The following is a 57586-nucleotide window of genomic DNA, read 5'->3' on the forward strand; positions in this document are numbered from 1 at the left end:
GAACCCTTGACTTTTTCCATTTTATTCACGTTACAGCCTTATTCTAAAAGTATTAAATAAAAAAATAAATCCCTTCAATCCTTTAATACCCCATAATGACAAACAAAAACAGGTTTTAGAAATGTTGCACATTTATTAAAAATAAACAATGGTATCACATTACATAGTATTCAGACCATTTACTCCAGTACTTTATTTAAGGCACCTTTTGGCAGCGATTACAGCCGAATCTTCATGGTGTGTGCTACAAACTTGGCACACCTGTATTTGCAGGGTTTCTCATTCTGCTGCAGACTGTCTCAGTCTTTGTCAGGTTGGATGAGGGCGTGGCTACACAGCTATTTTCAGAGTCTATCCAGAAAGTTCGATCAGGTTCAAGTCTGAGCTCTGGCTGGGCCACAGGACATTCAAGGAACCTTGTCCCGAAGCTCTCCATTGTCTTGGCTGTGTGCCAGGGTGGTGTGTTCAGGTGAACCTTCGCCGCTCTGGGGCAGGTTTTCATCTGGTACTTTGCTCTGTTCTTCTTTCCCTCCAATCCTGACTAGTCTCCCAGTCCCTGCCGCTGAAAAACATCCCCCACACCACCATAGCCCACCGTGGAGATGGTGCCAGGTTTCCCTCTTCCAGACGTGATTGCTTGGCATTTAGGCCAAGAGTTCAATCTTGGTTTCATCAGACCAGAGAATCTTGTTTCTCATGGTCTGAAAATCCTTCAGTGTAACCCTTACTCCAGCGGGCTGTCTTTGTGCATTTTACTGAGAAGGACGGGTGGGGTGCTGCAGAGATGGATGTCAGCCCCCACAGATGGTTCTCCCATCTCCACAGAGGAACTCTAGAGCTCTGTCAGAGTGACCATCGGGTTGTAGTCCTCCCACGGCCAAGAACCCTTCTCTGATTGCTCAGTTTGGCCGGGCAGCCAGCTCTAGGAAAGTCTTGGTGGTTCCAAACCCATCCATTCAAGAATGATGGAGCCACTGTGTTCTTGGGGACCTTCAATGCTGCAAAATGTTTTGGTACCCTTCCCCCAAGATCTGTGCCTCAAAACAATCATGTCTCAGAGCTCTGGACAATTCCTTCGACCTCTGGCTTGGTTTTGCTCTGACCCATGCACTGTCAACTGTGGGACCCTATATTGAGCAGGTGTGTGCCTTTCCAAATCATGTCCAATCAAATTTTAATTTACACAGGTGGACTCCAATCAGAACATGAAACATCTCAAGGATGATCAATGAAACAGGATGCCTGAACTCAATTTTTGAGTCTCACTTGTAAAAGATCCGAATACTAAGCTGTAAATAATTATTTGTTTAAAAATTTTTAATACATTTGCAAACATTTCTAAAAACCTATCTTAGCTTTGTCATTATGGGGTATTGTGTATTTATGGAATTTTTTTTATTTTATTTAATCCATTTTAGAATAGGGCTTTAACGCTAACAAAATGTTGAAAAATGAATTGTTTTTGATACCATTCACTTCTTTTTAAACTATTTAACTTTGTCTTTTATCCACTTTTCTGGATTTCCTCAACATTCTAAAAATTACATTGGCGCATGAGCTTGCCACATTCCATTCACCAAATGCAACAATGCAACTTTTGACACAGATCAGCTACTTCACTTAGCCAGGTCATTCTGGAGTGCCAGTCTAAGCTCTCTGGGCTTTCAGAGTACACTGGGCGCTCTCGCGAGTAGTGTTAATCTGGGCGTTCTTACCTCACAGCAGCAGTGCGCACCCAAGCTAACTGGCTAACATTGGCTGGCTTGCTAGCTACTTCCGGGAACACCTGCCTCAGTCTGTGTTTTACTGCGCCCTAAGCTGAGCATTTATCGAAGCGTTGGTGACTGTAACTGTGCTGCATGGCAACAGTTAATGACACTTTTGCAGCAGATTTACTGACACACGGCAATATTCAACGGGTGTTGAGCGTTAAATAATCTTATCATTTATTCTGTCTGGCACAGTCAGATAGGGAGTCTTTCTGAAATCGGAGTAGATGGCCAGAGTGAATTCTGTTTACCATTATAGACAAAAGGTTAGTGGTGAATTCTTCCTCTACTTCTCTGCTATTCAAATCTGACTATGGAAAAAAAAACAGTCTTCACCAATCAGCTATTTTTATTAACCAGTATTATGGTTTAGTTTTTCTTTAAATTTTGACAACTTGCCAGCATTTGAGGTTATGCTCTTGGTCTACTTCTCTGCTGAAATCTGGAATCAGACATAATTATTTACTACCAATGTATGTTTCAGCGTTTGTTGGAGTTTAAGTGATATTGACAAATATCTAAGCAGGAACCTTCATTAACAGCTCATGTCTCAGGTGCTGTTGCTATGGATACCAATGCATTTCAATGGCAAAAAAGGGCAATGTTTAAGCTATAAACTCCAAACCAACATTGAGATGTTCGGACTGGCCCTATTTGGTGTATGGTTATTATTTTATATGTAACCAGACTATTTACCATTTTAAAATGAGTTTGAATGAGAATACAGAGGTAGTTATTCAAAATGGTACTGATCCTTGGCCAATTAAGCTACAAGACCAACTTTAAAACATTCAGGCTATCATAACGACATTCTTTAAAATCTTTATCAACTATGTACAAATGTATAATCGGCATAAAAATAATTTGACAACTAACTCTTGAAGCAGGCTATCCTAACTTCGAATTCTTTCATACTTTTTATAAACTTTTTTTGCACCCTCAGAACAGCCTCAATTCGGGGCAAGGTGTCAAAGTGCTTCACAGAGATGCTGGCCCATGTTGACTTCAATGCTTCCCACTATTTTAGATACACACAGGAAAATGTTGAGCTTGAAAAACACAGCAGCATTGAAGTTCTTGACACAAGCAGTTGCGCCTACTACCAGACCCTGTTCAAAGGCACTTACATTTTGTCCTGCCCATTTGTATTTTTTATTTTTTCATTTAGCGGACGCTCTTATTCAGAGCGACTTACAGTAGTGAGTGCATACATTTTCATACTGGTCGCACGTGGGAATCGAACCCACAACCCTGGCGTTGAAAGTGCCATGCTCTACCAAGTGAGCCACACACCCTCTGAATGGCACACAAACACAATCCATGTCTCAATACGCTTGCTAGCTAGTCAGTCTACTTGTGCCTCATCACACACACACAAACATAGACACTGACAGACAGACACAGAAACACGCACATATTACACACTCGCATTAAACTAAACTTGACTAATAGTTGAATGGGAAGCACTTACCATTGGTGAGTTAATTCATCTGGTCACGTTTCTTATCTCCTCAGAAGTAAAAAGCAAATAGCAGGGCTTCCCTTCGTTGGACTTGCAAGTGCACCTGAACACGCAAGCCTTTTCAATTTCTTGCCCAGCATCACTGACATATTTCCCCTCGACCGATTGAAGCACCGTAATTGACGGATCCACCATTAACGGGTGGTCTTTCTCAGTTGCCTCCTCAAGGGGCTTCGGCCTCTGAGCTCGTCTGAGTCTGTGTCTATGCCGTTTGTGGAGTCGCTGATGGCGACTCTCTCCTGCTCAGGTCAAAAAGTAGTCGCCAATAAGTTGATGCCACTGATCATCTGAATCAGCTCCCAGCACAACATAATTATAATTTTTTCGCGGATGATACACTACAGTAACTTTGATTGGGCAAACAGGAAAATCATCCGATTTTGAATTGCCTATTGTAGCTTGATTCAAAATATATAGCTAGCTAGCTAGTTTGTAATTCATTCATGATTTCGGAGTAGGGGAGGGTTTAATAGTGCAGATACTGTAAGATAGTGCCGTGAAAGCCTGACGTGATGTGTTACAAGCTAGCATCCACCGAACCGATGTGAAAGTGCTCCGTTGTATGTTTCATCATACGTTTAGGAGAAGAAAAACTACATTTATACTCTGAATTTGGCAATAATACATAGAGATTATGAAAGCAAAGACTTTGTTTTGTTAAAACCCCCAAACAGCAAAAAATATACATTTGGACAAACTATCTCTCTTTACAGGTTCACCACACAAATACGTCACATCACTAAGTATTTAACAAACTACATTATAGCATTCACTAATCGTAAACAATTTACATACAATAAGAAATACTTACTCATTTACATTTACGTCATTTAGCAGACGCTCTTATCCAGAGCGACTTACTCAAGCTTTAAGCTAGCTACCCACTGTCATGTAACTTTGTTGGGTGACACTTTCCTGGTTACCATAGCAACATTTGGTCTCATTGTGCATTAATAGCCCTGCCAGTACGCGCGCACACACTCCTTCCATTGATGTAGTTGAAAGGCCTGAACCGATCATCGTCTGTGGCGACTTCAACAAGGATCTGCTGTCTAGGTCGAGAGAACCAATCTTGACGTTGTTTCACGAGAGGGTACGCGCAGTTGATACAAGCTGCTACCACATAAAATAATACCCTCCAGTGTTCATTTCTCGACCACAAAGTTGCCTCCATTCAGGTGTGCTGCAGACGTACTACAGCGTTCACAACCCAGTGTACTGCATTTTACAAACATTGGTATAACATTTCATTGCTTGCATTAGTAATGTCTTCATGTTAGTGCAATAAAGTAAAAATACGTTGTGAAAGCAGAATAAATTGTTTACGGTCTACATGCTCAAAGCAAAACAACAATTGCATTTCAGATAATGAATCTCCGATGTATATAGTGCTCTATAAAATTGGTGTTGTGAAGAATGCAGACGGAATCCAGACATTAAACGGAATTCAACAATATTCAAAAATGAATTTAACTTGTCAAGAAGTCAACTAAATGTATTGAACTTATTAGAAAATTAATGAATTTGCCCAAGTTAATCATAAGACATGAACAAAATGCATTAGTGATTCGTATTTTCCTGCACATTTCTGAAACGGCACAGGAATGACCGTGTGCACATATGTCTACACTTTATGTAGCCATTAGCGAAGATGCTAATGATAACCTTCTGGTAGTGATGGAAAGCCTTTCCCAAAAAACCTTCTCAATTAAATGTTAACTACGAAGTATCTTATGCCTACCTGGCAGAATTATATAATGAATATTTGCATCAAGCCAGTGGCCATTTGTTTAGAAAATGCTGCAATCACATAAACGCTACAGAAACATCGCTAACCAAACAACGTTCTCTTGCTGGTGCGCACTTGCATTGAAGGGTAACTACATCCAAAAATGTAATTTCTTCTATTTTTCAGTGTATAAAACTGTAGTAGTCAGTGTAGTCATTTCTGATAATCTGCCCCACAATCCAAAGTACACTGAACTAAAATATAAACGCAACAATTTCAGTTACAGTTGATATAAGGAAATCCGTCAATTGAAATGAATTCATTAGGCCCTAATCTATGGATTTCACATAACTGGGAATACAGATATGCATCTATTGGTCACAGACACCTTAAAAAAAAAAAAAATAAGTTGAATAGTGGATCAGAAAACCAGGCAGTATCTAGTATGACCACCATTTGCCTCATGCAGCGAAACACATCTCCGTTGCATAGAGTTGATCAGGCTGTTGATTGTGGAATGTTTTCCCACTCCTCTTCAATGGCTGTGCGAAGTTGGTGGGAACTGGAACACCCTGTTGTACACGTTGAGCCAGAGTAACCCAAACATGATCAATGGGTGACATGTCTGGTGAGTATGCAGGCCATGGAATAACTGGGACATTTACAGCCGGGAATTGTGTACAGATCCTTGCGACATTGGGCCGTGCATTATCATGCTGAAACATGAGGTGATGGTTATTATCATGCTGGCATGACAATGGACCTCAGGATCTCGTCACGGTATCTCTGTGCATTCAAATTGCCTATCGAAAGAATGTAATTGTGTTCGTGTTCGTTTATGCCTGCCCATACCCCACTGCCACCATGCGGCACTCTGTTCACAACGTTGATGTCAACAAACTGCTCGCCCACACAACACCAGGCAGCTTATGGTAGATAAATTGATATTAGATTCTCTGGCAACAGCTCTGGTGGACATTCCTGCAGTCAGCATGCCAATTGCACGCTCCCTCAAAACTTGAGACATCTGTGGCATTGTGTTGTGTGACAACTGCGCATTTTAGTGGCCTTTTATTGTCCCTAGCACAAGGTGCACCTGTGTAATGATCATGCTGTTTAATCAGCTTCTTGATAAGCCACACCTGTCAGGTGGATGGATTGTCTTGGCAATGAAGAAATGCTCACTAAGGGTGATGTAAACAAATTTGTGCACAACATTTGAGAGAAACAAGCTTTTTGTACGTATGGAACATTTATGTGATCTTTTATTTCAGCTCATGAAACATGGGACCAACACTACATGTTGTGTTTATATTTTTGTTCAGTGTAATGAGGTTTATATAGTAGTATGTCAATGTAATCAGAGCAATTATTTTACTAAATGTAACTTTGACCTTCCGACCCCTATGGACTCCACATTTTGTTATGTTACAGCCTTATTCTAAAATTGATTAAATAAAACATTTTCCTCATTCATCTACACACTTTACCCCATAATGACAAAGTGAAAACAGGTTTTTAGACATTCTAGCAAATGTATTGAAAATAAAAAACATACCTTATTTACATAAGTATTCAGACCCTTTGCTATGAGACTCGAAATTTAGCTTAAGTGCATCCTGTTTCTATTGATCATCCTTGAGATGTTTCTTCAACTTGATTGGAGTCCACCTGTGGTAAATTCAATTGATTGGACATGATTTGGAAAGGCACACACCTGTCTATATAAGGTCCCACAGTTGACAGTGCATGTCAGAGCAAAAACCAAGCCATTAGGTTGAAGAAATTGACCATAGAGCTCCGAGACGGTTGTGTCGAGGCACAGATCTGGGGAAAGGTACCAAAAAATGTCTGCCGCATTGAAGGTCCCCAAGAACACAGTGGCCTCCATCATTCTTAAATGGAAGAAGTTTGGAACCGCCAAGACTCTTCCTAGAGATAGCCGCACGGCCAAACCTGAGCAGGTTCACCTTCCAACCCTAAGCACACAGCCAAGACAACTAGGGCTGACCCCATTTATTAGACTGTTAGATTGTTTGGTCGATAGGCTGTTGGTAGACCAAGTAGTAGCAGTAGTAGCATTTGTTTATTTTTATTTCTTGTTCCGGACCGGCCTTGATTTCCACATCCACGTACATTGGTTTTTGGTCCAGACCAAATCTGAACCAATCAAAGTCTGGAACAGCCTTGATTTGGTCCAAACATAGACATCTATAAATTACTTACTTTCACATTTAATTCAGAACTTAAATGAACTGAACTTCAACATCTTTTAGACATCTTTTCAACATCATTCTGGTTACTGGGACTATTCTCTAGTTTTCTGTGGGCGGCATTTTTTGGTCTTGCCTATGGCAGCAGAATGGCAAAGACCGGCCCTGGCTATAGGTCAAGCCCTATTGTGCCTTATCAGGACGGGATTAGTTTTACTGGGGGAGGTCGGGTAATGTAATTATGTGCACGAGCACAACACCCCACCCACATCTGTAATTTGAGTCCTGTCCGAATCTGCCATGTCAGTAATTTTTACATGGCAGGAGAGTAACAATTCCAGACAGAATAACTTACTGTTTTGGGGGGAACTCCATGTCCTCTGATAATACTAGTCAGGGTACAAACCGACATCCCTGTGTTTTGAGAGAATTGTCTGAGTTTGACAGGTGTTGCTCGCGGTTTGTGCAAGAAAACAGTATTTTTTTAAATTATTCGATAAATTGAAGTAAGTGCTGTGCATAAGCTTTATATGAATGGCCTACGTGTAGCCTATCAACTTTCACAGTGAATGCTTTTGTTTATATGTTTGTGCTGTATGAATTAGATATATTGCCAAAAAAAAGTGCATCAGTGTAAAAATATTGAGCCTCATTTAAATGTAACTCTTTGCTGTATTAAGTAGATCGCAAAGCAGCATACAGTTGACCTAAACTTTTAGAAATTATAAGTTCACTTACGCATCCATAGCCTTAAAATGCATTGCAAGTGCAATTGCACCGTTTAGCTCACATCTGAAGGCTGGTGGGCATTTAGGACGTCTACTGCGGATCCTAATGATTACGATCACACTTCCTCAATTCAAATATTATGACGACACTATAGGAAATATGGTTTAGAAACTTGGGAACCAAGCTCGAGTTATCAGTGTGGCCCTATCACCTGGACATGTTAAAATACTGTATCGTCACGCCTAGAATAAAAACCTCCAGGCTTCCTTCATAACTGTCAATAAAAAAACATAAAAAAAGATTTCCAGGGGGCAGTTTGGGAGAAACTAATCCCGTCCGAATCGTCCTCTAGAATAACAGACATTCTGGAGTAATAATTACATAACCAACGTTCTCTGTAATACTAGTCCCGTGCGAATAGGTCTTTGGTCACGTGCATGCGACGCATACATGTGTCACGTAAACAGAGCAAGGGTTGAGGGAATAGGGAATGTTTTTCCTAAACAAATGAGGGATTTCGGTAACAGAACTTCTCAGTCAGAAATAGCTGTAATTCTGTTACATCTTCAGCAACATGGACAGCGCGATAAACACTTTAATGTTCTGTGGTGGTCGCTGCAGCATGGAGGAGAGAGAGAGAGAGACAACGGGTGCTAGTCACAGTCACTCGCTGTCTTTTTTTCTTTCTTTTTTTTACACAGCGCAGCAAGGCTGAGCCCGGCCCATGTGCATAAAGAATCAGACAAGCTCAGTGAATATAGTTGATTTGATTAAAACACGTAGGATGTGTCAATTTCGACCAATCGATTTGTTGAAAGAACAGAGGACTTTTGGTCGACCAATCTTTTGTTTTTAGTAGGGGACAGCCCTAAAGACAACGCAGGGGTGGCTTCGGGACAAGTCTTTGAATGTCCTTGAGTGGCCCAGCCAGAGCCCAGACTTGAACCCAATCGAACATCTCTGGGGAAAAAAACAATTTTAATCAATTTTGAAAAAGTCAAGGGGACTGAATACTTTCCGAAAGCACTGTATTTAACTGCTTTAAGTAAATATTAACTGCTTTGTTTAACTACCACAATATATATATTTTTACAGGTAAAGCAAGTCCCACAATTTTACCATTACCATTAGTTTTTATTCAGACTTTATGACGTTGGTTATTTGCCCAGCTCTGATTCTTATGTACTGATGTGTAACCTCAGCGTGTGTTTTTGTAGGCTATTGCTCCCTGTGGACTTCACTGTGTACACATATGCCAAGGATGGATCTCTAATAACCAACAGACCTCCAATGCAGGTAAGACTGTTTAAGACAACCTAAGGGCACTAGGGTTAGGCGATATCCATGTTTTCATATCAGTTATATGGCCTTGTTAAATATTGTGATATAGTGAGTGTACAAAACATTAGGAACACCTGCTCTTTCCATGACATAGACTGACCAGGTGAATCTAGGTGAAAGCTATGATCCCTTATTGATGTCACTTGATAAATCCACTTAAATTAGTGTAGATGAAGGGGAGGAGACAGGTTAAAGAAGGATTTTTAAGCCTTGAGACAATTGAGACATGGATTGTGATGTGTGCCATTCAGAGGGTGAATGGGCAAGACAAAATATTGAACTGCCTTTGAACAGGGTTTGGAAGTAGGTGCCAGGTGCACCGGTTTGAGTGTCAAGAACTGCAACGATGCTGGGTTTTTCATACAACAGTTTCTCGTGTGTATCAAGAATGGTCCACCACCCACCTAAAGGACATCCAGCCAACTTGACACAACTGTGGGAAGCATTGGAGTCACACTCTGTGTGTGTGTGTGTGTGTGTGTGTGTGTGTGTGTGTGTGTGTGTGTGTGTGTGTGTGTGTGTGTGTGTGTGTGTGTACTGCATTCGGAAAGTATTCAGACCCGTTGACTTTTTCCACATTTTGTTACGTTACAGCCTTATTCTAAAATGAATGAAATAGTTTTTTTCCCTCATCAATCTACATACAATACCAGGTAATGACAAAGCAAAAACATGTGTGTGCAAATTTATAAATAATAGAAAAACAGAACTATCACATTTACTCAGTACTTTGTTGAGGCACCTTTAGCAGCGATTACAGCATTGAGTCTTCTTGGGTATGACGCTACAAGCTTGGCAGACCTATATTTGGGGAGTTTCTCCCATTCTTCTCTGCAGATCCTCTCAACCTCTGTCAGTTTGGATGGTAGCTGCACAGCTACAGTTGAAGTCGGAAGTTTACATATTGATGTGAAATCTAGGCAAACCCTCATGTCTCCTTGCATTAGGAATGTGGAATACAATTTGTGTATGGTACTAGCTAGTAGCCGGCTATTACCAGGTACTCTACCCTGCACCTTAGAGACTGCTGCCCTACAGTGGGGGGAAAAAGTATTTAGTCAGCCACCAATTGTGCAAGTTCTCCCACTTAAAAAGATGAGAGAGGCCTGTAATTTTCATCATAGGTACACGTCAACTATGACAGACAAATTTAGATTTTTTTTCTCCAGAAAATAACATTGTATGATTTTTAATGAATTTATTTGCAAATTATGGTGGAAAATAAGTATTTGGTCACCTACAAACAACCAAGATTTCTGGCTCTCACAGACCTGTAACTTCTTCTTTAAGAGGCTCCTCTGTCCTCCACTCGTTACCTGTATTAATGGCACCTGTTTGAACTTGTTATCAGTATAAAAGACACCTGTCCACAACCTCAAACAGTCACACTCCAAACTCCACTATGGCCAAGATCAAAGAGCTGTCAAAGGACACCAGAAACAAAATTGTAGACCTGCACCAGGCTGGGAAGACTGAATCTGCAATAGGTAAGCAGCTTGGTTTGAAGAAATCAACTGTGGGAGCAATTATTAGGAAATGGAAGACATACAAGACCACTGATAATCTCCCTCGATCTGGGGCTCCACGCAAGAACATTGAGCAAAAATCCCAGAACCACACGGGGGGACCTAGTGAATGACCTGCAGAGAGCTGGGACCAAAGTAACAAAGCCTACCATCAGTAACACACTACGCCGCCAGGGACTCAAATCCTGCAGTGCCAGACGTGTCCCCCTGCTTAAGCCAGTACATGTCCAGGCCCGTCTGAAGTTTGCTAGAGTGCATTTGGATGATCCAGAAGAGGATTGGGAGAATGTCATATGGTCAGATGAAACCAAAATAGAACTTTTTGGTAAAAACTCAACTCGTCGTGTTTGGAGGACAAAGAATGCTAAGTTGCATCCAAAGAACACCATACCTACTGTGAAGCATGCTTTGGGGCTGTTTTTCTGCAAAGGGACCAGGACGACTGATCCGTGTAAAGGAAAGAATGAATGGGGCCATGTATCGTGAGATTTTGAGTGAAAACCTCCTTCCATCAGCAAGGGCATTGAAGATGAAACGTGGCTGGGTCTTTCAGCATGACAATGATCCCAAACACACCGCCCGGGCAACGAAGGAGAGGCTTCGTAAGAAACATTTCAAGGTCCTGGAGTGGCCTAGCCAGTCTCCAGATCTCAACCCCATAGAAAATCTTTGGAGGGAGTTGAAAGTCTGTGTTCCCCAGCGACAGCCCCAAAACATCACTGCTCTAGAGGAGCAAGACCATGGGAAAACTACTGCTCACTATTGCGCAGTGACCTGTTGGCCTTCAAGTAGGAAGAAGTTTCCATACGTTTTTGTAAAAACGGTCCCACTCATTAAGTCAAAATGTGATTGGTTGATTCCACTGTCACTCCAAAATGTTGCCCTAATACAGTTGAATGGCCAATGCCTTTATGTAGCTTCTGATGGCCTTGCCAATGGCTGACTTGGCTAGCTAGATTTATCTCCCCAGAGACCAGCAATAAAAAATCCTGATTGGATCTTACATTTTTTTAGTGTTAACCCTTTCCTTTCCAACAAAAACTGAAGAGATTAAATCATCATAAAAACATAATTGAAAAGAATAATGTAATTATCATTATTAGATTATTAAAATCATTATTTTCTTCTTTGAAGGCGTAGAAGGCCCATCGTCCCCCATTGGGTTTGGGTTAGTGGCTCTATTTTCCCTCAGCATGCATTTTTTCACTGTTCTGAATGTCTAAAGAATCCATATGTTCTGAAATATGAACACAAATACTGGACATTTTGAGCTCTTATTATGGTGTTGATTTGACAAAATTACAATCATGGTCTTTACATTTTAGTCATTTAGCAGACGCTCTTATCCAGAACGACTTACATGAGCAATTAGGGTTAAGTGCCTTGCTCAAGGGCACATCGACAGATTTTTCACCTAGTCGACTCGGGGATTAGAACCAGCGACCTTTCGGTTACTGGCACAACGCTCTTAACCATTAAGCTACCTGCCGCCCCGTCTTGAATTGGACTCGCATTTTTCTGGTCTTGACTCTGTCTCGGATCCCTTGTCCCCCTCCCGGTCTCGATCTTGACTCTCTCGCTCCCCCCTCCGGTCTTGACTTGGACTCTATTTGCTCCGGTCTTGGTCTTTAATCAGTCTCGCTTTAGGTGGTCTCGAACACAACATTGAATCATAGGATGCCACCTTTCCAACAAGTCAGTTCATGCCCCGGTCAACTGTAAGTGCTTTTATTGTGAAGTGGAAACGTCTAGGAGCATCAACGGCTCAGCCGCAAAGTGGTAGGCCACAGAAGCTCACAGAACGGGACCGCAGAACCACTTAGTGCATAAAAATCGTCTGTTCTCGGTTGCAACACTCACTACTGAGTTCCAAACTGCCTCTGGAAGTAACGTCAGCACAATAACTGTTCGTTGGGAGCTTCATGAAATGGATTTCCGTGGCCGAGCAGCCGCACACAAGCCTAAGATCACCACGCGCAATGCCAAGCGTCGGCTGGAGTGGTGTAAAGCTTGCCGCCATTGGACTCTGGAGCAGAGGAAAGGCGTTCTCTGGAGGGATGAATCACGCTTCACCTTCTGGCAGTCCGAATCAGGGTTTGGTCCGAATCAGGGTTTGGCGGATGCCAGGAGAACACTACCTGCCCCAATTCATAGTGCCAACTGAAAAGTTTGGTGGAGGAGGAATAATGGTCTGGGGCTGTTTTTCATGGTTCGAGCTAGTCCCCTTAGTTCCAGTGAAGGGAAATCTTGGGTTTCAAATGGGTTTACATGGCACACAATCCATGCCTCAATTGTCTCAAGGATTAAAAATAATTATTTCACCGGTCTCCTCCACTTCACCTACACTGATTTGAAGTGGATTTAACAAGTGACACCAATAAGGGATCATAGCTTTCACCTGGTGAGTCTGTCATGGAAAGAGCAGGTGTTCCTAATGTTTTGTACACTCAATATGTGTATGCACAGTCAGTCAGGTCCAAAATTATTGGCACACTTGATAAAGATGAGCAAAAAATACTCAAATAAATAATATAAATACTGAGCTATATTGTATGCTCCAAAAATTTGTCAAATTATGTTCTTATTCTAAGACATCTGTTTTGAATAGATTCTGAATACCTCACCTTGAATACCTTGAGCCTTTTTCTATAATGTTTTATGAGATTGGAGAACACATTGGGAGGGATTTTAGACAATTTCTCCAAACAGAATCTTACCAGATCCTTGATATCCTTCGTCTGCGCTTATGGACTGCCCTCTTCAATTCCAACCACAGGTTTTCAATGGGGTTCGGAGACGGAGATGGCCATTGCAAAATGTTGATTTTACAGTCAATTAACCATTTCTTTGTGGATTTTGATGTGTGCTTGGGGTTATTGTCTTGCTGGAAGATCCACTTGCGGCCAAGTTTCAGCCTCCTGGCAGAGGCAACCAGGTTTTTGGCTGAAATGTCTTGATTCTGGATAAAGTTCATGAGGCCGTTGTTGACCTTAACAAGGGACCCAGGACCAGTGGAAGCAAAATAGCCCCATAACATCAAAGATCCACCACCATATTTTATAGTAGGTATGGGGTTCTTTTCTGCATATTTGTCTTTTTTTTTCGTCCCAAAACCCACCACTGGTATGTGTGGCCAAAGAGCTCTGTTTTCATGAGCAATTGTATTAGTATAAAGAATAATAATTTTCAAAAAATTTTTTGCATACAATATACAGTAGCTCAGTATTTGTATTTATTTTATAGTCTTTTTTGCTAATCTTTATAACGGGTGGCAGTAATTTTGGACCTGACTATCAGTTATTGTGATATATCATGGAGATATGTTAATACCCGTATCCTCAAATCACCTAACCCTACTGGGCACTGACGATGTATCATCCATTTAGCATCTCTCAAATGCACTTCTTTCTCATAGCTTTTTATTTATTATTTATTTTGCTATGGAAATGGCCGTCATCATTCAGTTATCCTCCCCCCTATTAACTGCTGACGTCCAATCATCCGCTCTGTTTTACATCCTGTATGACGCTGACATTTTAGTACTGGTATCAGCTATGTTTTTCGGAAATGTTGCGTTTTGCAGAAGAAAGCGTTCGAGCGAGTTCTTACTTAAAGCACTGGTTTCCCCCTCTGCACATTCATGACGAGCCCAAACTTAGCTCACATAAATCATGACTAAGAGCAGCAGTTCTGGGAAGATGAGGCAACCGTCTGGCTTACAGACAGACCTACTGTACAGTCAGAAATGCCTTTCAATTATTTTATTTTTCTTTTAAAAAACTTTTTAATCTTTTTTATTGATGAATACACTGAAGAAGTGATTGAGAGGGACATAGAATAGAACTTTCTCTCCTTTTTGGCTAGACATATGAAATATGGGTGGTGTGTGAAGACGTCCATCTTCTGCGTTTGTTTTACATTGAGAAGGTCACAAAGATAGTAATCTTGCCTTGTTAACAGTATATCACAAGCCACTACAGAGATGGGGGCAGGATGTTTGTAGACTCTTTGGCATTTGTTTGACCCCTAGAGGGTGGGACTGTAGAAGGCTGTGCTGTCTGGTTGTCTGATTTAAGATCCCTCGGGAGCCTATCAGAAAGGGGGATCTGTGGATCTGGATTAAAGGATCATGGTCATAATGGCATGTTGTGACATCGCTGTCTAATGACGAATGCTGAGTAACAGGAAACGCACTTCAATGTTTTGATTCAAATCAGTCAAATGTTACTGTAACTGGCAATCAGGAGTCACACATGTTCCTTTGTTCACAGCAGGAGGCAAGAAGAAATAGCCTAGAACTTTTTGATTTGTCAATCTCATTCAATTCTACATCAAGCAACCAAATTATGGTGGAGATGACTCCTGAGCCGTAAGGGCATCGGAGGATGAGCGATTAACCTAATTGTGCAGACTCGTGAAAATGTTAGGAAGTTAAATTTTAATCCTTCTAGGCTATATCTTCCGTCTATTGTAGAGTGTGGTAGAAGGCTATTTTGCCTATTATCAACACCTGGAGAACCTCCTCACAGACACAGGGCAGGGCCAATGGCCCACATATTTATTTATGTGACTGTCAGTGTCATATAGTTTGATACTTGTATCAGCGAAGAACAATAAATAATACCAAGGTAAACCGTAGACACTGCAGCCCAAAGCTCAGTGAAACCAAGGTACAAAGGCAGTAACTGATGTGAGTACTGCCTTTTTCCTTGGTTTCACTAACTTTTTGCAGTTACTGCAAACATGACCCCCCCCATTTTTTCCATAACACAACACAATGGAGGCAGGATATTTGTCCACATGATTAAGCATGTATTTAATGTATTACATATGTCAACTCATTTTTGACCAAAGGTGCAGTTACTGCTCTTTTTGTTTGGTAGGGTAGGGTGGTAATGTAATGTAATATACTCTTTTTTATTATACAATACATTTTCCACGGCCATGCTAGAGGACTTTTTGTTTTGGTATTACTGGGTAGAGGTCAATGGAGTTAGTCTGGAGAAGAGGGATTTTCCTGTGATGCGTTATTAACTTGGATGCCTTCCCTTGATATAACTCAAATATTCCAGTACTATGCACATAAGAAATTAGCAATGTCTTCCCTGCTCTGAGACTTATTTTTGTGCCACAAAAAGTAGTCTGATTTCGATTAAGATGTTGGCAAACTAGTGTCATGAATTTTAAGGGGGTATTTTCTCGTCACTGGATCGGGGGAGAAATAGTAGTACAAGGTTGATCATGATCAAGAAATAGATGTTTGTTGGATACTGTCAGTGTGCCATGTCTGCCAACTCTGCCCAGAGTGTTAATGATACAGTGTTAGAGAAAGGTGCATCCTGTTTCCATTGATCATCCTTGATGTTTCTACAACTTGATTGGAGTCTACCTGTGTTAAATTCAATTGATTGGGCATGATTTGGAAAGGCACACAGTTGACAGTGCATGTCAGAGCAAAAACCAAGTCATGAGGTTGAAGGAATTGTCCGTAGAGCTCCGAGACAGGATTGTGTCGGCACATATCTGGGGAAGGGTACAAAAACAAACATTTCTGCAACATTGAGATCCCCAAGAACATAGTGGCCTCCGTCATTCTTAAATGGAAGAAGTTTGGAACCACCAAGACTCTTCCTAGAGCTGGCTGCCAGGCCAAACTGAGCAATCGGGGGAGAAGGGCCTTGGTCAGGGAGGTGACCAAGAACCCGATGGTCACTCTGACAGAGCTCTAGAGTTTTTCTTTTCCTCATCAATCTACACATAATGACAAAGCAAAAACAATTTGTTTGAAATGTATGCACATTTATCAAAATTAAAAACGGAAATATCACATTTACATAAGTATTCAGACCCTTTACTCAGTACTTTGTTGAATCACCTTTGGCAGCGATTACAGCCTCAAGTCTTCTTGGGAATGGCACTACAAGCTTGGCACACCTGTATTTGGGGAGTTTCTCCCATTCTTCTCTGCAGATCCTCTCAAGCTCTGTCAGGTTGGATGGGGAGCGTCACTGCACAGCTATTTTTAGGTCTCTCCAGAGATGTTCGATTGGGTTCAAGTCTGGGCTCTGGCTGGGCCACTCAAGGACATTCAGTGTGCTTAGGGTTGTTGTCTTTTTGGAAGGTGAACCTTCGCCCCAGTCTGAGGTCCTGAGCACTCTGGAGCAGGTTTTCATCAAGGATCTCTCTGTACTTTGGTCCGTTCATCTTTCCCTCAATCCTGACTAGTCTCCCAGTCCCTGCCGCTGAAAAACATCCCCACAGCATGATGCTGCCACCACCATGCTTCACTGTAGGGATGGTGCCAGGTTTCCTCCAGACGTGACGCTTGGCATTCAGGCCAAAGAGATCAATCTTGGTTTCATCAGACCAGAGAATCTTGTCTCTCATGGTCTGAGAGTCCTTTTGGCAAACTCCAAGTGGGCTGTCATGTGCCTTTTTTTTACTGAGTAGTGGCTTTCCGTCTGGGCACTCTACCATAAAGGCCTGATTGGTGGAGTACTGCAGAGATGGTTGTCCTTCTGGAAGGTTCTCCGATCTCCACAGAGGAACTCTGTCAGAGTGGCCATTGGGTTCTTGGTCACCTCCCTGACCAAGGCCCTTCTCCCCCGATTACTCAGTTTGGCTGGGTGGCCAGCTGTAGGAAGAGTCTTGGTGTTTCCAAACTTCTTCCATTTAAGAATGATGGAGGACACTGTGTTCTTGGGGACCTTCAATACTACAGAAATTTTTTGGTAACCTTCCCCAGATCTGTGCCTCAACACAATCCTGTCTCGGAGCTCTACTGACAATTCCTTCAACCTCATAACTTGGTTGTTGCTCTGACGTGCACTGTCAACTGTGTGCCTTTCCAAATCATGCCCAATCAATTTAATTTACCACAGGTGGACTCCAATCAAGTTGTAGAAACATCTCAAGGATGATCAATGGAAACAGGATGCACCTGAGCTCAATTTCGAGTCTCATAGCAAAAGGTCTGAATACTTATGTATACTTTTTTTTTGTGCAAACATTTCTAAAAACCTGTTTTCACTTTGTCACTATGGGCTACTGCGTGTAGATTGAGGGAAAAAAATATTTAATAAATTTTAACGTAACAAAATGTAGATAAAGGGAAGGGTTCTGAATACTTTCCGAATGCACTGTATTCTAAAATGTTGCTATCATACGTATCATGATGTTTTGGTACTGTGATATTACCGTTGTACCGGTATACCGTGCAACACTAATTTTACATTTACATTTACGTCATTTAGCAGACGCTCTTATCCAGAGCGACTTACAAATTGGTGCATTCACCTTATAGCCTGTGGGATAACCACTTTACAATATGTTATTTATTTAATTTTTAATTTTTTGGGGGTTGGGGTAAGGGGGGGTAGAAGGATTACTTTATCCTATCCCAGGTATTCCTTAAAGAGGTGGGGTTTCAAGTGTCTCCGGAAGGTGGTGAGTGACTCCGCTATCCTGGCGTCGTGAGGGAGCTTGTTCCACCATTGGGGTGCCAGAGCAGCGAACAGTTTTGACTGGGCTGAGCAGGAACTGTGCTTCCGCAGAGGTAGGGGGGCCAGCAGGCCAGAGGTGGATGAACGCAATGCCCTCGTTTGGGTGTAGGGACTGATCAGAGCCTGAAGGGACGGAGGTGCCGTTCCCCTCACAGCTCCGTAGGCAAGCACCATGGTCTTGTAGCAGATGCGAGCTTCAACTGGAAGCCAGTGGAGTGTGCGGAGGAGCGGGGTGACGTGAGAGAACTTGGGAAGGTTGAACACCAGACGGGCTGCGCATTCTGGATGAGTTGTAGGGGTTTAATGGCACAGACAGGGAGCCCAGCCAACAGCGAGTTGCAGTAATCCAGACGGGAGATGACAAGTGCCTGGATTAGGACCTGTGCCGCTTCCTGTGTAAGGCAGGGTCGTACTCTCCGAATGTTGTAGAGCATGAACCTACAGGATCGGGTCACCGCCTTGATGTTAGCGGAGAACGACAGGGTGTTGTCCAGGGTCACGCCAAGGCTCTTTGCACTCTGGGAGGAGGACACAACAGAGTTGTCAACCGTGATGGCGAGATCATGGAACGGGCAGTCCTTCCCCGGGAGGAAGAGCAGCTCCGTCTTGCCGAGGTTCAGCTTGAGGTGGTGATCCGTCATCCACACTGATATGTCTGCCAGACATGCAGAGATGCGATTCGCCACCTGGTTATCAGAAGGGGGAATTGATCAAGGGTATCAATCAAGGTTAAGATTAGATCCTCGGTTAGGTGGTTAACTGATTTTTGTACTATTATAAGGAATGTCTACAGTATTTATTACACGGGACACCACTAGATCCAAGGTATGACTGTGGCAATGTGTAGGTCCGGAGACATGTTGGACAAAACCCACTGAGTCGTTGATTGCTCCGAAAGCCTTTTGGAGTGGGTCTGTGGACTTTCCCATGTAAATATTGAAGTCACCGAAAAATGTGAAATGTTATCTGCCATGACTACGAGGTCCAATAGGAATTCAGGGAACTCTGTGAGGAATGCTGTATACGGCCCAGGAGGCCTATAAACATTTGCTATAAAAAGTGATTAAGTAGGCTGCATAGATTTCATGACTAGAAGCGCAAAGGATGAAAACCCTATCATTTTCCCCATAATTTTAAAAGTTGCTGTCGTAAATGTTATCATCACCTTCGCCTTTGTGGGATGCACAGGGGATATGGTCACTAGTGTAACCAGGAGGCGAGGCCTCATTTAAATTCATCAGACTTGTGCCATGTTTCAGTAAGGCCAATCACATCAATAATATGCCAAATAATATCAAGGTTATGATCAGTGATTAGTTCATTGACTATGACTGCCTTGGAAGTTAGGGATCTAACATTAAGTAGTCCTATTTTGAGATGTGAGATTATTACAATCTCTTTCAATAATGACAGGAATGGAGGAAGTCTTTATTTCAGTGAGATTGCTAAGGCGAACACCGCCATGCTTAGTTTTGCCCAACCTACATTGAGGCACAGACACGGTCTCAATAGGGAAAGCTGAGCTGACTACACGGACTGTGCTAGTGGCAGACTCCACGCTGACAGGCTGGCTAACAGCCTTCTGCTTGGCCTGCGCCCTATCTCATTGTGGAGTTAGAGCCCTGTCTACGTTGATAGATAAGATGAGAGCACCCCTCCAGCATGGATGGAGTCCTTCACTCCTCAGCAGACCAGGCTTGGTCCTGTTTCGGGGGGAGTCCCAGAAATTACATCTACAAATTACATATTTTGGGAGGGGCAGAAAACAGTTTTCAACCAGCAATTGAGTTGTGCGAGTCTGCTGTAGAGCTCATCACGCTCCCTAAATGGGAGGGGGCCAGAGACAATTACTCAATGCCAACATATCTTTCTAGCTAAGTTACACACTGAAGTTAAGTTGTGCTTGGTGACCTCTGACTGTTTCAACCTAACATCGTTGGTGCCAACGTGGATAACAATAACCCTATACCATCTACACTTGCCAGTTTTAGCCTCAGCTAGCACCATCTTCAGATTAGCCTTTACCCCTGGTAAACAATTCCCGACAGCATTTCTTTCCAGAAGCCATGAAAAAATTGTCCGGCTACGTGGACTATGCAGGGGGATTAACACTACTACCTGTATTTACTGGTGGCACAAACACTGTATCATCCTTTCCTACACTTAAATTGCCCTTGCCTAACGATTTGCGTCTGATGCCGAGCTTGCAAACTTGGCTATCCTCACCATAAGGTGATAGTTCTCCTGTATATTAAGAGTACAGCTACTGCAATAAGAAGGCATAAATGTTACTTAGCTTTTTTTCGACCAGAGTAGGTCCTGCAGATCTACGGTACCAGTCAAAGGTTTGGACACACTTACTCATTCCAGGGTTTTTCTTTATTTTTATTATTTTCTACATTGTAGAATAAATAGTGAAGACATCTAAACTATGAAATAACACATATGGAATCATGTAGTAACCAAAAAAGTGTTAAACAAATCAAAATATATTTTATATTTGAGATCCTTCTAAGTAGCCACCCTTTGCCTTGATGACAGCTTTGCACACTCTTGGCATTCTCTCAACCAATTTCATGAGGTAGTCACCTGGAATGCATTTCAATTAACAGGTGTGCATTGTTAAAAGTTAATTTGTGAAATATCTTTCCTTCTTAATGCATTTGAGCCAATCAGTTTTGTTGTGACAAGGTAGAGTGGGTATACAGAAGATAGCCCTATTTGGTAAAAGACCAAGTCCATATTATGGCAAGAACAGCTCAAATAAGCAAATAAGAAATGACAGTCTGTCATCACTATTAAGACATGAAGGTCAGTCAATCTGGAACATTTCAAGAACTTTGAAAGTTTCTTCAAGTGCAGTCGCAAAAACCATCAAGCGCTATGATGAAACTGGCTGTCATGAGGACCGCCACAGGAAAGGAAGACCCAAAGTTACCTCTGCTGCAGAGGATACGTTCATTAGCGTTACCAGCCTCAGAAATCGGCAAATTAACTGCACCTCAGATTGCACCACAGAGTTCAAGTAACAAACACATCTCAACATCAACTGTTAAGAGGAGACTGCGTGAATCAGTCCTTCATGGTCGAATTGCTGTGAAGAAACCACTACTAAAGGACACCAATAAGAAGAAGAGACTTGCTTGGGCCAAGAAACATGAGCAATGTACATTAGACCGGTGGAAATATGTCATTTGGTCTGATGAGTCCAAATTTGACCGGCGTGTCTTTGTGAGATGCAGAGTAGGTGAACGGATGATCTCCGCATGTGTGGTTCCCACCGTGAAGCATGGAGGAGGAGGTGTGATGGTGTGGGGGTGCTTTGCTGGCGACACTGATTTATTTAGAATTCAAGGCACACTTAACCAGCATGGCTACCACAGCAATCTGCAGCGATACGCCAACCTGTCTGGTTTGCGCTGTTCGGGACTATCATTTGTTTTTCAACAGAAAAATGACCCAAAACACACCTCCAGGCTGTGTAAGGGCTATTTGACCAAGAAGGAGAGTGATTGAGTGCTGCATCAGATGACCTGGCCTCCACAATCACCCGACCTCAACCCAATTGAGATGGTTTGGGATGAGTTGGACCGCAGAGTGAAGGAAAAGCAGCCAACAAGTGATCAGCATATGTGGGAACTCCTTCAAGACTGTTGGAAAAGCATTCCTCATGAAGCTGGTTGAGAGGCCAAGAGTGTGCAAAGCTGTCATCAAGGCAAAGGGTGGCTACTTTGAATAATCTAAAATGTAAAATATGTTTAGATTTGTTTAAGACTTTTTCGGTTACTACTTGATTCCATGTGTTATTTCATAGTTTTGATGTCTTCACTATTATTCTACAATGTAGAAAATAGTAAAAATAAGAAAAGCCCTTCAATAAGTAGGTGTGTCCAAACTTTTGACTGGTACTGAATATAAAGTGTAATATTGGGATGCAAACTCAAAATTGAAAACAGATTTGGTTAGATTGATTTTATAACTTGAGATGGAGCTCTATTTGTCTGATCTTCAAAGCGTTTGGGAGGTTTGAGATATATTGTTTAGATAAAGTAAGATGTCGTTGCCGTATAATGAGATGACGTGATCCGTAGAATTGCGAGATATTGGTGTACTTTCTTTCGATTGTCAAATTGCCTAGGCCAGGGACTCCATAGACAATAAAAAATTGAGTTGCGATGGGGTCACCTTGCCTGCTACTTTTAGTTATTCAGAACAGAACAGAGCAGGTATAGCCTGTTATTGCTGTGGCTGAGGGATTGGTATACTGTAATTCCACTTTTAATTGTGGGTATTGTGTGTAGGCCAGTGACAACAAATCTGAGTTTAACCCATTTTAAATTGAGGCTGTAACACAACAAAATGTGGAAAAGGTCAAGGGGTGTGAATACTTTCTGAAGGCACTGTAGTATTTTAATCGTATTAATGAAGTTAGAGCCAAGTCCCATATGTTCCAAAACCGACCAAGCTTTTTCTGTGTTGACCGAGAACTGACCAAGGAGTTTTGGTTTCTGATGAAGCATGAAAGATATGTAATAGACGATGGAGGTTATCTGAGAATAATCGTTTTTTAACAAACCCGCTTTGGTCCAGATGTACCAATTTGGGTAAGTAAGTTTCGACATGAGACAAAATAATTTTAGAAAATAGTTTAATATTTGTGTTTTTCAAATATTGGGGTGATAGTGAGAGCAATGGGTGGCATCCTTAGGTATTTTTTTTTATTAAAGTGAAATTAGTGCTATGTTTACATCCCTTACAAATGAACCTATGTGAAAGGCTGTGTTCATCATTTCATGTAACAGTGGACCTAATTGGTTCCAAAATGTTAAATAGACCTCAGGAGGAATACCGTCCCAACCAGGTTGTTTTTGTTCATGTTATCCAATGCCCTTTTGAGTCCATGGAGAGAATTCTGGGCTCCCAGCAACCTCAGTTGAGAGTGGAGTTCTTATATATTTTAAAAAGGACTCAATCTGACTTGGTGTGTTACAATCAGAGGTGTACAATTCTTTATAGAAACGGGAGGATCTTTGGTTGATTAATTTGGGTTCTGATAGTAATTCACCTCATTAAGAATAGTTGCAATATCTGCTAATTGATCATTCCTGTGAAGCTTGTTAGCCAGTAGATGACAGGGTTGATTACCATGGAAGTAATGGTTGAGTCTAATTCTGCTCTCTGTCTTATCAATAGATTTAGTTCTGTCTTGACTTTGGAGAGAGTAGTCGCTATCTGGTCTGAAAACAACTTTTCCAATTTTGCCATCTTGTGGCTCTTTTTAGGAGATTCAGAAATGTATCTGGTAGTAGTAAGCATGATCACCAGATAGGCTCATGTCAAATTTCCATTTTTTTAATTAAAGAAAATAGAGGAGAAGATAATAGTACGAAATCGATTCGGGATAATGTTTTGTGCCTGTTTGAATAGAAAGTGTACTATTTTGCTTTAGGGTTATGAGCTCACCAGGCATAAATGAGGTGGTAGAGTATATCAAATAAAAATGTATTTGTCACATGCGCCGAATAAAATAGGTGTAGACCTTACCGTGAAATGCTTACTTACAAGCCCTTAACCAACAATGCAGAGGTTTTTTTAAAGTAAGAAAATATTTGCAATATATTTTTGAATTAACACAATAAAATAACAATAACCAGGCTATATATAGGGGGTATCTGTACCAAGTCTATGTGCGGGGTACAGGTTAGTTGAGGTAATATGTACATGTAGGTAGGGGTAATGTGACTATGCATAGATAATAAACAGAGAGTAGCAGCAGCGTAAAAAAGGGGGTTCAATGCAAATAGTCCGGGTAGCCATTTGAATAACTATTTAGCAGTATATGTTGGACAGCCTTGGTTGCCTGTGGATTACAGTTGGTTTTATTCGATTTGTCCCACATGTCCATCCCAACCAGTTGGAATTCAGTTAATTCTAACAATACATAGGATCATATGAATTTGGAGCAGTGGAGGCTCCTCAGAGGAGGAAAGGGAGGACCATCCTCAGTGAATTTCATAAAAATCAAAATAGTGAAACATTGAAAGTGATAATTTTTAGATTAAACTATACTAAATATATTCACGTCAACAAAAAATTGATTAAAACACGCTGTTTTGCAATGAAGGTCTACAGTAGCCTCAACAGCACTCTCTGGGGTAGCACCATGGTGTAGCTAGAGGACAGCTAGTTTCCGTCCTTCTCTGGGTACATTGACTTCAATACAAAACCTAGGAGGCTCATGGTTTTAACCCCCTTTCATAGACTTGCACAGTAATGATGACAACTTAGGTTGGAGGACGTCCTCCAACCTATCAGAGCTCTTGCTGTATGAACTTACATGTTGTCCACCCAATCAAAGGATTAGAGAATGACTCTAGTACTGAAAGCATAAGCGATGGCTAGCTAGCACTGCAGTGCATAAAATGTGGTGAGTAGTTGACTCAAAGAGAGAGAAATTAATTTCTTCAAAAATGAAGAAGTGAGAGAGCTAGCTATATTTCGCTGTATTTTTCAACAGTCACTTAGCTAGCGAATGCAGTTAAGTGAAAAAATAAGTACAATTATATATTTTTTGATTTGACTAAGTAAGAAATGTAAAGTTGTGCTTTGCCTTCAGCAAGCACACCTAATAACCTTGGCGCACACACCCACTCAAACCCCCTCCTCCTAGGGAACAGAGGAGCATAAAATAAAGCCAAGTCATTCTATCTCCCACCCTTGCCTGGGACACAACGAGAGAGAGGTTAATTAATACGATTAAGTAAATATTGTGTTCAATTAACTGATTAAGGGATGCAACTTCAGTGGAGATGGCTGCTCCCGCATGCCCTACCTCTGTCTCTACAATTCGTCTTAAAGCTGAAATCCTTAGTGGTGAAACTGCCATGTCCGTTTGCGATATTAAAGCATCAAAGAAGTTACCGCAAACAACGAACATGTTTTATTCCCTCTTATCGTTGCACGTGCGATAGAACAGCTGCATATGTACTGCAATCTATTTTACCTTGATGTGCGACGCTACCCCAGCGCTTGCCACCTCTGCATCGTCAACAATAACATGGGCTGTGGTGCGGACAGTGGCGCTGTTTCTCCCTACAGAATATTCCATCTTTAATCGCTCTTTTCCAAAGCCCCAGGTCTCCGCGGTGCCCAATTGGGCTTTGGGGTGTGTGTATGTTTACATTGAAAGCGATGCTCAAGTAGGATTAGGCATTACATATGTCAGCTGTCACTGTGACCTGGCTGAGAGTGAACCATGATGGGGCCCCAGTCATGCTTCCTGGGTTTGGCTCATTTAAAGGGATAGTCCTAGTGATTTTACATAATTAGATATGTTAGATATGAAATAACTATCTTTCAGGTCTCCCTTGTAAAAGAGGTCCCTTAACCTCAATGGGAAATAAAAATGTGAATATATAAAATCGCCTAACTATCCCTTTAAGGCGGTAGCGTTGCCCCTGACCTGCACAGTCCGCTTTTGTAATGGCCCTTTAAAGCAGCTGGATAAGAGTTCAGCCCTTCTTGCCCCCTCTCTCTGGTCAGGTCAGGTCTGCCCTCTCAAGATTGGCAGGCAAAGTGTAAGGAGGATTTCAGCCGGTCAGTCGGCTCTAATCAGCGCTTCAGATTACGATATTTATAGGCTGGTTCAGTTAGTCATCGAGCAGTTGGTGTTGTTTACTTAGTGACCAGGGCCTACACTATATATACAAAAGTATGTGGACACCCCTTCAAATTAGTGGATTTGGCTATTTCAGCCACACCCGTTGCTGACAGGTGTATAAAATCGAGCACACAGCCATGCAATCTCCATAGATGAACATTGGCAGTAGATTGGCCTTACTGAAGAGCTCAGTGACTTTCAACATGGCATTGTCATAGGATGCCACCTTTCCAACAAATCAGTTAGTCAAATTTCTGCCCTGCTAGAGCTGCCCCGGTCAACTGTAAGTGCTGTTATTGTGAAGTGGAAACGTCAAGAAGCAACAACGGCTCAGCCGCAAAGTGGTAGGTCACACAAGCTCACAGAATGTTTTCAGAGTGCTGAAGCGCATAGCGTGTAAAAATCGTCTGTCCTCTGTTGCAACACTTACTACCGAGTTCCAAACTGCCTCTGGAAGCAACGACCACACAATAACTGTTCGTTGGGAGCTTCGTGAAATGGGTTTCCATAGCCGAGCAGCCAAGTGTCGGCTGGATTGGTGTAAAGCTCGCCGCCATTGGACTCTGGAGCAATGGAAACACGTTCTCTGGAGTGATGAATTACGCTTCACCATCTGGCAGTCCGATGGACAAATCTGGGCTTGGCGGATGCCAGGCGAATGCTACCTGCCCAAATGCGTAGTGCCAACTGTAAAGTTTGGTGGAGGAGGAATAATGGTCTGGGGCTGTTTTTCATGGTTCAGGCAAGGCCCCTTAGTTCCAGTGAAGGGAAATCATAACGCTACAGCATACAATGACATTCTAGACGATTCTGTGCTTCCAACTTTATGGCAACAGTTTGTGGCAACAGGCCCTTTCCGGTTTAAGCATGACAATGCCTCCGTGCACAAAGCGAGGTCCATACAGAAATGGTTTGTCGAGATCGGTGTGGAAGAACTTGACTGGCTTGCACAGAGCCCTGAGCTCAACCCCATCGAACACCTTTGGGATGAATTGGAATGACGACTGCGAGCCAGGCCTAATCGGCCAACATCAGTGCCTGACCTCACTAATGCTCTTGTGGCTGAATGGAAGCAAGTTCCCGCAGCAATGTTCCAACATCTATTGGAAAGCCTTCCCAGAAGTGTGGAGGCTGTTATAGCAGCAAAGGGGGGACCAACATGATTTTGGAATGAGATGTTCGACGAGCAGGTGTCTTCATGCTTTTGGTCATGTAGTGTATATTCTTAAAGTTTCTCAGTAGGATCTAGGATCCGTTTTGCCTTTAAGATCATAATGAATAAGATTATATGGACAGGGGATGGACCTGATTCTAGATGGGTTTACCATACCATCCGATTACCTTATAATCTGTTGATACTCTGAGAGGAAACTCTCTGAACCTCTGTTACTTTACTCCGTTTTAGTGAGCTCCCATAGTTCTAATTATCTACATGTTAGGCATCAAGGCTAAGACAATTAGCTCATGCTATTGTTAGCGAGCTGGGCGCTGCCAAGAATGCTTAAAGGGATAGGACACAGCATTTCCCTGTAGATAGCCAGGGGGAGATTACAGACAAACTCCAAACGTGTTATTTAAATAGGACCTCAATTAACCCCTACAACACTGGCAGTTCACGTGAAACCATTTCACATTTAAAATAATTTGTAACTTTAATAGGACATTGCTCTACATGGGTTAGAAATAGGCCTAATAATTTATTTGCCAAGCTCGACATGAACCCAGGACCAAATCTCTACCTCCACTTCAAGCCCCATCTTGAATCGTCAACATTGAGTGACGCGTTTGCCTTGCACTGCACCAAATCATGATTCATCAACTCACCCGAAGATTTCACATTTTGTCACAAGCGATTAGGCTCTTACAGTGACTGTGGCTAACACGATGATTTGACTTGCAACGCAATTTGAGTCAAATGTAACACTGAAAATGGCCTTGCCAGGTTGATATGGCCTTATGTAGGGTCCCGGGTGTCATCCTTGTCTTCTAGCATCACCCCCATAGCCTGTCTTGATACATGTGGTTGTTTGACTCTTTAAGACGTTACTGAGTCGCCATTCTCTTTTATTCCTTCCGCAGGATCACTGTCACTACCGGGGCTATGTGGAGGATGTGGAGGAATCGTCTGTGGCCATGAGTATCTGCTCTGGGCTAAGGTAACCCTTACCGAAAAAACAGGCTTCTGGCAAATCTTTGGCCAATTTGCTGTAAATTTGGGGCAAGCTCATATTTTTACATGCAAATTATTTTTGTGGCGAACAGTTGCGGCAAATTTGTGGCGAACTTTTGGCAAACAATTCTGGGAAACTTGTGCCGAACATTCTGTTTGCTGCAAATTTGCTTCAAACTCATTATGAAAATGCCAATTAGATCAGGTTTTTTGTTTGTTATTAACAATATTGAAATGTCCTATCTACATAAACCATCACATAACTTGAAAGGAAATATCCACCCAAAACCACTCATTCCTTTAATTTAAAGTGTTAAATAACACTGTGAGAACAATGTTTCTTGGGAACAAATGTTTCATTTTGGCGTTATAATAAGGTTGGTAGCAACATGGAAAATCATTGTGGAAATCTGATGCAGCTCAAGTCGACTACAAAATCTGCAATGCAATGCTCTCTCTATGGGCTGGCTGGCTGGCTAGTTAGCTAGCTAGGTATAGGTAGCTAGCTAGCAAGCGTAGCTACACACAATAATACCAAAGACAATATAAACATATAAAGTAGGTAGTTAGCGGTAAAATCGCCTAAACAAACTGCACTATCAATTTAGGAGTCTACAATCTCACCATGTTCAACCTGCATAAAGTGTGCTCTTCACGGAAGAATCAGGGTTTCAACTGTACAGGTCAGATGGCAGACAGCTTCTGGCGTCATGTGGGCGAGCGGTTTGCTAATGTCAATGTTGTGAACAGAGTGCCCCATGGTGGCGGTGGGGTTATGGTATAGGGCAGGCATAAGCTACGGATAACCAACACAATTGCATTTTATCGATGGCAATTTTAATGTACAGAGATAACGTGACGAGATCCTGAGGCTGATTGTCGTGCCATTCATCCGCCGCTTTCACCTCATGTTTCAGCATGATAATGCACGGCCCCATGTCACAAGGATCTGTACACAATTCCTGGAAGCTGAAAATGTCCCAGATCTTCCATGTCCTGCATACTCACCAGACATGTCACCCATTGAGCATGTTTGGAATGCTCTGGATCGACGTGTACGACAGCGTGTTCCAGTTCCCGCCAATATCCAGCAACTTTGCACAGCCATTGAAGAGGAGTGGGACAACATTCCACAGGCCATAATGAACAGCCTGATCAACTATATGCGAAGGAGATGTCGCACTGCATGAGGCAAATGGTGGTCACACCAGATACTGACTGGTTTTCTGATCCACGCCCTTACCTTTTTTTTTAAGGTATCTGTGACCAACAGATGCATAATCGGTATTAACCGGTCATGTGAAATCTATAGATTAGGGCCTAATGAATTTATTTCAATTGACTGATTTCCTAATATGAGCTGAAATTGTTGCATGTTGCAGTGTAGTTTGCAGCAAATTTGCAAGAAAATTTTTTTTATTGTAAGGGTTTTGTTATAAAAAGTGACAACACTCTGGACTTGAGAGGTTGGGGGGGATTTAAGCTGTCAAGATTACCAGGAGGGTGTTCAAAGCCTGTGGTTTAGTCGCAACACCAGGTGCTCTCAAATATGCCTCCCCACCGGAGAGCGGGGTTCAAACCCCATAATGATGAAGCAAAAACAGGTTTTTATAATGTTTTGCAAATGTATTACAAATTAACTGAAATATCACATTTACATAAGTATTCAGACCCTTTACTCAGTACTTTGTTGAAGCACCTTTGGCAGCGATTACAGCATCGAGTCTTCTTGGGTATGACGCTACAAGCTTGGCACACCTGTATTTGGGGAGTTTCTCCCATTCTTCTCTGCAGATCCTCTCAAGCTCTGTCAAGTTGGATGGGGCGTGTCACTGCACTGTTTTTTTTAGGTCTCTCCAGAGATGTTCGATCGGGTTCAAGTCCGGGCTCTGGCTGGGCCACTCAAGGACATTCAGAGACTTGTCCCGAAGCCACTCCTGCGTTGTCTTGGCTGTGTGCTTAGGGTCGTTGTCCTGTTGGAAGGTGAACCTTCGCCCCAGTCTGAGGTCCTGAGTGCTCTGGAGCAGGTTTTCATCAAGGATCTCTCTGTACTTTACGCCGTTCATCTTTGCCTCAACCCTGAATGGTCTCCCAGTCCCTGCTGCTGAAAAACATCCCCACAGCATGATACTGCCACCACCATTCTTCACTGTAGGGATGGTAACAGGTTTCCTCCAGATGGTACGTTTGGCATTCAGGCCAAATAGTTCAATTTTGGTTTCATCAGACCAGAGAATCTTGTTTCTCATGGTCTGAGAGTTTTTAGGTGCCTTTTGGCAAACTCCAAGCGGGCTGTCATGTGCCTTTTACTGAGGAGTGGCTTCCATCTGGCCACTCTACAATAAAGGCCTGATTGGTGGAGTACTGCAGAGATGGTTGTCCTTCTGGAAGGTTCTCCCATCTCCACAGAGGAACTCTGGAGCTCTGTCAGAGGAACCATCGGGGTTCTTGGTCACCTCCCTGACCAAGGCCTTTCTCCCCTAATTGCTCAGTTTGGCCGGGTGGCCAGCTCTAGGAAGTGTTTTGGTGGTTCCAAACTTCTTCTATTTAAGAATGATGGACACCACTGTGTTCTTGGGGACCTTCAATGCTGCAGAAATTTTTTGGTACCCTTCCCCAGATCTGTGCCTCAACACAATCCTGTCTCGGAGCTCTACGGACAATTCCTTCGACCTCATGACTTGGTTTTTGTTCTGCTATGCACTGTCAATTGAGGGACCTTATGTAGACAGGCGTGTACCTTTCCAAATCATGTCCAATCAATTTAATTTACCACAGGTGGACTCCAATCAAGTTGTAAAATCATCTCAAGGATGATCAATGGAAACAGGATGCACCTGAGCTCAATTTCAAGTCTCATAGCAAAGGGTCTGAATACTTATGTAAATAAGGCATTTATGTTTTTTATTTTTAATAAAGGTGCAAAAACAACTTTCTAAAAACCTGTTTTCACTTTGTCATTATGGGGTATTGTGTGTAGATTGAGGAGTAAAATGTTTTATTTAATATATTTTAGAATAAGGCTGTAATGTAACAAAATGTGGAATTAGTAAATAAAACATTTTACTCAATCTACACACAATACCCCATTATGACAAAGCGAAAATAAGTTGTTAGAATTTTCAGAATTATAAAAAAACGAAAACATAAATACCTTATTTACTTAAGTATTCAGACCCTTTGCTATGAGACTCGCAATAGAGTTCAGGTGAATCCTGTTTCCATTGATCATCCTTGAGATGTTTCTACAACTTGATTGGAGTTCACCTGTGGTAAATTCAATTGATTGGACATGATTTGGAAAGGCGCACACACCAGGAATTGTCCGTAGAGCTCCGAGACAGGATTGTGTCGAGGCACAGATCTGGGGAAGGGTACCAAAACATTTCTGTAGCATTGAAGATCCCCAAGAACACAGTGGCCTCCATCATTCTTAAATGGAAGAAGTTTGGAACCTTCCTAGAGCTGGCCGCCCGGCCAAACTGAGCAATCGGGGGAGATGGGCCTTGGTCAGGGAGGTGACCAAGAACCCGATGGTAACTGACAGAACTCTAGAGTCCTCTGTGGAGATGGCTGCCTGCTTGGAGTTTGCCAAAAGGCACAAAAAGTACTCTCAGACCATGAGAAACTAGATTCTCTGGTCTGATGAAACCAAGATTGAACTCTTTGGCCTGAGTGCCAAGCGTCACGTCTGGAGGAAACCTGGCACCATCCCTACGGGGAAGCATGGTGGTAGCAGCATCATGCTGTGGGGATGTTTTTCAGGGGTAGGGACTGGGAGACTAGTCAGGATCGAGGGAAAGATGAACGGAGCAAAGTACAGAGATGTCCTTGATGAGATCCTACTCCGGAGCGCTCAGGACCTCAGACTGGGGCGAAGGTTCACCTTCCAACAGGACAACGACCGTAAGCACACAGCGAAGACAATGCATTTGTGGCTTCGGGACAAGTCTCTGAATGTCCTTGAATGGCCCAGCCAGAGCCCGGACTTGAACCCGATCTAACCTCTCTGGAGAGACTTGAAAATAGCTGTGCAGCGATTCTCCCCATCCAACCTGACAGAGCTTGAGAGGATCTGCAGAGAAGAATGGCACAACTGTATTTGGGGAGTTTCTCCCAATCTTGCAGCGTTATACCCAAGAAGATACGAGGCTGTAATCGCTGCCAAAGGTGCTTCAACAAAGTACTGAATAAAGGGTCTGAATACGTAATGTAAATGTGATATTTCTGTTTTTTATAAATGTGCAAACAAAATAAAAATGTTTTTGCTTTGTCATTATGGGGTGTTGTGTGTAGATTGATTGAAAAAAAACTAAAACAATTTTAGAATAAGGCTGTAACATAAAACATTTTGGAAAAAGTGAAGGGTTCTGAACACTTTCCAACTGCACTGTATGTACAGTACCAGTCAAAAGTTTGGACACACCTACTCATTCAAGGGTTTTTCTTTATTTTTACTATTTTCTACATAGTAGAATAAGATTGAAGACATCAAAACTATGAAATAACACATATGGAATCATATAGTAACCAAAAAGGTGTTAAACAAATAAACAAATATTTTATATTTGAGATTCTTCTAAGTAGCCACCCTTTGCCTTGTTGACAGCTTTGCACACTCTTGGCATTCTCTCAACCAGCTTCATGAGGTAGTCACCTGGAATGCATTTCAATTAACAGCTGTGCCTTGTTAAAAGTTAATTTGTGGACTTTCTTTCCTTAGTGTGTTTGCGCCAATCAGTTGTGTTGTGACAAGGTAGGGGTGGTATACAGAAGATAGCCATATTTGGTAAAAACCAAGTCCATATAATGGCAAGAACAGCTCAAATAAGCAATGAGAAACGACAGTCCATCATTACTTTGAAGCTGAGAAAAATGTGTTGGTGTGTGGGAAGAGTCTGACTTTGCATTGTGCCTAAGAACAGCCCTTAGCTGTGGTAATTTGGCCATATACCACACCACCTCGGCCCTTATTGCTTAAATGAACTATAGCCATTGAATTCTACCATACTGATATACCATGCATTATAGGGAAATAATGGACGCTCTAGAATGCCATTCAAGCCAATCAGAAACGAATATTCAACAATGCCATGGTGTAATTAAGCAATAAGGCCAGAGGGTGTGTGGTAAATGGACAATATACCACGGCTAAGGGCTGTTCTTATGCAGGATGCAACGCGGAGTGCCTGGAAACAGTCCTTAGCTGTGGTATATTGGCCATATACCACAAACCCCCAAGGTGCCTTATTGCTATTATAATCTGGTTACCAACGTAATTAGAAGAGTAAAAATAAAGGTTTTGTCATGCCCATGGTATACTTTCTGATATACCACGTCTTTCAGCCAATCAGCATTCAGGGCTCGACCCACCCAGTTTATAATGAATAATATTGACCACTTATGACACTGGTGTGATCAGCTTTTTGTGTTTGAACCTCCAGAGGGGTGCTCCACATGGACAACTCCAGCTATGGGATTGAGCCGCTGGTGTCTTCCTCGGACTTCCAGCACCTAGTGTACCGGCTGGAGGACGTGGTGTCGGAGCCGCTGGTGTGTGGCACGCCCCACACGGAACAACAAGCCCCATCTGAACAGGACCGCTCAGAGCATCACTCTGACACACACAAACAGCCCGTCAGCCACCTCCTCAGGGTGAGTTACCACAGGGTGTGTGCGTGCTACGTGTGCCTGTGTCTTCGTGCTGATTTATCTGCTTATGGTACTGTATGTGCTTTCTCCCCCCTTCAGAGAAAGCGGGCAGTGCTGCACCAGCCACACTATGTAGAGCTGCTCCTGGTGGTGGATAATGAGAGGGTGAGTGAATTTCCGACGGACAAACCTAGTGCAGCGACTGTGTTTTATACATCATTTAAAATCTCTTCCCCTCAACAGTACATTTTGGCGAAGAGATGAAGCACATATCTCAGGGATTTTTCTGCATAGAAAATACTTTGGATGAGCCTCTTGTGTTTATCGGAAAAGGGGGTAGCTGCAGCTAAATATGGTGACAGGAGTATGGGTGAGTGGGCGTGTGGAAAGGAGTGGTTGTATCGAAAGCGGTTTTGATTGTGCAGAGTTTTTTTTCTTCCGTTTCTTACCACGCAAAACGGTCTTGAGTGACAAATCTGTCCAATTAGCTGATTCGCTTTCCATACTCCCACTCGCCCATACTCCGGTCGCCATATTGGGCTGCAGTTACACATACTTGTTTTTTCGGGCCGTCTTCGTTAATACAGTGTACTTTTTTATTTATTTTTTACTTTTTTTTATTATTATTTTTATGGAAAAACGCTTTCAGTGTAAACGACTAAAATCGGACAAATTATGTAGAAAATAAATGTACCTATATATATTTTTTCAAATATTTGAGAACTATCACCAAAATAAAAACAAGACAGGGAGAATTGAAAATGTTTGCGCATAAGAACACTGCATTAGCCATGGCAAAATACATAGAATTGCACGAAAATCTTTCTCTCGGCTCCAAGGCACAATATGTAGAATTGCAGGCAATTAGCTTTTAAAACTGCAACATTTTCTCTCAGCCCCATGGAGAAATTTGTGAAATGTCAGTAAATTGGCTTAAAAATGCGAGCATTTCTCAACACCGCCAAGGTGTAGGCCTAAACTTTTCTTGCCAAGGGCCCGGACCGAATTCAATTGCAGCGACTGGCCGACCGCACCCATTACAACGCCCATCACCTAGTCCCTTTTTTGATCCAGAAAAAAACCATGATCTTGTGATTTCTTGATGGCCTGTGTGAAATCTAGCCTGGGTACCAGACCTATTTTTGCTATCATTCCACTCCTTGCCACATGCCAAAGATATGACAAGGAGTGGCATGATGGCACAAACATGATGCCCAGGCTAGTTGAAATCTCCATTGGGCTAAATAATTTTTTGTCCCAGTCCGTTTTAAACTTTTGGAACGAGGTCCTCAGGAAACCCTAGCCAACGCCCACCTCTGTCCTTTCCCTCTACAGTTCACCTACATGCACAGGAATGAGACTGCAGTGCGAGAAGAGATGATTCATCTAGCTAACTACATTGACAGTGTAAGTATACAAAAAAGTATGCATACTACAAGTGCTCAATCAGGGTCAAATACCCTCAGACTCAGTATGGCATGAGTTGCAGTCAACGCTTGCAATACCAAACAAGCCAATTCCAAGTATATAAACCAATGATTTCTTCATAGATTGTGTTTAGAGTTTAGGGGCAACATTTTTGTATTGCATAGGAATTGTGCAAAACTTACCATAAACCTCATTTTATAATCTGGCAGCGTGATTGAAACGTTTCTTTACCAATGTACATTATAAAGAGGCGACTTTTATTTTTTAAGACTCTAGTAAGTTTAATAAATGCTAGGATAGTTAAAAATTGCCTCTTTTTAATGCATATTGTTGAAGAAAAGTAAAAAAAATTGATCACATTTTTTGCACGGAAATGACGCCCTAGATGTGTCTATGGATCTGTCTCAATTTGTGACCTTCTTCCCATTTCTCTGTAACATCCAGATGTACGTGGAGCTGAACATCCGTGTGGTGTTGGTGGGCCTGGACATCTGGGCCAACGGGAACCCCATCAGCATCGAGGGCAGCGCCGGGGAGGTGCTCAGCCGCTTTGTCCAGTGGAGGGAGAAGGAGCTGGTGCCGCGGCGACGCCACGACAGCGCCCAGCTCATCCTGTGAGTCCCTGTACAGTTTTGCATCATATGAGGCATTATACATCATCGTAGTTTTTGCTCTCTACTGAAAGTGCTTTAACTTGAAAACGTAACTACTGATGTCAACAACAACAAAAAAATGGGTTGTATTAACAGTGGACTTATGAACAAAATACTAAAACGTCATTTTTGAGTGAAGTTATCCTTTAACCCCATAGAATACAGGGTTCATATTCAGCTTCTCTGAGTCAGAGTGCTGATCTAGGACCTGTCTTGCCTTTACGATCATAATGAGTAAGATTACATGGGCAGGGGTGAATTGATCCCAGGTCAGCAATCCTACTCTGAGACACTTGATGAACATGGGCCCAGGAGAGGCAAAATAGTAATGTAGCACTGGGTTTATTATGTCTCTCTCTCTTCATAGTCTCTCTCTGTATTTTTTGTCTCTCCAGGAAGAAGAACTTTGGGGGCACTGCTGGGATGGCCTTTGTCAGCACGGTCTGCTCGCGGAGTCACGGGGGTGGGATCAACGCAGTAAGTTCCTCCCTTGGGACTCTGCTGATTACTCTCCAAAATGCATCATATCGCGCAAAACACATCATACCAGTTATTGCTCTGCACTGAAAGTGCTCTATCTTGAAAACTTGACTGCTGACATGCAACATTTTGGGGGATTATATTAACAGTGGACTAATGAAGAAAATACTTACAGATCGTTTTGGAGTGTAGTATTCCTTTAATATCCTCGCCTCATACTCCGTGCATGTCTCTGCGTAGTCGCTCCTTGTTCGAAATATACGAAACATCCTTTTATTATATAGAAACTGGCGCCTTTATACACCAAGGACGGTAACTATAATGATACATTATACCTAACTATAAAAGGTTCTACAGTAGCTTACACCTGTCAATCAACTGATCAACGAATCCTACTGCACGCTGTAGTTCTATTAATAAGGTGGTAACACAGACCATTCAGTGCTTCAGGGTGTGTTCAGTGTCATAGTGACAACTGCAAATAATACTTCAATGTGTACATGTAATGAAACAATATAGAAACATATTTAAATGTAGCAATTCAACAACAAATGCTGTTTAGCCTGCACATTTTTTACGTCATTGCTTTCCTCGTTGCTCAAGTGGTTTGCGAGTGATCCCCGAAGGTTCATTTGGCCTAGGCCTTCATTCAGCAATTAACAAGAGCAAGCCTGCTCCTCTCCATGTAAAGGCTATTAGGCCTAGTAAAAAAACTATATAAATAAATGTCCTATAGCTTTTGTAGCCTACAGCTTTTCCTGGGACTTCACGAGAACTGAGTAGGGATGGGGATTTGAAATAATTTCACTATTCGAGTAGTATTGTGAATTTTTGTCAGATATCCGGATCTTCAAAATACATGTTTTTTTCAATGTACGTTTTTAACCTGAGCATTGCTGCGTGAGGAAGAGCCTGGTGCACTATTACTGCAAAGGTGCCTGGTGAGATGGGAGCGAGCAGACGGAGGCAGAGAGTGAGACGCTACTCTGCTACAGCCAAGACTAGCTAACTTGTAGCAGCCACAATCTTATTTATCATCCCATATAACAGTAGCCTAGGGAATTGAGGCCACATTTTGCGCTTTTTCTCCTTAGCCCCATTCAGATAAAAAACAACAGCCTACCTGTTGGTTGCTTGTTGTAGTCTACTCTTTCTCATTTCGCTAACTTTTAATTCCGTAATTGTATTCTGTCTTGCATTGCATTTGTGAACTCTCACTACACATTGAACAACAAGCTACACACTTGAAGGCTACCGGACGGCTACCAGGCTTAGTTATGGGGCGCCTGTCTTAAAAACTACATTGAAAGTTTGTTTTATTAAATTAATCATTACAAATGTCATGGTATATCCTTGTAAGAAACAACGTCATATGGATATTTTAATTTTATCAAGAAAAGCCTTTTCAATGTTAAAATATGCCTATACATTTTTTGGCCACAAACATTAATACAAATTCTAACGTCTGTTCGAATATTCAAACCTATTATAGCCTATTGCGTACCGGAACAGCTGGAAGAGAGAGGCTATAGTTGTGTAGCCAAATTAAGAAGCTAAATATTAGGGCTATAAATATGAACCTGTTAAAGTGCAATACATTTTTTTTTACAGATTAGGAAATGGCAGATCTGTGTGTTCCTCCAGGCTGCGCTCTGCAGTCCCTAGGCTTGCAAAGCGCCACTCCACTATTGATTAGGCCTACGTTTTTAGACAGTATCATTATTCTACCTAGGCTACAACAACACAGTGCAGTGAATAATGTATTATTGTTATCAAGTGAGTACACAATTATTGTCTAGGGCTGTAAACTGCAGTGATGTAGGAACATTTGAGTAACCGCGCAAACACCCTGTTTTTAATGCTTCATGCTGAAATAACTGCATACAGCCTAGGCCTGATTATGCAACCATTTGGATTGGTTATGGGTCTATGCTCAACTGTTTACAAGGTCCAAAAAGGTACAGTACATTAGCAGGCTACATATGGTGTATTTCGATCACACCATCGTGCGCTCGCTCTCCTTTCAAACTCCCCGCCAGTTCTTTTGGCTCCTGTATTTTACATTCAGCAAGCAAGAGCAAGCTGGAATCTCTCCTCAATAGGCTAGTAGTAGTACATAAAATGTTTGAAATCCGTGTACAACAAGCTATTGTAGTCTAGCTTTTCCTGGGACTCCAAGACTAAAGAACAATAGCTGTATCTGAGAGGCAGCGGAGAGGCCAGGTGCGTAATGGCGCAAAGACAACCTTGAAGACAGACTAGAGATGTGTAGCCTTAGTTAGAAGCGTATGCAATCCATCATTCGTTAGCTAAATATTAGGCCTAATACTGCAGTGAATAGCCTATACCCAATGAATTTACAAAGGGAAATATTTGTTTGACAGATAGCCTAGGATAGGGTACATTGTGCACTTCCCAGGCTGCGCTACCAGTCCCTGTGGGCATCCAGCTCGAAAACCTCTCCAATTGATTAAGCTTTTTAGGGACAAGAAAATTATCATGACTAGGCTATAACAATACAATGCAATAATGCCATTTTTTATTTTATGTTTGTGGGTATTTTACCCCCATTTTTCTCCCCTATTTCGATCTTGTCTCATCACTGCAACTCCCCAACAGGCTCGGGAGAGGCGAAGGTGGACTCATGCGTCCTTAACACCCGCCAGCTTAACCCGGAAGCCAGCCGCACCAATGTGTCGGAGGAAATACCATTCAACTGGTGACCGGGGTCAGCCTGCAGGCACCCGGCCCGCCACAAGGAGTCGCTAGAGCGCGATGAACCAATTAAAGCCCACCCGGCCAAACCCTCTCCTTGTGGCTCAGCCCGGGAATGAACCCAGGTCTGTAGTAACGCCTCTAGCACTGCGATGCAGTGCCTTAGACCGCTGCGCCACTCGGGAGGTCCCAATAATGCAGTTGTTATAAAAAAATGTGTGAGTAAAGAATTCTAGTCTAGGCTGTAAACTGCAGTGAATGTCATTTCAATAACCGCTAGAAAGCCATGTGTTTTGAATGCATGTTTCATTGCAAAATAATAATAATCTAGCCCAGTGGTTCCCAACCAGGGGTACCAGGACCTAGGGGGTACTTTGCCTATCCACAGGGGGTATTTGAGAAGACTCATGAGACCATAGACTTAGTTGTAAAATGCGCTTAACACCCAAGTCAAGTTGAACTGTTCTTACACGCCAGTAGAGTAAAGATGGTAATGGTGTGTGTTGCAAATAGCACCCTTTTCCCTATGTAGTGCACTACTTTTGACCAGAGCCCTGGTCAAATGTAGTGCACTATATAGGGGGATAGGGTGCCATTTGGGACGTATCAATTGTGTGTCCACGCTGTTTAGCCTATAGCCCTCATTTGATTTCTAATGAACGTTCTATGTCCTTCTCTGCCTTCAGTTCACCAACAACAACATCCCGTCTTTTGCGTCTATCGTGGCCCACGAGCTGGGCCACAACCTGGGCATGAACCACGACAACGGGCGTAACTGCCATTGTGGGGTCACCAGTTGTATTATGAACTCGGGCGCCACGTGAGTTTTCCTCGACCCTCAGACTAATTTTGCCGCTTTTCCACGGTGACCTGTCCTTACATAAGGAGGGTCACATATTGCTCTGGGTGAAGTTTCCCCTAGGTACAGATCTGGGATCAGCTTCCCTTACCCCAATCCTAACTTTAACCATTAGTGGGGAAAATGCAAAACTGACCTAGGATCAGTGTCTAGGGTCAACTGCACTCTACACCGTCACATATCCTGGTACTAACCCCGCCTCTTCTGTCTCTTACCCCCTCTCAGTGGCTCGCGGAACTTCAGCAGCTGCAGCGCCGACGACTTTGAGAAGATGATCCTGAACACGGGGGGCAGCTGCCTGCTTAACATTCCGCATCCGGAAGAGGCCTACAGTGCCCCCTACTGTGGCAACAAACTGGTGGACGTGGGAGAGGAGTGTGACTGTGGCTCAGACAAGGTGACCGTCAAAAAGTGATATGGTGCAGGGTTGGTATCATTTCCCTTTCAATTAAGTCAATTCAGGAAGTAAACTGAAAAAATTGTAATTTCTATTTACTTCCTGAATTGACTGAATTGAAATGGAATATACTCCAACCCTGATATGGTGGTGATAGTCCCATAGGCAGGGCTCTAAAGTGCTACCATGATTACGGATAATCATGAATGAATTGTGAATAATGATGAGTGAGAAAGTTACAGAGGCATAAATATCATACCCTCCAAAAATCCTAACCTCCCCTGTTATTGGTAATGGTTAGAGGTTAGCATGTCTTGGGGGTATGATCTCTAACTTTCTCATTCAATATTCATTCATGATTATCCATAATCATGGTAGCATCCACATTAATGTAGAAGTGTTCAGAAACATATTTTATTCATGTACAATAAAAGTTACTCCAAAATGACACAATACATGATTTACCATTCATTTCTATAGGTCACGACATAATCGAAAACACAACCAAAACACAACCAAAAGGCGTGCTAGGAATATGGGACCAAATACAAAACTTTTGACTACTTTAATACACATAAGTGAATTTGTCTAAATACTTATGACACCTTCAAATGGGGGGGACTAGATACATAAAGTGCTTTCATTTCTAAACGGTGAAACAGATATGTATGAAAATACCCTCAAATAAAAATTATTTCATGCTGTAGTTCTATTAATAAGGTGGTAACACAGACCATTCAGTGCTTCTGGGTGTGTTCATTGTCATAGTGACAACTGCAAATAATACTTCAATGTGTACATGTAATGAAACATAATATAGAAACATATTTAAATGTAGCAATTCAACAACAAATGCTGTTTAGCCTGCACCTTTTTTATGTCATTGCTTTCCTCGTTCCTCAAGTTGTTTGCAAGTGATTTCAATTTTTCTACTGGTTGTCAATTCGTTTGGATCTTTTTCGCTGTGCTCATCTCTCTGTCTGTCCTGTGCAACCATTTGCAATGCATCAGTGCAACAATGTTATCCCTGGCCAAAGTGATCCCCGACAGTTCATTTGGCCTAGGCCTTCATTCAGCAATTAACTATTAGGCCTAGTAAAAAAAATATATAAATAAATGTCCTATAGCTTTTGTAGCCTATAGCTTTTCCTGGGACTTCACGAGAACTGAGTAGGGATGGGGATTTGAAATAATTTCACTATTCGAGTAGTATTGTGAATTTTTGTCAGATATCCGGATCTTCAAAATACATGTTTTTTTCAATGTACGTTTTTAACCTGAGCATTGCTGCGTGAGGAAGAGCCTGGTGCACTATTACTGCAAAGGTGCCTGGTGAGATGGGAGCGAGCAGACGGAGGCAGAGAGTGAGACGCTACTCTGCTACAGCCAAGACTAGCTAACTTGTAGCAGCCACAATCTTATTTATCATCCCATATAACAGTGCCTGTATTGACTGGAGTAGCCTAGATAAGCTAGCTAGCTAAATTCTAAGCTTAATATAGGGAATAGGGTGCCATTTCAGACTACAATAGTATTTTTGAAGAATGCTGTAATAGTCTATGATGGTGGCCGCCTCCTCCCTGATTTGTTCATGATGTTTGTTTCTCCCCCTATAGGAATGTGAGAAGGACCCGTGCTGTGAAGCCAAGACCTGCAAGCTCATGGGTGGAGCACAGTGTGCCTATGGAGTGTGCTGTAAAAATTGTCAGGTAACTTCCATTTAGTGTAGCACTGCTGTCTGTTATTGATATTAAAAACCAATTCAACCATTATATAATTTTTACATGAACTACAGACTAGAAAGAAAGGAATTTGAACAGCAGCAATATTCACCAGATACTTAAATACTATTAAGCTTTTTTCAAATACTTTTAGCGTTTGCTTTAGCCTACCTAGTTTGCTAGATAGTGCCTTCAAAACGTATTCATGCCTCTTGACTTTTTCCACATTTTGTTGTGTTACAGTGGGATTAAAATTGATGTAATTATCCTTTTTTTGTCAACGATCTACACAAAATACTCTGTCAAAGTGGAAGAAAATGTTTAACTTTTTAATTTTTATTATGGAAAATATAAAAAATATAGTGCTTTCTGAAAATATTCAGACCCCTTGACTTTTTCCACATTTTGTTACGTTAAAGCCTTACTGTAATTTCGAATCTCATAGCAAAGGGTCTGAATACTTATGTAAATAAGGTATTTCTGTTTTTTATTTGTAATACATTTGCACACAAAAAAAATATCAATTTTAGAATAAGGCTATAATGTAACAAAATGTGGAAAAGGGGAAGGGATCTGAATACTTTCCGAATGCACCTGTATATTTATTAGGTAAGTATTCAACCCCCTGAGTCAATACATGTTAGAATCCCTTTTGGCAATTACAGCTGAGAGTCTTTCTGGGTAAGTCTCTAAGAGCTTTGCACACCTGGATTGTATAATAGTTGCCCATTGTTCTTTAAAAAAATTATTCAAGCTCTTTCAAGTTGGTGTTGATCATTGCTAGACAGCCATTTTCATGTCTTGCCATATACTTTCAAGCCGATTTAAGTAAAAACTAACTAGGCCACTCAGGAACATGCAGTGTTGTCTTGGTAAGCAACTCTAGTGTATATTTGACCTTGTGTTTTAGTTCATTGTCATGCTGAACGGTGAATGTCTCCCAGTGTCTGTTGGAAAGCAGACTGAACCAGGTTTTCCTCTAGGATTTTGCCTGTGCTTAGCTCTATTCTGTTTATTTTTATAGAAAAAAAAATCTTTAGTCCTTGACAAACATACCCATAACATGATGCAGCCACCACAATGCGTGAAAATATGAAGAGTGGTACTGAGTGATGTTGGATTTTCCCCAAACCTAACGCTTTGTATTCAGGACAAAAAGTGTATTTCTTTGCTAAATTCTTTGCAGTATTACTTTAGTGCCTTATTGCAAACAGCACCATGTTTTGGTATAATTATATTCTGTACATGCTTCCTTCTTTTCACTCTGTCATTTATGTTAGTATTGTGGAGTACCTACAATGTTGTTGATCAATCCTCACTTATCTCCTATCACAGCCAATAATTTCTAACTGTTTTAAAATCACCATTGGCCTCATGGTGAAATCCCTGAGCCATTTCCTTCCTCTCCGGCAACTGAGTTAGGAAGGGCTTGGAGTGACTGGATGTATTGATACACCATACAAAGTGTAATTAATAACTTCACCATGCGCAAAGGGATATTCAATGTCAGGTTAAAAAAAGCAACCTACCAATAGGTGCCCTTCTTTGCGAACCATTGGAAAACCTCCCTGGTCTTTGTGGTTGAATCTGTGCTTGAAATTCACTGCTTGACTGATGGGGTAGTCATTTAAAAATCATGTTAAACACTATTATTGCACACAGAGTGAGTCCATGCAACATTTTTACTCCTGAACTTATTTAGGCTTGCCATAACAAAGGGGTTGAATACTTATTGACTCTAGACATTTCATTTCTTCATTTTTTATTAATTTGTAAATATTTCTAAAAACATAATTCCACTTTGCCATTGTGGGGTATTATGTGTAGATCAGTGACACAAAATCAAGAGGTGTGAATAATTTCTGAAGGCACTGTAGACAGGGTTTGCAGTTTTGCAACTATTCAAATTTTTCCATTGAGCCAGGCACGCTCAGTCAAGCCCAGCTAAAGTATTGAAGTTATTTTGAACAGTTTGAACCCAGGTCTGATATTCACACAGTTCATGTGATGTCTTCTCTCTCTCAGTATTTGCCAGGGGGCTCAGTGTGTAGAGGTAGCAATGATGAGTGCGACCTCTCGGAGTACTGCAACGGCTCATCTGCACTGTGCCCAAGCGACGTCTTCAAGCAGAACGGCCACCCCTGCAAAGTGGATAAAGCCTACTGCTACAATGGGAAGTGCCAGCACTACAATGGACAATGCCAGGCCATCTTTGGCCCAAGTGAGTTCCCCTTTGCTCTGCATAAGAGGAATTCTGCTGCCTTCTAAATCACAAGTCCAGAACAATTGCTCATGAGTGCCCTCTGGTGGTACAATTGTTCTCCCTGCAGTTCCTACTCTCTCCTGGTAGTACAATATTTATAGACAAATCAGTGCAAATAAACCAGTGGACACTGTACTGTAAATTCATCAATTTCCCACTTGTTGTACAGAGGCAAAGGCTGCCCCAGAGGTGTGTTTCAAAGATGTCAACTCTAAGGGGGATCGGTTTGGAAACTGCGGCTACCAACCCCTTGGCTATAAGAAGTGTGAGAGCAGGTCAGACAAATTCCGTGACTTGCATTCTTATCTATGTATAATCAACAGCAAATACAGTTGTCAACAGTGTATGTTGACGGCATGAGGAAAATGTGTACGTGTGTGCACCCGTCTGTCACTCTGTATAGGAATGCCATGTGTGGGAAGCTGCAGTGTGAGAATGTCCAGTCGGTCACCGTCTTTGGCATCGAGCCCGCCATCATCCAGACGCCCATCGCAGGAACCAAGTGCTGGGGCGTGGACTTCATGCTGGGGTCGGACGTCCCAGACCCTGGCATGGTGAACGAGGGGACCAAGTGTGGGGAGAACAAGGTAAGAGGAGCCAGTCGAACCGGTTGCAGGACCCCAAGGACCACTTTGGAAACAAGGGTTGGTTTTAGGAGCTATCCTCTAGGGATCCATTGTACGTCTTACTGTATAATTTGTTTACCCAAATAAATTCCATTAAATTCTGTAGTCTGTCCTCTTTGTTAGAGACCATTTCCAGGCGGTACAGTAGTAGCAAAGTCCAGATGCAGTTATTCGCGTCTGCGTACAGAATTCGGTACACTGTTCTCCATTCTCGTAGCAGCGTTTCGCTGTGCGTCTTCTCACTTTCTCGCTCCACAGGTCTGTTTGAATTACGACTGTCGGAGCGCCGACGTGCTCAACTACGACTGTGACATCCAGAAGAAATGCCACGGTCACGGTGTAGGTCATTCACTACTTCTAAATAATCGTCTCCGGGGCAGTGTCCTACTGGTGTTTGTCTGGGCTTTGTCTAATGCGCTTGCCTCTGTCACCTTTTCCGCTTTTAGGTGTGTAACAGCAACAGGAACTGCCACTGTGAGAACGGCTGGGCGCCGCCCAACTGCGAAGCCAAAGGTTACGGAGGCAGCATGGACAGCGGCCCTACGTGGAACGGTGAGTGACCAGCACAAACGCCCTCTCAGAGCAGACTCCATGGGCGCATCTGAATCATAGTCTAAAAAATAATCTTCTTCTCTTAAACTACCTGCTATGATCTGAATACATCTGTGTGTTTTGGATACCGAATGGGTGAAAGCAATATGGCCTAGTAATTTAATAATTTAATCTTACCTGTCCAGAATAAAAATAGATTTTATATATTTTTTCTAAGGGGACAATAAGAAGCTACTTGAAGGCAGTTGAGATGCAACACCTCGTGTCAGTCTGTCTGTGTTATTTCCCAGGATACATTAAAGTACAGTGTTAGACAGGTTGAGTGGGACTGTTGGTCCCATCCCCTGACTGTTGGTCCCACCCCCTGACTGTTGGTCCCTCCCCCTGACTGTTGGTCCCTCCCCCTGACTGTTGGTCCCTCCCCCTGACTGTTGGTCCCTACCCCTGACTGTTGGTTCCTACCCCTGACTGTTGGTTCCTACCCCCTACAGACAAGGACACCTCCACCAGGGATGGGCTGCTGGTCTTCTTCTTTCTGGTACTGCCTCTGATGGCGCTGGGCCTCTTCGTCTTCTTCAGGAGGAATGAGCTGCAGAGGCGCTTCTGCAGGAGGAAAAGATCCCAGGGCTACGAGTGAGTCCACTTTATCAACTTCTCTTAGTCTGCGTCCCAAATGTTATTCTATTCTATACACCAAATTCCTTTGCCATATAGACCATATTTGTTTCATGATTGCCCTTGACTTACTTTAAAGACACAATATGTAGAATTTAGCTCAGCCGATTACTGGTTTCTAAAATTCTGAAGGTTCTGCCTGATTCCAGCTTATGTGACACAACAAGCAAGTGTAGAGAATCATTGTACAATCTAAACCACTGTGAAATATCTGTTCAATAACAAAAAATATGTTTTCAGCAGGTTTGAAGCTGATGTACAAAGAAACAAAAACGAAACTTATGGAGAGGAAGCATACAAATATTACACATAGAACAGATCTACCGCTTGTCAGACTTGATGTCACTATCCACGTTTCCATCCACAATTTTTATGCGAGTAATGTCATATCGTTAAAGAAAATAATTATGACAGCTGTGATGGAAACAGGAAGTTTCGGTATAATTTTATAAATGCCGACAGATGATTTGTTCCTTCGACATGGTGGCACGGTGATGAGTTTAATGCCGCTTTACAAAAAATATCGATGGTCTTATACTGGTGACATGATGATCGATGCTTGACTGCCGTTTGACAAATAAAAATATTCTCGCTCTTATCCATAATAATCTCATCATGTAGACTAGCCTACCCTCACAGCCTACCCGTACTGTATCTGCGAGCTGTTGATTAGAGCGCAGGTGCCAAGACCAGAGTAGGCACATTTGCTATTTAACGCAACAGTTTTTGTAACAAAACTATCGGTAGAGTTGAAAATGCGATGGAAACACATTGAACTTTAGATTTTAAGCGAAAAGTACATTTTGTGTGAACTACGTCATCACGCACTGATTTTTATCCGCAACAAGTCTATTTGGTGGAAACATACCACTGGTGGGAAAATGCACATGTTTTCTTTATGCGGATTCTAGAATATTCACATGGAAATCTGTTGCCCATTGGATGGAAACCTAGCTACTGACAATGACAGATCTATAACTTGCATTTCTATCTGAAATGAACACGAAACTACATAATAGGAAATGCTTGTTTGTTTTTTACCTCTTGTGCACAGGGCTGACAGCAGACCTCAGGCCAACACTAGCCGAGGCCCTCCTCCGAGAGTCAACCCCAACACCATTGTCAAAGACGGAGTGAGTCTCAGTCACCATACTTTCCCCATTAAAGTTCCATGGTGGCATGCATGTTCCTTCTTTGAAACTTTCAATTTTAGTGCTTTTAAAGATGACAATAATTCTCTAACCCATAAATGACAGACTTGAGGCTAGTAGATTCTCTCCCTGTATCTCATCACCTGTCTGTCTTTGACTGAGAAACATGAAACGAGCTGTGCCCCAGGTTGTCTGAAAAGCAGAGGCTGGAACCAAAATAATTTTCCAATAATTTTGTTCTGAACAGAACCATTCTTTTTTGTTCCACTGTTCTGAACAGCAAAATAAAGTTTTGTAACGTTTTAAACCCCAGAAAAGTAACAGTTTATATAGTTCCTTTCTGTTTATTTTTAAACCTCTGAAATCGACATTCTTTTTCATTTAGCTCGACATTAAATTACTTCACCAATGGATAGAGCAGCTTGGTATGGAGCGGGCAAGCTATGGACATGCATTGGACAGACAAGTGTAGCATAGGGTGCGACTGAAATGTTGCTGGTGAGGAGAGCGCTGGGCATGATGCGCTGGGCATCTTGTTGTTATGACATGCATTGTCTGAATTAGACCCACAGAATTATACCTACGGAGGGAGTGGCTTCTATGAAGGAACTTTGAATGTCTTTGAACTTCAGAGAGTTGGCTTAACTAACATTGGACTAGAGCTAGCCCTTGATCATGACTCTCAGTTCCATTAATGAATCGGAGGTGAAAGATTTACGGCTCCTTCCGGACCAGGCCCAAATCCCCGTCATTCGCATGAAGAGGAGACGCCGATACACGGGCTGCAGATCTGGGTGCTTGGTGAGAATTCGTTGGCGAGTGGATAATCCGCCTTTACCATCTGTCCTACTGGTGAACGTGCAATCACTGGAGAGTAAACTGGATGAGCTCCGTTCGAGACTATCCTACCAACGTGACATTAAAAATTGTAATATCTTATGTTTCACCGAGTCGTTGGCTGAACGAGGACATGGATATTAAACAGTTGGCTGGGTATTCGGTGCGTCGGCAAGACAGAAGAGCAACCTCCGGTAAGAAGAGGGGTAGCTGTGTCTATTTGTCAATAACAGCTGGTGCATGATCTCTAATATTAAGGAAGTCTCATGATAAGCTGTAGACCACACTATATACTAAGATAGTTTTCATCTATATTTTTCGTAGCTGTCTATTTACCACCACAAACCGATGCAGGCACTAAGACCATACTCAACAAGCTGTATGCCATAAGCAAACGAGAATGCTCACCCAGAAGCAGCATTTACCTAATTTCTAGCAGCATATCACATGTGCAACCAGAGGAGAAAAAACTCACACAGAGACGCATACAAAGCTCTCCCTCACCCTCCATTTGGCAAATCTTATCATAATTATATCCTTCTGATTCCTGCTTACAAGCAAAACCTCAAGCAGGAAGTACCAGTGACTCGCTCAATACGGAAGTGGTCAGATGACGCAGATGCTAAACTACAGGACTGTTTTGCTAGCATAGACTGGAATATGTTCCGGGATTCATTGGGAGGCATTGAGGAGTATACCACATAAGTCACCGGCTTCATCAGTAAGTGCATCGACGACGTCGTGACCATACATATCCCAACCAGAAGCCATGGATTACAGGCAACATCCGCACTGAGCTAAAGGCTAGAGCTGCAGCTTTCAAGGAGCGGGACACTAATCCGGACGCTTATAAGAAATCCCACTATGCCCCCCGACGAACCATCAAACAGGCAAAGCGTCAATACAGGGCAAAGATTGAATCCTACTATACCGGCTCTGATGCTCGTCGGATGTGGCAGGGCTTGCAAACTATTACGGATTATAAAGGGAAACCCAGCCGCGAGCTGCCCAGTGACGCGAGCCTACCAGATGAGCTAAATGCTTTCTATGCTCGCTTCGAGGCAAGCAACACTGAACCAAGCATGAGAGCACCAGCTGTTCCGGATCATGCTCTCCGTAGCCGATGTAAGTAAGACCTTTAAACAGGTCAACATTGCTTTGAAAGGCTGGTCATGGCTCACATCAACACCATCATCCCAGAAACCCTAGACCCACTACAATTCGCATACCGCCCCAACAGATGCACAGATGACGCAATCTCTATTGCACGCCACACTGCCCTTTCTTACCTGAGCAAAAGGAACACCTACGTAAGAATGCTGTTCGTTGACTACAGCTCAGCGTTAAACACCATAGTGCCCTCAAAGCTCATCACTAAGCTAAGGACCCTGGGACTAAACACCTCCCTCTGCAACTGGATCCTGGACTTCCTGACAGGCCACCCCCAGGTGGTAATGGTAGGCAACAACACATCTGTCACGCTGATCCTCAACACGAGGCCCCTCAGGTGCATGCGTAGTCCCCTCCTGTACTCCCTGTTCACCCACGACTGCGTGGCCACGCACGACTCCAACACCATCATGAAGTTTGCCGAAGACACAACAGTGGTAGGCCTGATCACCGACAACGATGAGACAGCCAATAGGGAGGTGGTAAGAGACCTGGTAGTGTGGTGCCAGGACAACAACCTCTCCCTCAACGTGAGAAAGACAAAGAAGCTGATCGTGGACTACAGGAAAAGGAGGGCCGAGCACGCCCCCATTCACATCGACGGGGCTGTAGTGGAGTGGGTCAAGAGCTTCAAGTTCCTTGGTGTCCACATCACTAACAAACTATCATGGTCCAAACACACCAAGACAGCCGTGAAGTGGGCACAACAACGCCTATTCCCCCTCAGGAGACTGAAAAGATTTGGCATGAGTCCTCAGATCCTCAAAAAGTTCTAAAGCTGCACCATCGAGAGCATCCTCAATGGTTGCATCACTGCTTGGTATGGAAACTGCTCGGCATCCGACCACAAGGCACTACAGAAGGTAGTGCGTACGGCCCAGTACATCACTGGGGCCAAGCTTCCTGCCATCCAGGACCTCTATACCAGGCGGTCAGAGGAAGGCCCTAAAAGTTGTCAAAGACTCCAGCCACCCAAGTCATAGACTGTTCTCTCTGCTACCGCACGGCAAGCAGTACCGGAGCGCCAAGTCTAGGTCCAAAAGGCCATACGACTGCTAAACAGTTAATCAAATGGCTAATCTATTATCTATGCATAGTCCCTTTACCCCTACCTACATGTACATATTACCTAAATTACCTCGACTCATTTTCTTACTTAAAATAAACCTCTACATTGTTGGTTAAGGGCTTGTAAGTAAGCATTTCACGGTAAGGTCTACACCTGTTGTATTCGGCGCGTGTGACATATAACATTTGATTTGATTACATAACACATGTTATGTGGTCCTCTGTAGCTCAGCTGGTAGAGCACGGCGCTTGTCACGCCAAGGTAGTGGGTTCGAACCCCGGGACCACCCATACACAAAAAAATGTATGCACGCATGACTGTAAGTCGCTTTGGATAAAAGCGTCTGCTAAATGGCATATTATTATTATTATTATTATTATTATTATTAGAGTTTTCAAACGCTAGACCAGAGCTAGCTAACAAGCTAGCTAGCTAACAAGCTTGTGTGTGCAGAGCGGCACCAGAATTTAAATAAGAACACATCTTACCGTTTTGTAGTTAATAAATCCAATGTGAAATGTGATAACTATAGTATTCCCTTTATTCAGATTACAACCTCTCACTTTCAGTTACAGTGGGGAGAACAAGTATTTGATACACTGTCGATTTTGCAGGTTTTCCTGCTTACAAAGCATGTAGAGGTCTGTAATTGTTTCATAGGTACACTTAAACTGTGAGAGACGGAATCTAAAACAAAAATCCAGAAAATCACATTGTATGATTTTTAAGTAATTAATTTGTATTTTATTGTCCATTGTAGCTACAGTATGTTAAGTTGAGGCATGTTTACTTGCGAAAGTGTTCACCCCCCCCTTGGCATTTCTCCTATTTTGTTGCCTTACAACCTGGAATTAAAATAGATTTTTGGGGTTTTGTTTCATTTGACTTACACAACATGCCTACCACTTTGAAGATGCCAAATATTTTTTATTGTGAAACAAACAAGAAATAAGACAAAAAAAGAGAACTTGAGCGTGCATAACTATTCACCCCCCCCCAAAGTCAATACTTTGTAGAGCCACCTTTTGCAGCAATTACAGCTGCAAGTCTCTTGGGGTATGCCTCTATAAGCTTGGCACATCTAGCCACTGGGATTTTTCCCATTCTTCAAGGCAAAACTGCTCCAGCTCCTTCAAGTTGGATGGGTTCCGCTGGTGTACAGCAATCTTTAAGTCATACCACAGATTCTCAATTGGATTGAGGGCTTTGACTAGGCCATTCCAAGACATTTAAATGTTTCCCCTTAAACCACTCGAGTGTTGCTTTAGCAGTATGCTTAGGGTCATTGTCCTCCTGGAAGGTGAACCTCCGTCCCAGTCTCAAATCTCTGGAAGACTGAAACAGGTTTCCCTCAAGAATCTCCCTGTATTTAGCGCCATCCATCATTCCTTCAATTCTGAGCAGTTTCCCAGTCCCTGCCGATGGTGTTCTCGGCGTGATGAGAGGTGTTGGGTTTGCCCCAGACATAGCGTTTTCCTTGATGGCCAAAAAGCTCAATTTTAGTCTCATCTGACCAGAGTACCTTCTTCCATATTTTGGGGAGTGTCCACATGGCTTTTGTTGAACACCAAACGTGTTTGCTTATTTTTTTCTTTAAGCACATGGCTTTTTTCTGGCCAGTCTTCCGTAAAGCCCAGCTCTGTGGAGTGTACGGCTTAAAGTGGCCCTATGGACAGATACTCCAATCTCTGCTGTGGTGCTTTGCAGCTCCTTCAGGGCTATCTTTGGTCTCTTTATTGCCTCTCTGATTAATGCCCTCCTTGCCTGGTCCGTGAGTTTTGGTGGGCGGCCCTCTCTTGGCAGGTTTGTTGTGGTGCCATATTCTTTCAATTTTTTTATAATGGATTTAATGGTGCTCCATGGGATGTTCAAAGTTTCTGATATTTTTTTATAACCCAACCCTGATCTGTACTTCTCCACAACTTTGTCCCTGACCTGTTTGGAGAACTCCTTGGTCTTCATGGTGCCGCTTGCTTGGTGGTGCCCCTTGCTTAGTGGTGTTGCAGACTCTGGGGATTTTCAGAACAGGTGTATATATACTGAGATCATGTGACAGATCATGGGACACTTAGATTGCACACAGGGTGACTTTATTTAACTAATTATGTGACTTCTGAAGGTAATTGGTTGCACCGGATCTTATTTAGGGGCTTCATAGCAAAGGGGGTGAAAACATATGCACGCACCACGGTTCCGCTATTTATTTTTTTGAATTTCTTGGAAAAATTTATTTTTTTTCATTTCACTTCACCAATTTGGACTATTTTGTGTATGTCCATTACATGAAATAAAAATAGAAATCCAGTTAAATTACTGGTTGTAATGCAACAAAATAGGAAAAATGCCAAGGGGGATGAATACTTTTGCAAGGCACTGTAACTACTATTTGTGTTTTTAGCCACGTGAGTGTGTGACCAGGTCTTGGTGATATTCACTGTCATGAAAGTCATAGACCTAAGCTGCGTCCCGAATAGCACCATAATTCCTATTCCGTAGTGCACTACTTTTGACCAGAGTCCTATGGGCCCTGGTCAAATTTTATGCACTAAATGGGGTGCCATTTGGGACACAGACCTGTATTGATGGATGCTTTGTTTGGCAATAACGAGGCTCCTTCTTCTTTCCCCATGTAAAGCACCAGGCTCAGTTATTACCACCAGAGGAGGTAAATTACTCACATTTGCTCTTAAGAGGGCATTGCTGCTATATTCCCTTGCATTCTTCTTTCCTACCAATCTTTGGGGCTCTGCTGAATAAGACACAACACAAATATTTGAATAACACTCGAATATTCTGGGCTTTCTGTATTATTCTGGGCTTTTCTTCTATAGAAAAGTATAAAATGAGGAATGTGCTTATGTAACTATACATGCTAAATGTTTTGGCATCAAGGGATGTAACAAGGCTCACTACTGTACACAACTCAAATGGAGGATTCTCTCTCAGCCCACTGGAGTGTCAGAAACGCAACTAGCCTTGAGCAAAGACACGTCAGTCAGTAATGCAACGTGGCTCAGCACAGCCTTTTCAGCTGAGGAGTTTTGAATTGGCGCTGTTCTGCTGTAGGGAGCATTGCTATCCTATTCTGTCCTATCCTTACTCATTTACTCCCATACTAATCAATGTTGTAACCAGACCTGGGTCACATACAAATGTAAAATACTTTCAGGTATCGTGTCTGGGGTGATCTAGCAGTTAGTGCCGCTGCCGCCAACACACGCTTGCAGGTGTCTGCATGGGTTAGAATCTTGCCCAATGCCTTTGTGACACACACACTACATCTATCTTTCCCACTCTCTCTCCTCTGTACAATAAAATACACAAAATCCTTAAAAATATATAAAACATACTTTAAAGTACTTGAGCTGCACTTGATTGAGTTTGCCTGGTACAATTATACCAATGGAATAGTCCCAAAAGTGTGAAGTCAAAGCGAAACCAAGCGCACCTCATTTGGAAGTATTTGACTTTTATATTTGACCCAGGTCTGGTGGGAAGATCACAGCAAGTTACTTTGTGTTTATCGATTTTCTGTTGCATGATTTTTACATCTCTGCCACCTCTTCACTCTGGGGAAGAAAATGGCAGCACATTTTCAGGGCAAATTCAAAGCAGGGTCATTCATGTGGAAGGATATAGGCATTTATTCACTTCAATTGCAGACATTCTGTTCATCACGATGGAATGGAGTTTTTTGTTCATATACGAGTCAAATATGTTAGGAAACTAGAAATAGACCAAAAGTAGGAGTTTTAAGGGAATGTTGTATTTATTGAACCTTAATTGGGAGATCCTACTATTTAGTATGTTTACTCATGTATTCATCCCTACATCACAACCTTTCCTCAGTTATGATTCCTGTCCCTACCCACACCCAGTCACAGCTGCCATTACCTGCACCCCATACATAGGCTCACAATTGTTATGCTGAAGTTTTTTTGGTGTTACCTTCCACAGAGAGTGACAGTTATGTTCATTGCAGGTTGTGCAGACGAGTAGGACCGTCTCAGTGCCATCTTATGCTGTCAGACCTCCTCCTCCCTATTCAAGGTAAAGATTGTACTTGCTACTTACTACTCATTAGGCCTACCTTTTTATATGATGTAAGCGTCAGCCCTCAATTGACCGTTCTTTCTTCTCTTAGACCAACACCTGCTGCAACACAACTTGTGCCTCAAAGACCTGCGCCCCCACCCCCGGTCTAGCCCATGGAAACGCGGTCAGCCAAAATCCACACATGCAATGCAGTCACTTGACGTAAGAGGCACACCTGCAATACAGAGTTGTAAAACGAACTGGACCAGTTTCTGACCACTTCAAGGTGTCTTTTTTGTTGTTGTTGTTGTTGTTGTTACAAGAAGCAGAGATGATGTTGGGCTACGTAGGACCACTGCTACCAATTCCATACACTTCACTTCTCCTTGAGCAACTGTCATAGGAATGTAAAGGTGATGACACACAAGCCCTTGATGATCATAGTGGGGAGTTTGTGTTGGTTAGGTAAAACATTTTAATTAACATTTTAGACAAACCTGATGGTGCCGGTGGGAATGTAATCCATCCGCCGGCTTGACTGAGTGCAGAAATGTACCTGCTTTGGATCATACTGCCTGCAGTTTACCCTCCCTTTGGTTCTACTGTATGATGACGATTTGTGTACTTTATTCCCTGAAGACTGTTTTGACTCCTCAGATGCTTTTATCAGATTCAGGCCACATGAGTTCAACATTCACTTTTTTTTTATATTCACTTGGTTAATGATAATATGCAGCCTTTCAACACTTGATAACCCGCAGATATTTAAAGTATTGCAGTATTAAAACCGGTTTGAATTAGTTGTCTTATAAGTGTGTGCAATACAGTACAATAATGTTGCTCTTACAACCTTACTCTTATGTTGCCGTTAATGTAGCTTCAAAAACATGCTGGATTTCTATCTTTATTTTTCACCTTTTGGAAATTAAGACAATATCCTCAACATATTGGATGAGCTAGACTATACCTGGACCTTTTGACCAATAAATGGTTTTAGCATTTGGTGACCCAATACAGATATTCATAGCCTGTCCCTTTGTTACATTTCTTCTATTCAATACATTTTATAGGATAATTATATTTGCCAATTTAGCCATTACCCAGTGGGTTGCACAAATTTAGACACCTTTATTAACAATTTCATTTATTAATAAACCGGGTCTACGGGCATTCCTTTGCGAAACTATCAAATCACATGTTTAGATGCTAACCCTCCTCCCCAAATTAAAATCTAATATGGACGCCAATGTTTTTGTTCTCGCTTTGCCCGCACACATGTCCTCTACTTCCTGTCTGGGGCAGCATTGTGCCTATATTGCGTGGCTGATTTAGCTAGACAAAAAGTTGTGAAACACAGACGTGTTCACGCAAAGTGAGAACACAATATGAAATCCATAATTGGTTTTGATTTGAGGAGGTGTGGGGTAGCATCTAAAAACTGGATTTAATAGTTTATTGTTCACTTTTCTGCGACGCAAACAGCGACCTATCAATCAGAACCGTCTACGGATTACGGATGCCGTTTCAGAAGCAGGACACAAACTGCTAGCAGGTACCGTCATTGGAGCATGATTTATCTCGCAAGCTGTCGCTATGGAATTCCCTTAGACCTGGCCTTTTAATAAATTAAATAATTAATAAAGGTCTTTAAATTTGGCCTACCCAGTGGGTAGTTGCAAAGACGTACAGTCAGTTCAACTATGTATTTAATGTCTGCTTTTCATGATAGAGATACTTAAAGGGGCAATCTGCAGTAGCTACATACATTTTTGGATTTATGAATTAATTATATATACTTATTGATCGCTTTGTTATTGTTTCAACTGCTGATTGCCGCTTTAATGTGTATCCATTTTATTTGACTGTGGTTTTGTTGTATCCCTGATTTGTTTGAAAAGATATTACACAAAATAAGTAAATATATTTATCATTAAGGGCTATGTAAAATTTCATGTGATCATGCCATGTTTGCATTTTGAGAAACTATATTGAGGTCAATGGCATAAGCATTGAAAACTGGTGAACATTCTGAAATGTGTTTACTGCATATTCGGACATGATGAATTTCCAATGATTGGAATTTAGAAGCATCCAGTCTCAGACATTTGAAAGACACTGCCTACATAAACATTACTGGGGCATCCTATAGCAATATGGCAATCCTCCCACCTCTGATGGTGCATACAACAACCAACTTCCTTTGCCACCATAAAGACTGACTTCTTCAAGAACAAATGTCATACTGTAGTAGGCTACATGCTGAAGTAGACTTTTAACAGATGTTTGTTTGAGGATCATGTACGTATGTGGTTGACATTTCACATTTTATGTTTGCATAATGTGAAAATAATTAATTGATTTGATTGGCCTGATTGAACTGCATTTCCTACATCTTCCAGGTTCTCTGTATATGATTGATGTTGTGATAGCTGGCAATAGTGAAAATGTCTGACACTATGATTCAAAGAAAGTCATGGCTGCCTTGATTGGACTAATTGGTGGTGATGATTTTTGTAATGCATATGAAATAAAAATCCACATACTCACATAAATGCAGCCATCATTTAAATGTATAACATTATAATATATATTTTTAAAACTTTGTACTAAAAGCATGTCTACGATATTAATGACTGAGAAGGTCTTGTCCTGACTTCGCCCTTGTGCCTTCTCACACCGCAGAATGTGTGCGGTTATTCCATGATAATGCATATTGTACGTTTTTGCTTACTTATTTTAGTTGACTAGGCCTATCCAGGCTGCTACATTCTCATCAAACAAGATTTTCCCATATACTGTGCCTTAAGAAAGTATTCATGCCCCTTGACATATTCCATATTCTGTTGTTACAGCCTGAGTTCAGAATTGATTAAATGTTTTTCTCACCCATCTACACAATACCCCATAATAACTAAGTGAAAATGTTTTTATTTTTAGCTTTTTAAATGTATTGAAAATTAAATACTGAAATATCTCATTTACATTCAGAAAGTATTCAGAACCCTTCACTTTTTTCTCATTTTGTTACTTTACAGCCTTATTCTAAAAAATGTCCTCGTCAATCTACACACAATACCTAATAATGACAAAGCGAAAACAGGTTTTTGATATAAAAAAAATATTAAAAAATAAAGATTTACGT

At 42.1% G+C, this 57586-nt stretch overlaps 1 protein-coding gene across 3 annotated transcripts; it reads left to right on the forward strand.

Annotated features, from left to right (window-relative positions):
• The first annotated feature begins 9169 nt into the window (after positions 1-9169).
• On the forward strand, positions 9170-56996 carry adam9 (ADAM metallopeptidase domain 9). Of its 3 annotated transcripts, XM_045213322.1 has the most exons (20): positions 9170-9258; positions 28071-28147; positions 33606-33816; positions 33913-33978; positions 35149-35220; positions 35686-35855; positions 36290-36371; positions 39776-39909; positions 40174-40345; positions 41962-42054; positions 44092-44287; positions 44499-44604; positions 44733-44916; positions 45214-45294; positions 45402-45507; positions 45999-46140; positions 47237-47315; positions 53045-53074; positions 54392-54459; positions 54554-56996. In XM_045213322.1, exons 1-20 carry the CDS (start codon positions 9253-9255, stop codon positions 54612-54614), a joined length of 2136 nt encoding a protein of 711 aa, XP_045069257.1. In that variant the 5' UTR covers positions 9170-9252; the 3' UTR covers positions 54615-56996. The 3 variants fall into 3 exon arrangements, with proteins under 3 accessions (XP_045069257.1, XP_045069258.1, XP_045069259.1); XM_045213323.1 differs by lacking the exon at positions 53045-53074; XM_045213324.1 differs by lacking the exon at positions 45214-45294.
• The last annotated feature ends 590 nt before the right edge of the window (positions 56997-57586 follow it).

This window comes from Coregonus clupeaformis, unplaced genomic scaffold (assembly GCF_020615455.1).
Source record: "Coregonus clupeaformis isolate EN_2021a unplaced genomic scaffold, ASM2061545v1 scaf0098, whole genome shotgun sequence".
Classification (NCBI taxonomy): Eukaryota; Metazoa; Chordata; class Actinopteri; order Salmoniformes; family Salmonidae; genus Coregonus; species Coregonus clupeaformis.

Coding starts and splice junctions, on each gene's coding strand:
- adam9 (XM_045213322.1), top strand. Junction 42,055..44,091: donor TGTGCTGTAAAAATTGTCAG/GTAACTTCCATT, acceptor TCTCTCTCTCAG/TATTTGCCAGGGGGCTCAGT. Junction 45,508..45,998: donor CAGCGGCCCTACGTGGAACG/GTGAGTGACCAG, acceptor TACCCCCTACAG/ACAAGGACACCTCCACCAGG.